General features: G+C 41.1%; 1 protein-coding gene and 1 long non-coding RNA gene across 2 annotated transcripts in view; both read right to left on the bottom strand.

Moving 5' to 3' along the window:
• Window positions 1-12,319: 12,319 nt before the first annotated feature.
• On the bottom strand, window positions 12,320-58,141 carry LOC123348049. Its single transcript, XR_006573154.1, has 3 exons — window positions 58,030-58,141; window positions 34,193-34,307; window positions 12,320-12,437 (listed from the first exon to the last, which is right to left on the bottom strand). It is a non-coding gene; the product is annotated as an uncharacterized LOC123348049 (long non-coding RNA).
• Window positions 58,142-64,381: 6,240 nt separating this feature from the next.
• Window positions 64,382-72,089, bottom strand: part of BCAS1 (brain enriched myelin associated protein 1) — a 94,828-nt gene continuing 87,120 nt past the window's right edge. The window contains 2 exon segments of the mRNA XM_044984630.1: window positions 64,382-65,348; window positions 71,569-71,820. Coding sequence (XP_044840565.1) covers window positions 65,274-65,348; window positions 71,569-71,820 — 327 coding nt within the window. The 3' untranslated portion in view covers window positions 64,382-65,273.

The following is a 72,089-nucleotide window of genomic DNA, read 5'->3' as shown; positions in this document are numbered from 1 at the left end:
TCAAGTTTTTAAATAATAATTGGTATTACTTAGCATTTTGGGGGTCAGTTGTGAGCTGCCTTATCTGCCTGCCCAAGAGAGTAGGGGGACACAGGGTAGGTTATGTACATCACAGGTGCCAGATCAGGGAAGATACTTTTCACGGGGCCTACTCCCTCTCTTGCACACATGGAAGGAGTGGGCAGACAAGGGTGGTGGGGTCTCAGTTCCCTCCTACCTATGCACTGACCAGCATAGTTGCACTAGCACAGAAGAGGAGTAAATTTTGCATCAGGCCTTAGCATAGGGCTTAGTTACGCCACTCCTGGCCCTCGCACCAGAGCAAGGAGCAGACCTAGGAACCCAGTTGTGATTCTCTGAGTCACAACTGGGTTCCGGGTCTGCCCATCTGTGTGCTGCCCTTACAGGAGGCCACAAAATGAGCCTCTAGATAACATCTCAAGGCCAGGCCTATAATAGGACAGGTTTGCCACACACATTAGAGATATGCCAGTGTAGCTACACTGGCCAAACCTCCTAGCAGAGGTTCAGCATATACCAGCAAGAGTTATTTTGCCAGTATAGCTTATACCACTACCCCAAACGAAATAAGCTATTCCAGCTAAAACACTTGAATGTCAGGATAACCACATCTACCTTCAGAGCTTTTGCTGGCATAAAATGATGCTGGAAAGGAGTGTGACTTTTTTTTATTTTTTTATTTTTTTGACATTACTATACTGGCAAATGTTTATATTATAAACTTGGCTTATCTCTAAACACCTTACATACATTAATCCATAAATAGATCAAAAGGTTCAGATACAGGAACATATTTAAAGTGTGTATCTTATTTCCCTGACACACAAAAAAGCAGCCCCTACAAATATTTTATTAGTTTGTGTGTGTTTATAAAAATGTCTATTTTGATTTTTTTAAAATTACCTTTTTAGTAGGACTTACACAGTGGTCACCAATAAAGTCTCTCTAATTTCACCTTTTGCCTAGTTAATGTTACTATGATGTCTAAGACACCGCAGAAGTGTAATCATTTGCAAACCAGCCGTGGTGACAATTTTTGGGCAATCACTCGTCCAGCAAAATGCTTATTTAATCTTCTCACAACAAAAAAATAACTACTCCTATTATAAATAAGCATATACTTCACTAGCTTTAACCTATATAGCCGCTTTTTCTCCCCCTCTCATTCTTGTACTGCACTAGTGTCAAATTGCATTGAAATCAGTTAGGAACTGCTCATGTATTAAAGCAAGACCCACCATTAAATGCTAAGATCCTCTTTCCTTAATGTCCAAGATTTAGAGAAACACAATCCGTAGCACGGGTTTTTTGAGATTAGATTGTCTTTAAATAGATGTATAGATTCTTGTGGGAAAATGGCCCTATTGTAATCAGGCCTGCCTCTTTGATTTTAACTAATTGAAGTTTGCATTAGCCAGTGCTTTTCTTTCTCCTTCTTCACCTTTTTAAAAGGCCTGTAAGTGAAAGGTTTCATTGGAGGAGGAGTGGCAAAGGCAAAAGACAGCTGGGGAGCGAACGATGAGCAGGCACCATTTGGTTTCAACACTAGAATTGCTGCAAAATGGTGGCTATTGCTAATGCTGTTTCAGTACAATGAATATCCCAGGATGCATTAAAAAGACAAAGTAACTCAGACAGTTTCTTAGGGGTCCTGGTTTTTAATCTCAGATAAGTGAATGAACTATGTATGTGGAATGAGAAATAAACCTCTAACTCTTTTATGCACAGATTGTTTAGATTTTTTCCAATACACCTATTCTATAGATATGAATATTTACCAAAAGAGTGAAAGGGAATGCATTGTTTCAAGTACACTGAACATTACATTTTGTCTCAGCACCAGACATGGATTGTTGTTTCAGTAGACTATGACTTTGAGTTATTATATGAACAGAGTTAGTGAGTCTTGAGAGGATCTTTTAAAACACCTTTTCTGGAGCCACAGGGACCAGCTTTGTCTCAGTTACATGAATGTAAACCTGAAGTGACTCTAGGCTGACACCAGTGTAAATGAGATCAGAATCTGGCCTATTATGATTAATCATGTCAACGCATACTAGGTGTGTAAATCTGCTTTAGTAACCTGCCCCATAGGAAAATCTTGAATTTCCTACAACCCTCTTGCCATACCTTGAGCGATTTAAAAGTGAAATAAAGGAGTACATTTTCAGAAGGGTGATTGACCTCCAGTTTGTTCACATTTTACACCTGTTATTCAATTGCAGGCACAAATCTGGGTAGTCAACCCATTAGCTACTACAATGTGGGTGTAAATCAGATAAAATAAGGTTCAGTTACTGACATTTGAATCCACAAAGTATTCCCACAACCAGGGAAGCCATGCTTCAACTCAGCCAAAAAATGTCACTTTCAGATGTTCCTTTTTTATAAGAGACCAAACAAGTTAATCAAGTCAGTTATTTAATAAATGTTTCTATACAATTTTTCCATCTAAGTACATATGGTCAAATTCAATTCCACCATTATTATTTATTAGTTGAACACACTGGCCCAGATCCTCAGGGAATTTAGGTACTAAAGTACTATTAAAATCAATGAAAGTTTAGTGCCTAACTATCTTCGGGACTTTGGCCCAGACCCTCAAATCAAGATTGGAAAAACAATCCCCAGCTTGAAGAGTTTACAGTGGAGTCAATCCAGATTTATTCTGGTGTAACCGAGAGCAAAATTTGTTCCTCAGACTTTAAAATGTTAACACATGTAGTAAAAAATCCTTACAGAAAAAACTTGCCATACATGCAAAGTAACATATTAAATATCTTGGCCATTTTCTGTCCAAATACAAAGCAGTTAGACTAAATTGTGGGCTAATGATTCTCCAAATGTCTTGTTTTGTTGCTTTGTCCAGAAGGGCTCTACCTATCACATCTGACCTGACCAAGGGCAGATGATAAAGGGGATATATCTGATCAGGAGACTTGAATAAGAATTCTCCACCACAGTGTTTCCAGGGCAATAATGGTGTTAATCAAACAATAATAGAAAATTAAAAAGATGCTGCTGTCCACACTTTAATGAAGACAATAACTACGTTCTCCACCCCAACAACACTCCTTCCTGAGCAGGCAGAGTAGTTTTCAGCATTAAAGTCTTCAAATGGTTAATTTTCTGTTTTCCAACCCATATGTTAATTACATCAGGCAAACCCTTTAGCACTCTGCTGAAACAATGAGCTTGAGCACGGTGTATTTAGCAGATCCTATGTGACCACAGCTCAGGATGAGTTTGCAATAAACTTCCCACAAAAAACAAAACAAAGCTAATCCTCTACAATGTACTCAGGAATCCAGTTGGTCTATAATAAATCATAGATTTGCAAGGGTTTGGATTAAGAAGGAAACACTGGCTTGGGTTTTATTTGTAAGGATTTTTAAAACACAAAATAGAAACAAAAGATAATGAGGAAAAAAAATCATAGTATACTTGTAGGGTACCCATTCCTTTGGCACAGGGACATTACATGTTCATTTTACACACACACACACACACACACACACACACACACCCCCACCCTCCAAAGTTAAACAGCAAACTCCTGCCCTGCTGCAACGGCGTGATATATTAAAAGACCAGAACAAACATGTGAGATTCAGATTAGGAAACACTGAACTACATTGATGTGATTACACCGATATAGACCCTAAATGCAGATATACTTCACAAGTGCAAAACAGGGTTTACTCTGTTTTGTTGTATCGACATTAGGGCTTTGCATTAATATAACTGTGTCAATGTAATGTAATTTCAGTGCCAATTTTACTAATCTAGACAAGTTTCAGAGTGGTAGCCATGTTAGTCTGTATCAGCAAAAAGAATGAGGAGTCCTTGTGGCACCTTAGAGACTAACAAATTTAGTTGAGCATAAGCTTTCGTGGGCTAAAACCCACTTCATTGGATGCATGAAGTAGAAGAAGAGAACATGAAAAGATGGAACATATACACAGAGAACATGAAAAGATGTATGTTGCCATACCAACTCTAACAAGGGTAATTAATTAAGGTGAGCTATTAGATGAGCAACAAACTCAGGCTGTAGTGAACTATCAAAAAAAAAAAAAGACCAGGCTCCACAGACAAGATAATCGATAATGCCCTGCTGGAGCTCTTGGAATGGACATCAAGAATACCTTGACTGACATGGTGGGGTATGGGGGAGATGTGGCCTCTCAAAATGATCTAATACTTTACCCTGATTCTCCCTTTAAATACTTGTAATACATATTTCTGATAAAGGATTAAGGCCCCATCTACATTACAGCTTTAACCAGAGAGCCAGTTTACAATAGAATTGCCCCTTGACTCTGACTATGTCTACACTTGCAGAGTTTTTGCGCTGTCAGTTTCACTGGTGACAGTGAACCAGTGAAAGAAAAGCGCTGGTTTGCGTACTCACTCACTTCCACAGGCGTCAGAGAGTGTTTACATTTGCAGCACTTCCATCATAGATGAGAGCAGCGTACTGAGGGCAGGTATTGCACAGTGCAGCTCTCTTCATTTTGAAGATAGGTCTTGTGGGGGGTGATCGCGGGGCATCCTGGGTCCCTGCACAGTCTCCTCTCCCTGAACACTGTTCAGCTCCAGTAGCTCAGCATTGCTCCAAGCAGGGGATTGTTTGCTCCCTGGAGCAGGCACTGTCACCTGGCGGGATGATAAGTGAGCACTTGCCAAGAAAACAGGAAGGGGAGTTTCAAAGTTCCTGGGGCTTTACAGGAAGAGGGGTGGATGTCTGTTTACCTGGCATCAGAGCTGGCCAGAGTGGTCACCTAGGCACTGTAGCATATCCTGCGGAGGCTGAAAGCTGTGTAAACAGGAAGAACATGTCTTCACTTGCACATCACCGCAAAAGCATCTCCGGTACAAGCTGTACACCTCTTGGGGAGGTGGTTTTCTTTTTGCGGTGAAAAGTCATTGGCAAGTGTAGACGCTCCCATGGTTTTTGAGCAAAAAGGGACTTTTTCCGCTTGAAATGGCAAGTGTAGACATCCTCTGATACACCAGAGTTAAAGATTGTATCGAAGAAAGGACCTTAACAACATCCTGCTTTTAGGTGTAATTTTACTGTGTAGGATTTTAATCTGGTTCTGGGTACACAGCTAGGTGCCATTTACTCTAGGATTTTAACTCTGTCGTAACCACGTCAGGGGACAGTCATGTTCAGCCTATGAAGACTCAGTTTGTTATAGTTGCCTAGACAGTATCTTTAGTCAATGCTTTGCTGCTAAATAGCAAGATGCTTCCATAACCACCGATCTGTTTAGTCACAGATCTATATTATTTCCAGCTGTCTGACATAAGACCCACAAGAGGAGACATTTAGGTCATATCTACACTTACAAGCTTGTGTCGCTGTAAGAGCACTCGTGTAGCTGCATGATGTCGATGGGAGAGAGCTCTCCCATTGACATAATAAAACCAGCTGCTGATCTCCTGCTGACATGCACATGACCGCTTATGTCGGCAAAACTTATGGTGGGTGTGTTTTTTCGCACCCCTGAGCAACAAAGGTTTTGCCGACGTAAATGCTAGTGTAGACATGGCTTTAGTATCCTGCTTCACTTAGCCACATTGTACCACTGCAGAAGCAGAAATTATACCTGACCCAAAGATGTGAAAATGTTCTCACGTTTCAGGTGTGCGGTCACTGGGGAGCTAGCTGACCATATAAAATGTATTTTTCATACACATCTGCTAATGTGAGTATCCCAAAGCAAACATTGGCCCTCAAGAACAGTTTGTGGATCTGAGAAAATACCTGGAGGATTCTAGGTCTATAAACTATTTTGGCAGCTTGTTACAGGAACATAGTGCTGCTCACTGATGTTTCAGGGTCACTGTGTCCTCCTCTCAGATCAGCGCTTTGACATTTTAAAATAGAGCAAGAAGTGCCTTTGTGAAAATGTTTTTCTCTGTTGATGAAAACTGCAGACTTCAGGTGTGAGAAAAATGGATGCAGTTTTCTGTTAATTTTACAAAATGACAAGTGAGAACCGTGAAATGAAAGTTGCTGACATGCACAAAAAAAAACAAAACAAAAAACCCCAGAACTTACTGCTTCATTTTAGAACTTAACTGCATGTAATAACAGTATGACAGGGTCCAGCTCAGGAACTGTAAGATACTTGGTCTATTGTGCTACGTAACATTTTTACCACACAGGCCCACATTATTTAAAGCGCTCAAGCAAACTGTTTGTGCATTTTCATGCATGCCTGAGTCATGGAAGCAAAACATTTGCTGTGTCCACAGATAAGTCAGGTTCATGCATGTACAGAAGTTATGGGTTCATACAAATCTATGTGTCATGAACAGCAGGCCCTTCAGAAATTTTTATTCATATTCTCCAGAACAATCCCTTATGCAATAATATGTTCCATTGTATCTTTAAGCCACCCCTTGATACCACTAGTCCCTGTTAGGAGGATAAATGTATTTTGAGACAAAGTAGGGATTGGGTCAAATTCATCTGTGGTATAACTCAACTGAAGTCAAAGACATTTATAGCATAATCACCTCGACCCATGGAAAGGCCAGATTTTCAGCCAGCCTCAATCTGGCCTCTAAAGTTGCACTCGCAAATAAATTCAGTTAGGCCAAACCCACCTTTAAATCTATGGGCCATATTCAGACCTGCCATAAGCCAGTGTAATGCCAGTGAACTCAATGGAGTTGCATCTGTTTATGCAAGCTCTGAACGTGGCCGGTTTGGGAGAGGATACACAAGCATGCTGCAGCATCAAGGACTGTGCATTGGTCCTAGCAGTTTTACCAGTATAGCTACAAGTCACCTAGGGATTTTTTTTTTTTTTTAAACACAAACTTAGTAATAGCAGTATAGGCCTTTCGGCTTTGATATTGCCCTCATATTGCCCTACGATGGACACCACAAGGAAGGAGGAGGAGAGGTAGACCATTGGGGACGTGGCGAAGGACCATTGAAGAGGAAATGAAAGGCATGGGAATGAAGTGGGATGAAATTTGCTGCCTCGCTCAAGAACGAAATGAATGGAGGAGAATGGTTGACGCCTTATGCTCCACTGGGAGTGAATAAGAGGAAGAGAGAGAGAGTATAGGCCTAGTGTGAACATGGTTATGCTGGTATAAAAATGTTTACATTAATGTAATTTATGCCAGTATGAGCATTTTTATACAAGCAAAACTGCTCCCACACTTAGAGAGTTTTTCCAGTTTAACTATACCACTGTAGTAAAACCAACAAGAAACTTCCCACTGTATTGTAGACAAGGCCGATGTTACTTAAACATATTTCCCATTCTTACCTCTAGAAGAAGTAATATTAAAAGAGAAAGAAAGAAGCACTGGTTCTACAAATTTTAAAAATTCTGTCATATAGCTTTCCTCATTAGTTTGTCCTGGCTCCAATGGAGGTTTTAACGTGCATAGCATTCACGGGATCAGTTTAATGTGTAATTAAGGAGTTAATATGTAGATTCTAGACATGATAGACTTATTATAGTATATATTGTGTGAAGTCCTCTTCAGAAATCTCCTGCTTAGTGAGTTACTGACTCATTGCATTCTGATGGCTCATTTGGGGGTCTTTACACATACTATTGTGCAAAGACCTACGTAGGGCGTTCTCGGGATATAAAGTCACTGATCAATTGTAACATAGGCGGCATAACAATTTGTTGGGCTAATACTATTGACCTGTACAACATATGCTGAGAAACTTCCCATAACCCAGCACTTACTGGAGCATTTTCAGTGGACGATTCCAAAAGTAGTTGTCTGACATATTGAGCCTGTCTGCACTAGGGAATTTGAGTAACAATTCCCAATGGTGCCCAGGGGTGCTGGAACCAATTTTATGTTGGGGTGCTGATGATGGAAATCCATGTATTTTGTTGTTTATTATTACTCCTTCAAACCAGGGGGTGCAGCAGCACCCCCAGCACCTCTAGTTCTAGCACCGTTGCAGGTGTCTGCAACTTTTTTAGCTGCACAAGTGGGCATCCTAGTCTAAAGAAGGCCCTGGTGTCTTCCATCATTTTTCACCACTGTCAGTTGCTTACTGCATTCAGTGAGGGACAGTTCCTCAAAGGCACAAATTGGCAGTTAGCGTTATTAGAGCAGTTCTACAAAATGATAGCTATCTTACACATGGGGAAACAGAGGCACAGATTACCTGACTTGTCCAAGGTCACAAGGTGAGTGAGCCGCAGACCTGTGAATTGAATACAGGCCTCCTGACTCCGGGCCTCTGCCCTGTATACTGGACCACGTTGCTGCTGGAATGTTCACTTTTATGCTGTCGTAAGTTTTGAAATTTTGAAAAAATCAGATTCAGTACTTCTGAATTCATCTACCTGAAAGTGCAGATACTCCAGTGTGTGTGTATGGACTCTTATTGTCCAACTTGTTTGTTGTTGCTATGCAATATGCAAATCCTATGCAACAATATCTTTAAACACAAATAACAGAACCTCCTTGTTCTGTGTGGATTATTTTTACCATAATAATAATCAGTTTGAAGTATCAATACAGAAAATAATGAGTCATTCTTTGGCTTAGATTATATCTATTTTTTCTGACCACATTTTAAAGGCATGCTGCTTATATTTAATATCAATGTCAGCGTACTAATAACATTGATATGAACATCACAATAAAGAGCATGTTTCTGGAATAACTAAGGACAGGATTATGAGAAACTTTGTAACCTCCCATATTTTAAAATATTTCTTACTCCTGTTCTCCCATTAAAGCATTTATAGAAAACATCGAATTTTTATATAGGAATGATAAGTTACTTTTATTTCATGCAAGTACTGTAGCTAATACTGGAGCTTCTAAGCTCTTAGGTCATGGAAACAAGAGAAAAGACTATATTAACATATCAATGGAAGTCTCTCCTCAGGAGCCAAGAAGTGGGAACAATATTTGCATCTACAGTTTGTTAACAGCACAGGCAGGGGCTGCTACTGAATCCCTTAAATTTGTACTTAATGTGATGGCCCCTTTTTTTCTGAAGACTAAGGAGGCAAATCCCATATGTTCAAAACGGAATTCCTATTTATTACAGTAAAATCAGAGTCTCCAGTCAAGATCCAGCCCACTTGTGTTGGGCACTGCACTTTCTTTTTTTCCCTGCATAATAAACAAAATGAACTGTGCATTGCAATCTCAGGAAAGCCTGCTCTGGCCTCCAATTCAAAATAAAAAAAGAAATAAAATACAGTGGGTAACCCAAAGCAAAGGGCTTTGTTCAATGTGTAGCCCACTTTACTATTAATCTTAAGAAATTGAACTGAGACCCTTTTTTCCAGATATCAAGTACACCATAAGGACACGGAACATAGGAATTACTATACTGGAGCAGACCTCTGGTTTATCAAGTCCAATGTCCTGTCTGTTACTGGTCAGTGTCAGAAGGCTCTGGGGGAGGTGCCAGCAACCCAATAGTGGAACATGCTGTCCATAGCAGAAGTTTCTAACCCACATCTGTTAGTGGCTGACTCATGCCTTCAGGCATCGAGTTTATATTCCTTCTATTTTTTGTGTGTGTGTGCATTGTCTACTGTAACTGTGGATGTTTCAGATACATGCCTAATCTTTTTTTGATCCTTGCTGTTGGCAGCTAGCCATCAATATTATGTTGTGGTACTGAGTTCCACAGGTTAAGTTAAGTATGTGTTTGTATTAAAAAAAAAAATTCCTTTTCTCAGTTTTAAATATATTTCCCATTTAATATAAATTCCACCTTTATGCATCTATTCTGATGTAGAGGTGGTTGGGGGAAAAATGTTTTGCACAAGCGTGTTGGTTCTGTAGAAAGTGTCATTGGAATGGTTTGTTTGTTTTCTTTCCAGGTCCACTATAGAAAATGAGAGGGCACCTAGCTGAGATATGAGAGCTGTACATTCAAGTCTGTGCTCCTGATTTGGAGCTTTCTGGGTTCTAAAAATCCTTGCAACCAATCAGGAAAAAAGGATGTGAATTTTAGCAATGAGGGTTATGAACCACTGGAACAATTTACCAAGGCTTGTGAAGATTTGCCATTACTGGCAATAAAAGCAATATTGGACCCTTTACTAAAAGTTATATGTTCTAGTACAAACTAGAATTGTTTTGCAGGAATTCTAGGGCCTTACAATCTATGACTTTTTTTCATGGAAAAACAAATTCAAAAGGTCTCACTCTGAATTGGCACGAGATCAATTTTAAAGCCTCAGGGTCTTATTTTCCCTCAAAACAGAATTATTTTCCAACCCACCCTACAGTCATCTCTAATCAGATTGGAAGCTATTGAATGCTCAGAAGTTTTGAAAAATCCAGCCATTATTCAGGAATACAAATAAGGATTTAGGAGCCTAACTTTAGCCACCCATTTTTGAAAATCTTGGTTTGGGGATTTTATTCTGGGACTGGGCCCTTGTTTGAACTATGCTTTAACTTTGAATTGCCAGCCAAAGCTCTGATTTACGGAAATATTGAGCACCCAAAACTCGCAGGGAAGCCAAAGAAGACTGCAGCAGCTCAGCACCTCTGAGAAATCAGGCCCCAAGATGTTTATTTAATTTATTTAACGGATTCTTTGTTTTAGTCCACTAACAACCAATTAAGCTGCCACCAGATTATCAGGCTCAGCCAAGAATTACAGGATGTACCACATGCTTTTTCAAGGCAAATATTTACAGTTGTGTGTAGGACTGATGCCTTTGACATCTATCTTCTACACAAGCTTTTTTTTTTTTTTTCCCGGGGTGGGGGTGGGGGGAGAGCAACATCACAAAAATTGATGCCACGTGCATGCCATTATGTGAAAGTTTATTGTTTTTCTAAAGCGAGCTGTGTTCACAGCTAGCTTGCAAATGGCTATGTTTTGCAGATGGCTATTTCTGTAATGCTGGCATGGCTCTTGTTGGGGGAAAAAAACATAAAAGGGGAGATCAAAGATTCTTTTTTGGTAGGTAAAGGCTTCTGGCTTCTTTTTCCTAATAGAAAAAGTTTCTGATATCAGAGGAGACTGCACATCAAGCAGCCCAGCTTTAGCATTCTCTTTATTCACTGTTGTGTGCATGCTGCCACTCTCCTGAGAGTGTGCCGATATTCTACGGAGCCCTGTGGGACACAGAGAAGATTCTGTATAAATAAGGATTGCTAATAATTCATGTACTGGCCAGTTACAAACAGCCATATAACTTGTCCTGAGGAAGATTAATCCAGGTTTTGAAGGGCTCCAATGGCTTCCAAATTAGTTTAGTCATTGTGGAATGCTCTTATACCTAATGGAGACATGGGGAATTAATCATTGGGGGGGGGGGGGAGAGCTGTGCAGGAGGGGAAGCCCCTCAGGGCAAAAAGGGTGGCACTGTCTATCCTATTTGAAATGATACATTCTGATTTCAGTGGGAGCTGAGAGGTGCCCAAATGTGGATTTAGGAGCCTGAATTTAAGCTAAAACCTCTAGGGCTGGATTTTCAAATGCCGTAAATATTGGCCTAAATTTGCTCCCATTAAAGTCTATGATAAATCTCCCATTGACATGAATGGAAGCAGAGTTAGCTCATTGGTGAGAGTTTCTGATGTTTATTGGTTGCGCATTTTTCTGAGATGTCGATCACAGTTGTACCTTGTATTCAGGAAACTTCAGATGATCCTGATGCCAAACCCCACTGCAGGATTATAAACCATTAAAAAAAAAAAAAAGTATTTGGACTGTTCCTACCCATACTGTATGCTTCTAATACAGTGGAATTGAGGGCTTGCAGCCAGTTCAGAAAAAAAAAAAATCTGCAAGTTACTAAATATAATCAAAATACAGACTTCAGAAACCACTGAACTGAGGATGTTGACAATGAATGATCCATACAGCACTACAGACCTTTTACAGAGCCTGAAGAACTAAAGAGAAGGCTTTTTTCTCTCCACTCCCCCCATCCCCTACTTTAAAAGAAAGGGTCTTTGAACTTTCTTCTTTATTTGAGCACTTACCAGTTTATTACAGGAAATGAAAGAGCCAAATGACGTGTGATTCAACTGTCGATCCCTGGACATGAAGTGAAACCATAATTAGTGCTTTTAAATATGAAATTAAAAAGGCTGGATTCTCCCCTGCTTCTGACCTCTGCTCAATGCAGGGGCATGTCAGGCTCATTGATTGTGCCCAGAGCAACTTGGAGCAGGCTAGGGGCTGCTCTATATTATGCCACTGATCATAGACCCCTAAGGGTCCTTATGACAGTGGGGGACTGGCGTAGCACACCCCTCACCTCCCATGACATGAACCCACTACTTCTCTTGACATACCTCTGTGCTGGGATGGGTCAGGGAAGGTGGTGAAGCAGTTGGTACAGGAGCCAGCTCTTCTGGCATTAGGCTAGTGAAGACTTCCCCCCTCGCTCAGGCCTGTCAAGTGATGGCTCATATCCAGTCTGCAAGAAGGCTGGAGTGTAACCGAAAGTCTGGCTCTTAATAGTTATGAATTAATGTATCAAATTGGGCGACAATCCTGCTCCCATTTAATCCAACTAAATAAGTCATCAACTGCAACTATCTATAATGGTGTTTCTCAAACCATACATAATTATAGTTGTTGTTGGGCCCTATAGACTGGGAATTCAGCTTTCAAAAAATGCCCGACCTCAGCTCCTGCTGACATTGAGCTTGTCTCTTCCTGGAATTCAGATTTTTTTCCCTTCTGGCTTTAAGTACTTCCCTAAATTTTCCTGGACCATGCATCACACGTATACCTATCTCAGGAAAATACTTCACATGGATGACATATAACTCTCTTTTTATGGTGCATATAGGAAAAGGGCACACAGAGATGTCAGGTAACAATGTCACGCTATGTATGGGAGCCTTCAAATGCCCTACTTGTCTGTTCACATCTGAGTCGGCTTTGGGAACAGGTATTTCCAAAAAGCAGACCACTTAATCAAGGAGCTAAGGTCTGAGGTGCTATATGTTTCTGAAAGTGTGAGCACAGCTGCACATATAATATGTATGTGCAATTCTTGCAGTTCCACATAAATGACCAGATATGTGGCACCTGCATGTGCAGTTTGCAGTTTTGCCTGAAATCATGACAATTATGTGCATGCAGTTCTAGAAATCTGGGCCTTAGATGATAACGGTTTACCAAGGTTTGGTCACAAACGAGCCCTCTCATTTTTCTTTGACTCATGCATGCCTATGTCAGTTGCAGTCAGGCATTATTAGCTCATTTATGAATACAGTAATAGTGGCATGAGACCAACTAAGCAATATGTGCCAGGATTTGCTATTCTGGATTACACTGCCTAGGCCTGATGCTCAGATGGCATCAGGGGTGAAAGTAGTAATACATTCTTACCAGTACGGGGGCTGGGCCTCAGGCAGAAGGGGCAGTGCTTTAACATTGTTGGGTCCCTACCGGCAGGGCTGACGACGGGGGTGTGGGAGAGAAGGGGCAGCAATGTCAAAGTGCTGCCACGGCAAAGGACTCTCCTTAAAGTGCTGCCTTTTGCCTCCCCCATTGGTGGCCCTTTAATGTGGACTGCATATGAGCCGGTACTGGCTTCTTCCAGGTACACTGTACCAGCCCATACTGGCTCACTTTCACCCCTGGATGACATAAACTGGCATAGTTCCACTGTGATCAACTGAGATTGCCGATGTATATAGCTAAGGATCAGGCCCCTTTATGTAATACCCACCCAGCCTTTAGCAATTGATCTTTTTAGAAAACAGGTTTATCCAGAGATGTATTTTCCATTTTCCCTATTTGCATTGTCTAACACTTCATTTCCACAAGCTGCATGAACATAGTAGCCACAGATACTGGTTTATGAGACCACAGTAAAATGGTACCTTGATGGTCTAATCCAGTGCCTCTCAACTTTCCCAGACTACGATACCACTTTCAGGAGTCTGATTTGTCTTGTGTAACCCCAAGTTTCACCTCACTTAAAAGCTACTTGCTTACAAAATCAGCCATAAAAATACAAGTGTCACAGCACACTATGACTGAAAAATTGCTGACTTTCTCATTTTTACCATATAATTAGAAAATAAATCAGTTGGAATATAAATATTGTTCTTACATTTCAGTGTATAGTATATAGAGCAGTATAAACAAATCATTGGCTGTATGAAATTTTAGTTTGTACTGATTTCACTAGTGCTTTTTAAACTAGTGCTTGTTGTAAAACTAGGCAAATATCTAGAAGACCTTTTGGTCATGTACCTCTGGCTGAGAACCACTGGTTTAATCTTTGGTGAGTTTTCTTCTGAAAACAAACACTTTCTGCTCAGCAGCAATAAGTCCACATATTCCTGCCATCCTACAGTCTTTGTAAGGCAATTGGTGTGGTAGCAAATTTCCTGGTGGTGGTGGGTTTGTTTGTTTTTTTTAAGCGTTTTACATTCCAAATGACTTATTAATGTCATTTTAGTAGTTTGTATACTAGGTAGCCTCATGAGACACCCAGCTGGTTTTTAGGAGCGTCTCAAAATCTGAATTGGAATCACCAGATATGCTAAATCTATTTAGATTGCCGCAGTGCAGTTTGGGATCGTCTAGATCTTTATCTTGTTTTTGAATAGGTGCACCAATCTTTCAGTGTATTATTGTGGGATGAGGGGAGCTATTGGCCTTAATCTTCACAATGGTTTCAGTATTTTGATATAATTTGAATGTTTTCTCAGCCAAAACAAATCAATCACCTGTGAATGGAAGTACCCCATTCACAAGCTTTGCAGCTGCCATCTTATCTTCTGGATGCCCAGGTCCAAGTAGAAACCAACTCCAAATCTTCACACTGTCTTTCTAGTCCCATTTTATCTGTATCTGCTTGTCCAACTCGCTCTTCCAAAAGCTATGCACTTGGCAGTCTCACAGCTTTATAGTAGCTAGAATGAATTTCGGGTGATGCTCAGCCATGATGCTGAAAGGCTTGAGATTGGAAGATCTTAATTTTAGTTTGTGAATGGCCAGACAGCAATGGAGTTCAGATTGGGTTTTTAGTGGTTTTAAATAAGCTTGATCAGAAAGAGACTTGATCATGGAATACTGAGTGAATGGCAAATGTTCTTGAGAGTGCAGTTTTCTCAGAACTCCCACTACTTGTGAATCAGTGGAGAAAATACATGTATATCGACTTTGAAGCTGTCCTGACCCCATATATTTGCTCCTGAATATTAGGTATGAGGAACATAGGGAAAAAAATCATCTGGAGATAATATTCCCCAAAGCCAATGTAATTGATACATAATCTACTGTTTGAGTACTAGTCTGTGAACAGGCAATATTAACCCTGAACTCTTCTGCCTTTCTCCATTTCATATATAGTCATCCAATAACCACCTAGCTCTTACATAGCACTTTTCAGCCATAGATCTCAAAATGATTTATGAGGGAGATCAGTATTGATATCCCCATTTCACTGATAGATAAACTGAGGCACAGGGTGGGAAAGTGACTTGGCCAAGGTCACTCAGCAAATCTGTAGCAAAGCCAGGACTTTAACCCACAGCTCCTAAATTTCCTGCACAATAACTTATCTAGTAGGCTACATGGCCTGCCTCCCCAAGCCTTCTATATAATGCCATATAACAGTCAATGTAGTGAATATAATCGATTTCCTCAGCCTTTATATAATATTTGTTCTGCAATGATGTGAGAGATTTGGAAAGTTTAAAATGCACTTTGTTCAAGCTTTAGAAGGAGTAAGTTGTCTTTTTCTTCCAGATGGGGACAAGGCGGTAGTAGGTTGTTTACATTTACACCATAGATGATTTTTCACTTTCAATATTACCAGATGGGGAAGGAGAAGAGGGACTCTACTATGAGATAGCTGGGAGAGGGAAATTGTGTAACAACTGCTCAGATGAGCATTAGTCACCAAGGAAAACAAGCTAATTCTCTAATTAAATCCCGTCAAAATCTCTATCATTACATTAGAAAAAAGTAAATTTAGCTGGGGGAGAGCCAGCAAACAATTGAACAATGCAAATGTAATATTTTGCTTAGCTTTTAGGGGAGGAACCAAATTCAAATTAGCAGAGAGAAAGAGCTCTGTACCTTCCCTCATGGTCCAGCCACACAATGGCCTTCCCACAGAGCACTGTAAGGGCTTGGCTACACTTACAAGTTGCAGCGCTGGTGGAGGCTTTCCAGCGCTGCAACAACACCCCGTCCACACTTGCAGGGCACAACCAGCGCTGCAACTCCCTGGTTGCAGCGCTGGCTGAAAACCCATCCCGGCAGGGGTATAAGGAGTGCAGCGCTGGTGATCCAGCGCTGCCCAGCAGGTGTGGACACTCACCAGCGCTTTACCTGTCCTCCAGGGAATAAGGAGGTATCCCAGAATTCTTGTTCAGCCACTCTGCACATCAGTTTGCACTCTACTGCTCTTGCCTCAGGTGACCCGCCCTGTAAATGCCCCGGGAAATTTAAAAATCTCCTTCCTGTTTGCTGCAGCCAGGTGTGGAGTGCAATCAGTTTTAATCAGTTACAGGTGACCATGCCTCCACGCGGCAAACGAGCCCCAGCATGGAGCACTGGTGAATTGCAGGACCTCATCAGTGTTTGGGGTGAGGCATCTGTTCAGGCACAGCTGCGCTCCGGCCGTAGGAATTACGATATCTTTGAGCAGATATCAAGGGCCATGCTGGATCGGGGCCATGATCGGGACGCAGTACAATGCAGGGTGAAAATTAAAGAGCTGCGGAGTGCCTATTACAAAGCCCGAGAGGGGAATCGACGATCCGGAGCTGCTCCCACGACCTGCCGTTTTTACAGGGAGATGGATGAGATACTTGGGGGTGACCCCACTGCCAATCCCAGGATAACGATGGACACTTCTGAGCAGGCTGGGGGACAGGAGGAGGAGGCGGAGGAGGCGGCGGAGGCGGAGGCGTGGGGGGGGGAGGAAACCGCGAGTGAAGCTCCTGGCATGGGGGAAGAAACCGCAGATTCCCTGGAGGCATGCAGCCAGGAGCTCTTCTCAAGCCAGGAGGAAAGCACCCAATCGCAGCAGCCAGCAGTTGCAGAAGGACAAGCAGAGGAGCGTGTTACCGGTAAGCGGCTTTTATTTTCTGGGTGAAATGTTTCTGGAGAGGAGGGGGGGTTATGGATGCATGCATGCCAGCCTCTAGATGTGGAATAGCCCGTTGATGTGGTCTATCACGTCGCGGTAATCTGCCTCAGTTATCTCAGCAAAAGCTTCATCCAGAGCGTGGGCAATATGCCTGCGCAGGTTTATAGGCAGAGCCACTGTGTCCCTTGTCCCAGTGACGGTGACGCGTCCGCGCCACTCTTCTGCCAGTGGTGGGGGGACCATTTCTGAACACAGGCAAGCCGCATAGGGTCCCGGGCGGAATCCACATTGCTCTAAAAGAGCCCCCCGCTGTTCCCTAGTGACTCGCAGTAGGGAAACATCTTCCAGGATTAAGTCCTGTGAAAAATGTTGGGAGACTCTTTAGTGAAGAGATAGGGAGATAAGATCACCCCTGCATCTGCATCTTCATTTCACTCAAACCCTCTAGCACTCCAGATTACCCGAAGCAACCAGCTCCCCTCTATCACCCAAGCCCCACTTCTCCCCATATAAGCACTGCTCACTCACCATGTCGTGGCTTCTGTAGTGTTATGCGTGTGGGTAAAAGAATGCTTAAATAAGAACTCACTCCCTCAGTGTAACAATTCATGTCTGGAGATAGTGGATACAATGCTGCCCGTGTTAAATGTTGTCATTTCTGTTTCTACAGTGACCTTGACTACTGGACTGCCCAGATGTTCAACATCACAGAGGCTTCAAAATTTGAGAAAAAATCCCCGAAAGAGCAAAGAAGACATGCTGAAAACTGTTCTTAATCAGTCTGCTCGAGAGAGTAAGGACTTGAAGGATTGGCGAGAGAAAGAAAGCAGGACACGCAAGAGAAATGCAGTGGCCAAGAGGAAAACCACGGAGCGGCTGCTAAGCATCCTGGAGCGCCAAGCGGAGTCTATAGAGTCACTCGTTGCCATGCAAGCAGAGCACTACCGTGCTACTCCCCCACCCGCCCCGTCCTTTGTGCCTTGTGCCCCAATGTCAGCTCAAACCACCTTTCCCCAGCATCCAGGTTCTTACCACCACCAGCTGCCTCCAACACCTGTATGTTCCCCAACCAGCCCTGATACCTACCACCACCCTTACCCTCTGCATTCAACCCCCATCACCATGCAGTATATGAACCCTGAAGTGCAGGATTCATTAAACAGCAATCCAGACAGGGCATATGCAAACTTGTGACTGTACAGTTCACCAACCCACACCCCTGCCCTCTTGTGTTCATGAAATGTTGTGTGTCTGTCTGTCTGTCAAGGAAGTTTTTTTCTTTTCAATAAAACAATTCTTGGCTTTGAAAACAGTCTTTATTATAGCAGATAGTGAAAGATACCTTAGCCCAGTAAAGAAAGAGGCACTACAAATCATATTATTATTATGGATAATAGAATAACAGTGTAAGCAGTGCAATTCACTCCCATGCAAGGCAGCAAACATTATTGTTGGCTTTCAGCCTCAAATTCTTCCCTCAAGGCATCCCTAATCCTTGTAGCCCTGTGCTGGGCCTCTCTATTAGCCCTGCTCTCTGGCTGTGCATATTCAGCCTCCAGGACTTGAACCTCGGTGGTCCATGCCTCACTGAATGTTTCACCCTTCCCTTCACAAATATTATGGAGGGTACAGCAAGCGCATATAACCGCGGGGATGCTGCTTTCCCCCAAGTCTAGCTTCCCATACAAGCAACGCCAGCGGGCTTTTAAACGCCCAAAAGCACACTCCACAGTCATTCTGCACCGGCTCAGCCTGTAGTTGAACCGGTCCTTGCTCCTGTCAAGCTTCCCTGTATAGGGTTTCATGAGCCAAGGCAGTAATGGGTACGCGGGGTCTCCAAGGATCACAGTGGGCATTTCGACATCCCCTACTGTGATCTTCCTGTCTGGGAAAAAAGTCCCTGCCTGCATCTTCCTGAACAGGCCACTGTTCCGAAAGATGCGTGCATCATGCACCTTTCCAGGCCAGCCTGTGTAAATGTCAATGAAACGCCCGCGGTGATCCACAAGCGCCTGGAGAACCATAGAGAAATACCCCTTCCGATTAACGTACTCTGATGCCAGGTGGGGGGGGGCCAGAATAGGAATATGCGTCCCATCTATTGCCCCTCCACAGTTAGGGAAACCCATGTGTGCAAAGCCATCCACAATGTCCTGCACGCTCCCCAGAGTCACGGTCTTTCTTAGCAGGATGCGATTAATTGCCTTGCAAACTTGCATCAAAACGATTCCCACGGTCGACTTTCCCACACCAAACTGGTTCCCGACCGACCGGTAGCTGTCTGGAGTTGCCAGCTTCCAGATTGCAATAGCCACTCGCTTTTCCACCGTCAGGGCAGCTCTCAATCTTGTGTCCTTGCGCCGCAGAGTGGGGGCGAGCTCAGCACACAGTCCCATGAAAGTGGCTTTTCTCATACGAAAGTTCTGCAGCCACTGCTCGTCATCCCAGACTTCCATGACGATGTGATCCCACCACTCAGTGCTTGTTTCCCGAGCCCAAAAGCGGCGTTCAACGGTGCTGAGCATTTCCGTAAATGCCGCAAGCACTTTAGTGTCACACGCGGCAGGCAAATCCATATTGATATCATCGTCGGAATCCTCACTGTCACTTTGGAGCTGAAGGAATAGCTGGACTGCCAAACGTGTTGTGCTGGTGACACTCATCAGCAGAGTCCTCAGCAGATCGGGCTCCATTTGCCACAGAAATCGCGATTCACACAGAGAGTAACAGAAAGACACTCACAATGGCGCCAAACGCTGCTGGAAAGAGTGAATGCTGGGATGTGAAGCGATGCACCACGGGGCGCTGGCAAACAGGAAGCGGAATGACCCGCACACTTCCTTCCCCTTCCCACAATACTCAGCGCCAAAACGGCGCCAAAACGGGACGAGGTGCTCTGTGGGATAGCTGCCCACAATGCACCTCTCAATACAGCGCTGGAAAGTGCTGCAAGTGTGGCCACACTGCAGCGCTGGTAGCTGTCAGTGTGGCCACACTCCAGCGCTGGCCCTTCCACAGCTGCATGACCAGCGCTGTAACTCCCAGCGCTGCAACTTGTAAGTGTAGCCAAGCCGAAAAAGCAAATTAAATACAGCTGATAAAGAAATCTGTTTAGGACAACCAGCATTTTGCAAACTTTGGTGTATGTCTGCCTGGGAGCACCTGAGCACCTCTCAGTCAATCAATCAATCACTTTTCAGGTAGAGAAACTATTGGACATGTTCAAAGTGTATGTTTTCAAAGATATTTGCTTTAGAAATATCAGAAAGAAGAATAAAGATTTTATTGCAAGATTGGGGAGGGAAATGCCTTTCCCCGTGTCTTTTTATGTTGTCTCTCAGGCTGCTGCTGTTCATTCAAGTGATATAGTAAATATTTATATCATTAATAAATACGCAGCTTCAAACAAGCCCCAAGATATTTCTTCTTTACATTAAAAATATGGTTCCTTGACTATTTTTTTAGTCAACATTGGTTTTATTACGCAGAAGGATGTTAATGTTCTGTATCTTATAAAGAGTGTGGTTATCGGAACTGGAAAAGCAATTCTTGAGAAATTATTTAAGTAAATTCCTCCTGTTTCTGATCACAAAAAACTGAGAGAGTGACTCAGATTTATTTGATACTCAAAATTATTCAAGGAGTAATTTTTACAAATAAACCTTGGTCAATGCATTGTGGGCATTTTATTGATAACTTCTATTGTCTGAAATTAGATATTCAACTATATTGGCTTGTATTGAATGTTGCACAGGTCACGTGGTCTGCTTCTTTCCCCTGATGGGATAACATTTGCAGAAAGTGAAATCTAAAATTTTAAATGCAAGTAAATCCACAAAAACTAAGACTCAGCCAATGTTTTCTTAATATTCTGTTGAATATTTATAGACCATGATCCCTAAACAGGTGTGAGCATAGATTAAACAAGCTTGTTTACTCTTTTCAGTATTTTTTTCAGTATTACCTGCAATTTTCTTATTAATATAAGATTCAACTCTGTATATCTGACAATCTTTCTCTCTCATTTGATCTTTTGTTCTTTAGGAGAAAATTCCTTTACTCATGTTCTTGAGACATCAGCAACAACATAATTCAAAGTAACAGGAAAGACTCCAATCTTGCCATGTATTTTATCTAAGTGTGTAAATTTTTGCAGGGTCAGTGCTTAATACATTGCTCTATAAGGATCATTTCACCTGCTGGTCATTTAAATGCAGAATAAACAATTAACTGAGTCTCACAATGCCATTGATAGACAATCATTGTATCCATTTCGTAGATGGATAAACTGAGGCCCAGAGAGTTCTTTAACACAAAGCTAGAAATAGAGCTGCATATACTGTTTTAAGCGCTAGCCCACAGTTTCAGCATGTACAGATTCTTTGCAATGAAATATTTACTAATGCATTTACATATAGAACATCGACTTCCCTAAGTTTTAACAATTCTGGTTTCCCCATTGTGTAGTCCTAAGCATGATAAGAAAGCAGGACAGAATGCCAAAGAATTGCTGTCATACAAATTGCTACAGGCAGCACACTCCTTCAGCATACACCTTAACTACTCAAGTTACCTTATTTACTTTCCCCTTACCCTTCCCACAAATCTGGTAGTAGTGTAACACTCAACCTACCAAGGCCCCAATAAAGACAAAATGTATGACCAGATGTCCCGATTTTGTAGGGACAGTCCCGATTTTGGGGTCTTTCTTATATAGGGTCCTATTACCCCCAACCCCCTATCCCGATTTTTCACACTTGCTGTCTGGTCACCCTACGTATGACTCAGACCCAAAGTGAGAAACAAAACAATTATTCATATAAGAAATCTAGTACAGTGGGATTCCTCCCGTCAGTGTAAATACCTCCTTCTGTAACCTTCGCTTCATAATTCTTTACTTCCAAAGTGAGTAACTTCCAACAGTAAAAGCTGTGGATTGCACACAGACTGTTAGAAGGACTCATGGATTCCTTTCTTCTGCTTTTTATAAGTACAAAAGAGGGATGAGGTACAAGTAGAAAAGTGAAGCTAAGTATTAGCAAAAGAAGTGAGAACGTCTGGTTGCCGTGCTATGGAGACTGCCTACCCACGTTTGTTTCTCTGCCCTATGCCTTTGTTTAGTGCAGAATAAGAGAGTCCACACAGGGAGCTCGTGTGGTATAGCTCTTGTGGGCTGTTTCCCCATGTAGACATAGCTCTAGGCCAATACTGAGCATTTTTGGAAAACCACAACACACCCTAAAAGTCCAACACCTTCACCTAAGGGCATATGTAACAAGGAGAGGAAGGGTAGTCCAGAGACTTCAGAGACATGGATTTGAGTCCCCTACTCTGCCACAGACCTCCTGTGTGATCTTACGCAAACTATTTAGTCTCTCTACTTACGTTCCCCATCTGTAGGATAAGGACACCTGCCCTACGTCACAGGAGTGTACTGAGGATAAATATATTAACGATTGTGAGGCACTCACATAGTATGATAATGCAGGCCATATACGTACCTAACATAGATATTAGGCATCAGAGCAGCTCTCAGTGACATGGTGCTAAGAAATGCCAGCAGTGTGGGGATCTGGCCCATACTAGAGGACCCAGCATTGTTTCCACTGGAGAAGCTGCATTGGTATTAGCAAGAAATTTATTGCCAGAAAATCCTGATTTAGACACAGGCTTAGACTTGACTGCAAGAGTCTCTCTCTCTCTCTCATAAGACAATGATATTATTCTCTCTGAGATGATTCAAAGATTCTGCTATGAATAGTTTCAGGGGAAAGCTGTTCATATCTTTGTTATTGTTATCTAAAAGGTTTACTCGTTTTCTCATCTGCTAGATAGATGGGGGCTGGTTCCTGGCAGATGCTGAGTCCGCTTGCTTCTGTAGTAGAGGATGTTCAGCACCTCATAAGATGAAGCCCTTATTCAGCAGTTAGGGCCAGTTTTTAAAGGTATTTTTTAAGCATCTAAAGATGCAGATAAGTGCCTAGCATCTAACCACATTAATAGCACCCAACTACATCATTGATCAGGAAGGTGAAGCAGTATGGGCTGGAGCATATGGAGTGCATATGGAGCCTTATACCTTGCCTATGAGGCTCTTAGCATTGCACATGCCTGGCCTACATGGGCCCAGTTTTGCTCCCACTGAAGGCAATGGCGAAACTTCCACTGATTTTTGTGTGGATAGGAGTGTGTGCACAGATGCCAAGCTTTTTCTTTCTTTCTTTTTTTTTTAAGTTAGTCAATTAGTTCTCTGGTTCAAAGTCTCCAAAGTGAATGTGTGACTGTGTCTGTGTATAGAGGAGGCATCAGTGCAGACCTGGAACTGGCACGTTGTTAATTTGGGGAAGTCTCTCTTGGGTACTTGCAGCCAGACTGTACCACACACATCTGTGATGTTACTGACATAACCTGTGACCGGATAGATCATTGTTGCAACCACTGTTATATATTTGCCACAAACATTGTACAAAGGTTGTTGCGTAAGGTGTCTATGGAAAGGTTATGATTTGCTGGTTATGATGATGCTATCTGTGTGTGTGTATCATTTTTGTAGCTGAAGTTATGAATATTGGCTATGTACTTGTATATCAATGTGTTCTAATTCTAAGTAGCCTCAGTGAAGCATTTGGTCAGCTTCACTGAAGGGACTATTCTCAGTAAGTTCCCAATCAAGAAACACTTAACTGACAATGGACTTTGGGAGACACCAATCCACATCTGAGCTTTCCTGGGAACGTTCAAACTAACATGTAAACAATGGCGTTGGCCTGCAAACTGAGTCATAGATGGACATGTGACTTGCCCATGTGACTCCAAGCTCCATCTTGCTGCTGTACTTTTCCACAGTAAGAACAAAGAGGTGTCCTTCAACCTGGAAGAGACTATAAAAGGCAGCTGCCTCATCTCCATTTTGTCTTCAATCCTGCTTCTTGTGGAACCTTGCTACAAACTGAAGCTCTGAACAAAGGATGGAATGACCCATCCCAGCTGTGGATGTACTGCAGAGACTTGATTTAAACCTGCAGTTTATTCTATCATGGTTACAAGCCTGAACCAAAAACTTGGACATTACTGTATGTAATTGAGTCCATTTAACCAATTTTAACTCTCATCTATATCTTTTTCCTTTTATGAGTAAACCTTTAGATTCTAAAGGATTGGCATCAGCATGATTTGTGGGTAAGATCTGACTTGTGTATTGACCTGGGGCTGGGGCTTTGTCCTTTGGGATCAGAAGAACCTTTTTTCTTTTACTGGGGTATTGGTTTTCATAACCATTGTCCCCATAACAAGTGGCACTGGTGGTGATACTGGGAAACTGGAGTGTCTAAGGGAATTGCTTGTAAGACTTATGGTTAGCCAGTGGGGTAAAACCAGTGTCTTTCTCTGTTTGGTTGGTTTGGTGTGCCTTAAAGGTGGAGAAACCCCAGCCTTGGGCTGTGACTGCCCTGCTCTAAGCAATATGCCCTGAACTGATACTCTCTGAAGTGTCCCACCAAAGGCAGCATCGTTACCGCATCCAAGCCATTTGCTGAGACTCAGCGGTAATAATACACAATCACCATTCCACGGACCACCACCCACATGCAAGTTCAAAAATTTCCCTATTGTTTCTCAACTCCCTTCACATCAGATCCTTCAGCTTCCCCATAGCATTTACACTGAATCTGAAAGCCACCAATTTCACTGTAAATGAAGTATGAAAAAAAGTGAAATATGCAATATTTGCAGAAGTGCATCACTATGTACCAAGCTGGATGTTTTACTTCTGCATTTATGTAACTCACATGTAAGAAAAAGGAACAAAGAAACTTTTTGTATTTATGATTATTGGTCAGATACTCAGGAGCCAGTATAGTGCAATACAAATAAAAAGTTAGAGGCATGGGACAAAGACACAAAAGAGCTTCATTCAGCAAAACCTATGGGGGCTGTTCCACTGAAGTCAATGGGACTAGTTACATGAGGACTGCTCACAAATAAAGGCTGCATGCTCAGACACAACGTTAGCATTAATACAGTGGTTAAGACAGCACTGGAAGCTGGTTCCCCATCTACACAAGTAGGCAATACAAAGAAAGAGAAACTTCCCCTAGTGAAGCTGGAAGTAAGAGTCTGACTGTAAGATGGTGCACTACAGATAAGTCACAGGTGTAGACCACAACCCTGTATGGAAAAAATATGGGTCAAAGTGTGATGACACTTTCTGTGTCTATTTTTATCCCAAGATGCATTTGTATATTTAGGGTAAATTTCTCATTTCTCTAGCGCATAGATTTGTTTTCTTTCTATATTCTGCTCTGCTACTCTGTATCAGATGGATTTATTGTTCAGCCAGCAGGAGCTGAAAACTGGAAGTCAGCTATTCTATGCAGTTCTGATGGAAGAATTTTGCTCTAGTATGTTTTTAGGTAGAGGGTTGGGTTGTTTGGTTTTGTTCTTGTTAACCCTCAGAAATCTCTTATTTTCACTCCAACTATATTTCCAGTATGTGCATAGATATATTTCTATCTATAAAATATAGATATATTTTAATCACAGTACTTAACTTGGAGTGAAAGAATGGTTCCTCCTCCTCTTACCCATCATCATTTGAGAAAGTAATAAAATGCCCTCATGCTCACTTGAAGATCATTTCAAAACTTTTGCAAACATTCTGGCAGGGGGTGGGAAGTTTAAAAAAATCCCCTCAAAAAAACAAACTTTTGGCCACATTCTGCTCCCATTGAACTAAAGAGGAAGTTTTGAAGTTGACTTCATTGGGAGCAGGATTAGGCTCTCTGTCCTATTTGATCCAATTTCAAAAGCTTTCTATTATTTTTCACAGCTAATTTATTTCAGATTGTTACAGATGCAAGAACTTTTCCTCAGAGTATCTTCCTTAACTGGCAGGTCAGCTTCTTAACTACAGTACAGCTTGGCTGATCCATTGTTCTGTTTTTTGCCCCTTCATTTCTAAAGAAGGGTATAGCCCGCAAAAGCCAGATAAAAGAATAAAAGAAACGAATGAAGTTATTTAACTTTGAGCAATTTAGCAAATATAATGAGAGATTAACCTACCAAATATTAAACTCCTTAGCTAGCAGAGCACTGAGCTTATGGTCTCAGCTGTTTTCAACCACATTATAGTGAATAATTACTGGCTTTAAAAGGCTGGCAGATGATAAAGAATAATGGTAAAGGTAAATGAAAAATGAATTTGGTAAAGAAAAATGAATTTACTGCTGATACAAAGGAAGAGGGATGTTGCATATAAGTATATTGTTTGGGAAGCTTTAAGACAATGAAAAGAAAACCCATCACTGTAGATACCTTGTGACTGTGCTCTGTATTATCTAACCTCTGGAGAAAGCCTGAGTTATTGAATGAGGAGACAAATCTTAAGCTGTTTTTTTTTAATATTGAGTAAGCTGTTTCAAGAAATTGAGCTTTTATCTGCGCATGGCTGAAGAGACAGAGAAAGGGAAACCAAAACCAAATGTAATGGTGAAGACAAATTTAGACTAAAGCAATGCAGAGAATGTTACATTTCACAAATCTGCTTAGTGCTTAGCAACGTAAACAGGGGCAAATATCCAGTAGCCCTCTGCTGAATCTGTGGCAAAGGGGAGGCGGGTGTGATAGGGAAAAGCATCGAGAGAAAGTGCAATAAATGGAGGAAGGTGAAATTCATTGAGACAAATAATTATTTTAAGCCCAACCAATCACATTGTAGGACTGGGGCTTTAGTTATGATTAGGGATATGGTCAAAAGATTTCCATCAAAACTGTTTTGTGAGTGAAAAGTGGGTATTTGACAAAACAATTCTTTGCACAAGATGTCGGCTTTCTGTGGAAAACTTAGACTGTTTTTCAATCTACAAATCAAACTTCCAAGAACTGAAATATTTCCCCTAGAATCCACACTGCCTCACGAAAGCTGTAATTCAGTTCCTTCATGTCCACTTCTCCCGTATGGACCAGGCTTTCAGGCAGGAGGACTACATCTCCCATGAGCAGGGCAAAGCCTTGCTTAGTGTTTTTAAAATACAGTCTGGAGCTTATCACATACACCATGGACTCCTTGCATCTCTCATTACCCATCCATGAGCTACTTATGTGCCATTCCACCTTTATTTCAGACACTCCCTCCAACTCTCTATCCCTTCACATCCTGTTATGTATCTGTGCGTTTCCCATTCCCTCCTCTTCCAAATGTAAAAGGCTCGGGTACTCCCTGTTTATAAAAACTACAAACTTTTTTATATGAAATAGTGTTCAAAAGTTATTGTGTCAAATATAGGCAAAAGTGTCATCAAGTGGAGTGTAGGCCCTTGCTTTGCTCAGCCAGTTATGTTTTCCTTTCTTCCATATATACATTACCAGCCACTATTGTTAAGGAACTAAAAGGCACTTACAAAATAAAGTCTCAGAAGTTTATGTAAATTCTATTTTACATTACTGACAGACTGGTATATGGCACAGCTGCAGCTACACTGCTGTAGCACAAATGCTTAGGAGAGTGAAAGAAAGCTTTTTCCATCCCCTCAAGAGATGGTAACTAGATCAACAGAAAAATTCATTCATCCACCTACCTGTGTGTCTGTTAGGGGTTAGGTAGACTTAACTACATCACACAGGATGTGAAATTTTTCACAGCCTTGAGAGATCTATCTAGGTTGACCTAAGTGTTAGGTGTAGATCAGACCTAAGTCTAGATGCGTGAACAATAGAATTTCATTATTCAAAGGAACAGTCACTTTATTTTTTTTTATTATAGCTTATTGCAACACAGTTGGAGCCCTGATCCCCCCCACAAAAGATTTATGCACATGCTTAACTTTTATGCTCTATGAATACTCCCACTGAAAAGAACCCAAACCAACCACACAAACAATAATTATCTAATTTGCTGCAAATAAATTAAGATTGTGGTAAATCTTTGCAGAACAAACAAATCCTTGCATTAACAAACAATATGCTATTTAAAGTGGATTTTTTTGTTTACTTTCTGGAGAGTGTCTCACAAGAAGATTTATTTTACATTGATAGTACAAATGTCTAGTAACATTGTCAGTAAGAATCTTATTATCTTTCATGTGTCTGAGAGTGTTTGTAAAGCAGTTCAGGACCAACACACTAGTGCAATTTTCACTAATGTGGATAATTCCAGTGAGTTATGTTGTTATTAATTATATTAAATATCCTCAGAGTTATTGTGGAAGAGTATTGCAGCAAGACAATTCAATAAAGCAAAGAGACCCAGTTCAGAGGGGCTTAGAAAAACCTACCAAGATTATTTTAAGTATTTAAAAAAACCCCAAACCCTAAACAACCAACAAGGAATACCATCTATAACGAAATTCCTACAGGCCCACATTCCTCCAGGTGACCCTTCCTCCTGCAACTTTGACTTCCAGCTACAAGTCAGGAAATTTTGAAAAGGGCTTCCCACCTAGAACCCACTGGGGAGGGGAAGGGAAGTCCCTCCCATCTCTCTGGCTGGGTTATCAACCACCCAATCTCATTTCCTCCCTCCTGGCTACACAACGGCTTCACCCCATCACAGTTATCAACATATCCATTTTATAAGTAAACTCAGGCACATAAGCATCTCCTTGCTGGGGCTGAGAATAGAACAAGAGTTCTGACTCCCATCAGCCACTCTGACAATCGTATAACACACCTTCCCAGTTTTGGTACTCTAGATTCATAGGATTGTTACGAAAGTTAACTGTATGTGAGTACTACCATGTTGTATGGCATCAACTACTGTAATCACATACAGGCCTCATCTGGACTAGTAAAAAGGTGTATATTTCAATTGAGTTAGACAATTGAGCTAACTAAAATGAATACTGTATAATCCCTTTACACAATAATCCTACATACAATGGTATATACATGTGTATAATCCTATACACAATTTTTGTACCAGCATAACTATTTTGTTGGCGGATGGGGTGTTACCAAAATAATTATCCCAGTACAAACCCTAGTGTGGACATACTTGTACTGATACAAGGTGTTTATAATTGTAAGGTTTATACTCCTTTCCATATGGGAATATGTTATACTAGTATAAGTACTTGTAGATAAGACCTCAATAAATCTAAACCCAAAAAGGAACCAGATTGCTGCACTTAAAATTAAAAAAGGTCATAGAGCAGTTTTTAAAATAGGGGCTGGGGGAAAGCTGACAGGTGCGGAGAAGCACGCGGTTCAAATAGCGACATCCCTTACGGGATGATCTATCAATGGAGATTCTCTATGTCCTAGTAAGAAGGAGAGGATGGAAGATGATAAAATACAGGTAAGCTCTGATAAGAAACAGTCAAATGAAAAAAAAGTCCCATTCAATTACATTATGTAGCAGACAGCTAAAAAGTGACAAGTTTTTAAAGTGCTTATATAGCAATGCTAGAAGTCTAAATAATAAGATGGGTGAACTAGAGTACCTCATATTAAATGAGGATGTTGATATAATAGGCATCACAGAAACTTGGTGGAATGAGGATAATCAGTGGAACACAGTAATACCAGGCTACAAAATATATTGGAAGGGCAGAACAGGTTGTGCTGGTGGGGGAGTGGCATTATATGTGAAAGAAACCGTAGAATCAAATGAATAAAAATCTTAAATTAAACAACTGTACCATAGAATCTCTATGGATAGTAATCACATGCTTTAATAAGAAGAATATAGCAGCAGGGATATATTACTGACCATCTGATTAGGATGGCGATAGTGACTGCGAAATGCTTAGGAAGATTAGCGAGGCTATTAAAATTAAAAACACAATAATAATGGGGGATTTCAACTATCCCCATATTGATTGGGTACATATCACCTCAGCACAGGATGCAGAGAGAAAGTTTCTTGCCACCTTAAATGATTGCTTCTTGGAGCAGCTAGTCCTGGAACCCACAAGAGGAGAGGCAATTCTTCATTTAGTCCTAAATGGAGCACAGGATCTGGTCCAAGAGATGAATATAGCTGGACAGCTTGGTAATAGTGACCATAATATAATTAAATGTAACATCCCTGTGGTCGGGTAAACACCACAGCAGCCCAACACGATAGCATTTAATTTCAGAAAGGAGAACTACACAAAAATGAGGAAAAAGAACGAGGAGTACTTGTGGCACCTTAGAGACTAACAAATTTATTTGAGCATAAGCTTTCATGGGCTAAAACCCACTTCGTCGGATGCATGCAGTGGAAAATACGGTAGGAAGATATATATACACAGAGGACATGAAAAAATGGGTGTTGTCATATTAACTATAATGAGAGTAATCAGTTAACGTGAGGTATTATCAGCAGGAGAAAAAAAAGTTTGTAGTGATAATCAGGATGACCCATGTCAACTGTTCTTGTCAACCCAACAGTTGACAAGAAGGTGTGAGTAACAGTAGGGGAAAAATAGCATGGGGAAATAGGTTTTACTTTCTGTAATGACCCATCCACTCTCAGTCTTTATTCAAGCCTAATTTAATGGTGTCCAGTTTGCAATTTCTCATTGGAGACTGTTTTTAAAGTTTTTTTGTTGAATAATTGCGACTTTTAGCTCTGTAATTGAGTGACCAGGGAGGTTGCAGTGTTCTCTGACTGGTTTTTGAACGTTATAATTCTTGATGTCTGATTTGTGTCGTTTATTCTTTTGCATAGAGACTGTCCGGTTTGGCCAATGTACATGGCAGAAGGGGATTGCTGGCACATGATGGCATATATCACATTGGTAGATGTGCAGGTGAACGAGCCTCAACAGAAATTAAAAGGCAAAGTGCCAAAAGTGAAATCCCTGCAAGCTTCATGGAAACTTTTAAAAAACATCATAATAGTGGCTCAACTTAAAATGTATACCCCAAATTAAAAAACATAGTAAAAGAATCAATAAAGTGTCACCGTGGCTAAACAACAAAGTAAAAGAAGTAGTGAGAGTCAAAAAGGCATCCTTTAAAAAGTGGAAGTTAAATCCTAGCGAGGAAAATAGAAAGGAGCTTAAAATCTGGCAAGTAAAGTGTAAAAATATAATTAGGAAGTCCAAAAAAGAAATCGAACAGATAGCCAAAGACTCAAAAAGTAATAGCACTTATACTTAAAAAAAAAAAGCAGTAAGCCTGCTAAACAACTGGTGGGGCCACTGGATGATCGAGATGCTTAAGGAGTACTCAATAAGCGATCGATAAGAAAAACTAAATGAATTATTTGCATTGGTCTTCACGGCTGAGGATGTGAGTGAGAATCCCAAATCTGAGCTATTCTTTTTAGGCGACAAATCTGAGGAACTGTCCCAGATTGAGGTGTCACTAGAGGAGGTTTTGGAAGAAAATGATAAACTAAGCAGTAATAAGTCACCAGGACTAGATGTTATTCACCCAAGAGTTCTGAAGGAACTCAAATGTGAAATTGCAGGGCTACGATCTGTCATTTGTAACCTATTATTTAAATCAGCTTCAGTACTGAATGACTGGAGGATAGTTAATATGATGCCAATTTTCAAAAAGGGCTCCAGAGGTGATCCCAGCAATTACAGGCCGGCAAGGGACCAGGCAAACTGATTGAAACTATTGTAAAAAACAAAATTGTCAGACACATAGATGAACATAATTTGCTGGGGAAGAGTCAACATGGTTTCTGTAAAGGGAAATCATACCTCACCAATCTACTAGAATTCTCTGAGGGGGTCAACAAGCATGTGGACAAGAGGGATCCAGTGGATATAGTATACTTAGATTTTCAAAACGCCTTTGATGAGGTCCCTCACCAAAGGCTCGTAAGCAAAGTAAGCTGTCATGGGATAAGAGGGAAGGTCCTCTCACGGATTGGTAACTTGTTAAAAGATAGAAAACAAAGGGTAGGAATAAATGGTCAGTTTTCAGAATGGAGAAAGGTAAATAGTGGTGTCCCCCGAGGGTCTGTACTGGGACCAGTCCTATTCAACATATTAATAAATGATCTGGAAAAAGGGGTAAACAGTGAGGAGGCAAAATTTGCAGATGATACAAAACTACTCAAGATAGTTAAGTCCCAGGCAAACTGCAAAGAGCTGCAAAAGGATCTCTCAAAACTGACTGACTGGGCAACAAAATGGCAGATGAAATTCAGTGTTGATAAATGCAAAGTTATGCACATTGGAAAACATATCCCCAACTATACATATAAAATGATGGGGTCTAAATTAGCTGTTACCACTCAAGAAAAAGATCTTGGAGTGATTGTGGACAGTTCTCTGAAAAAATCCACTCAATGTGTGGCGGTGATCAAAAAAGCACCATTGGGAATCATTAGGAAAGGGATAGATAATAGGACAGAAAATATCATGTTGCCTCTATATAAATCCATGGTTCACCCACATCTTGAATATTGTGTGCAGATATGGTCACCCCATCTCAAAAAAAAATTGGAACTGGAAAAGGTTCAGAAAAGGGCAACAAAAATTATTAGGGGTATGGAAAGGCTTCCATATGAGGAGAGATTAATAAGACCGGAATTTTTCAGCTTGAAAAAAAAGAGTTAACTAAGGGGGGATATGATAGAGGTCTATAGAATCATGACTGGTGTGGAGAAAGTAAATAAGGAAGTGTTGTTACTCTTTCTCATAACACGAGAACTAGAGGCCACCAAATGAAATTAATAGGCAGCAGATTTAAAACAAATAAAAGGAAGTATTTCGTCACACAACACACAGTCAACCTGTGGAACTCCTTGCCAGAGGATGTTGTGAAAGCCAAGACAATAACAGGATTAAAAAAAGAACTAGATAAATTCATGGAGGATAGGTCCCTCAATGGCTATAAGCCAGGATGGGCAGGGATGGTGTCCCTAGCCTCTGTTCGCCAGAAGCTGGGAATGGGCGAGAGGGGATGGATCACTTGATGATTACATGTTCTGTTCATTCCTTCTGGAGCAGCTGGCATTGGCCACTGTTGGAAGACAGAATACTGGGCTAGCTGGACTTTCGGTCTGACCCAGTATGGTCGTTCTTATGTAATAAAAAGCTGAAGGTGTTAAATTATGTTTATATTGGTGTTAAGATGGGTATTACATCAAGTTAAATTTACAGAACTGAAATTAACTCAGCTGAAATATATACATCTCATAGGGACTTGCCTACCTAGGGAAATTGACTGATGTAGCTCTGTTCTAGGTCTGTAGGTCAAATTTCCAGTGTAGACAAGACCCCAGTCTAGATAGGACCATAGAAGAGTAGCAGGTTCTACTCATACAGCATGGAAAGAACTATAGAAGGAAATTAAATAAGAGTTCACTGCAAGCAGGTTTTTTAAATAGCAAATAAAGAGTCTCCTTATTCTTAGATTAACAATATATATAATCCCCAATGACAAATGCAAAGGGAAAATATTCTTTATAAACAATCAATAAGAAGATGGGAGGTTTCAAGGGTGCAGTAGGTTTGTAAATAAAAGGCTAGTTGAATGACTATAAGAAAAGCTTTCATCCGGGTTTTCATTGCTTTAATCCATTGTTCTTAGAGTTTGTTCTTAGCATATTACTAGCAATAATCACACTTTGAAAAAAAATGATGCAGGAGGAAGGGACCCTTTTTTCAACAAAGCAAACATGCCCTGACAAATATGAAGTTTTGCAAATTCATCTCTATTTCTAGAAAAGCCAGACACTCATACAGAGTATAGTTCAAGAGTCGGCAACCTTTCGGAAGTGGTGTGCCACGTCTTCATTTATTATTGAAAATCAGCTCATGCCATAGGTTGCCTATCCCTGGTATAGTTGCTTCTTCCAATATTCGGCTTTTCTAAATAGGGACCAACATGAGTGTTTGCATGTGTGTGTTAGCATGAGCAACTGACTAACTGGGCTAAATAAATAGTTGTCAAACCACTCATATTTTGCAGACACACCTATAAAAGTGTACATGCATTCACTCTGTTCTTTCAGTTATTCAATACTGCATTTAGCAAAAGGTTAGCTGGGTGTGGCAAGTACTCTATAATCTTGCAGGGTGACCTAGTAACTTTGTTAAAAGGTACATGTCTCCCCACCCCCCCTTCCCTTTTCAATTACAATGAGTAAAAAAAAAAACCCACTTTATGTAGGTGATTAAAGTTTAAGTGGTCTCATGCATTTTAGAACTGTTTACCTGTGATTTAAAACCAGTATCTGTTGATCAGAGAGATAAGCTGTCTCCGTTCTGTCTGGTGATTAGTACTTTCATAGGCCCTTCTCCACCTTCAGTTAATTTCTTTTAGTTTTACCTGAGTAAGAATGAATGGATGAATACAAGTTTGAAGTTTTCTATTATAAGTTGACATATTATTTTGCCTAGCTCTACATTATGATGTCTGATGTAATGGTTCTGCAAATTAAGTTTTAACAGCTGCTACAGAGAATTGCAATTGGATAATCACAACCACACAATTACTTTGAAGTTGCCATGTCACAATAAAACCTGCAGTTTCTTGCTAATGCTGCACTGGGGGTTATTAACAGCCACTTGGGGGAGAAGATTTTTGACATGTCCTCAAAAACTTGTTAGCTGTTTCTGCTAACTTCATCTTGAGAACTGCAGAGCAGATAAATTAATACTGTATTCTTCTTCTCAATGGAAGTTTCACATGTAAAAGAAACTGAAATAAAGTTTGGCCTCATTTCCTTAAGCATTTGTTTATAACAGCAGAGCTGAAAGAATCTTACTGCTTGGCAGTCCATTATCTGAATTAAAAAAAAATAGTGCAAATTGCATTGAGATTATGACACTTGATAACATGAATAATTGACCTGGTGGAATATTAAGGATAGAAGAGAAACTCTGTCCATTTACCAGCTCCATCACAGAGAAAAAGTCAGCTTTTTCTTTACTATCAAAATATTTTATACCTACTGAAGGGTAGTAAATGTTATACTTCCCCACCCCTTGTCAGAAACTGCAATGATTAACTTGTTAGACAGAAAACTCTGGTATCCCAGCCTCTCTCTGAGATGATGGGACATCATCAATGATTATAAATATTTACTTGAAAATAATGTCAGAGTTAGACTTAATTGAAATGCTAAGTCTTTGTTTGCTTCTCCTACTTCAGTACAGCTGAAACAACAAAACCAGTTAGACAACTTTTTTTGGTCAGGTATGTACTGAATTACTGGCAATAAGCTTCAGGGTGCTTGAAAAAGTTTTTTTTTTTTTTTTTTTTTTTTAACAGCCAATTGATTTCTTCTTCCGAATCCTTGCACTGTGGCTTCATTTGACTATCTTCATTGCTTTTTTTAAGGGATGTTTGTTGCTGGTTCAGATCATTACAGTATCCATTTTGGAGCCAGACATAGGATTTAGTAAATAAATAAATAAATAAAACAGCTGTAGCTTCCTTTTATCAAAACATCAATGGGCTACAATACAGGCTTTTTCACGATTAAAGTTATTATACATAGGCCATGTATACTTGTGGGGTGGGGGGACTGGGTTTTAATTCTGTTTGTTTACTAGAAAAGGTAAGGGATACTTGGAACATGAAGATAAAGGAAATTTCCTTCATGCTTTTTCACATATGTCATTAGAGATGTTTGTCTGGAATACAGTGCCTGAAAACAAATTTCACGAGAGTTTTTCCTGAGTAGGAATTTCAAGATTAACCAATTCAGTCTCCGAGAGTTTATCTAGATTAGGGAAATTTGCTCTGTCTGTCTGTCCAGGAACTTTTATGCCCCCCATCTGAGGGTATACCTACAATACTTTGGGAACAGTGGCAGCTGTCGCACTATAAAATAGACGTTTCCGACGTTGATGGAAAGGGTTTTTCTGTTGATACAAGTAATCAACCTACTCAAGGTGATAGCTAGGCTAAAGGAAGAAGGAGGAGTTTATGTAAGGTAAATGCTGTTATCCCCCATTTTATATCTGGGAAACTGAGGCCTGGCTCCTCAAAAGGTATTTAGGCACCTACGTCCCACTGACAGTCTAAGGGCCAGATTTTTAAAGGTATGCATAAAGACAAGATTTTTCAAACCACCTCGGTGCCTAACTCCTGTTGAGTCAATAGAAGTTAGGCATCTAGGTACTTTTGAAAATCCTATCTGCATCTTTATGCACTTTAAAATTCTGGCACTAAGTGACATGGCCAAGGTCACACAGGAAGTCTGTGGTGGAGCAGGCAATTGAACCCAGGTTTTTGAAGTCCCTGACTAAGGCCCTACCACTGGACCTTCCTTCCTCTCAGTCCTAGTGTGTTGATGTTGTTATTGTATCACAGGGAATGTTGCACTAATGGAAGCGGACATTCTCTTGTAATCTCTTGACTCCAGCAGCTGAGGCTTTGGCTACACTTGCATTTCAAAGCGCTGCCGCGGCAGCGCTTTGAAGCGCTAAGTGTAATCAAAGCACCAGCGCGCTGTCCGTACTCCACTTCCCTGTGGGGAATAACGGACAGCGCTGGGAGCGCGGCTCCCAGTGCTGGGGCTTTGACTACACTGGCGCTTTGTAGCGCCGCAATTTGCAGCGCTGCAGAGGGTGTGTTTTCACACCCTGCTGCAGCGCTGCAAATTTGTAAGTGTAGCCAAGCCCTGAGTCTTGAAGAAATACACCAAATAAATACTAGTTTCAAATATGGAAATACTCACGATACAATCATGAGAGTTGTCAACTCTGCAAACTATTTACAATCCTGGTGCAGAAGGGGAAAAGTAACATAGCACTGTCTACATCTGGTCATTTTCCAGGTGTAGACAAGGCCACAGAGTTCTGAAGATGATTTCTATATAATTTACACTGAGTGAGAAACAGACAAAACTGGGACAATGTTCAGTCTTTTTTTTTTTTTTTTTTTTTTTTTTAAAGCAGGCATTGTAAATTGCATACCATAAAGAGAAAAATGGCTTTTGAAGGGCATATCAATTTCTGTTCTATAGACAATACCTCCGAAGAGTAAGTAGGAGTTGGTGTCAGAATTTTCCCACACAGTCCTCTTTTCACAAAGAAACAGAGGAGAAAAAAATGCAATTTATCACTGTGTGTGTCAGAGAATATGCGAAGATTCTCTTCTGTTTCATAAGAAAAATGTGGTGATGCATACCAGGATGTGGGTGACTCAAAGGTTAGTGTTAATATTATGCAAAATAAATGTGTGTGAGATGGGGAAACAGATCTACAGTAGAATGGTATACACTGTATATACCCCATTAAACACACACAAACACACACAGGCAAAATATCTAGAATCTCATTAAAAACACACACACAGAGACAGACAAATGTGTATTTTTTTTTTCAAACTCTGACTACATAACTTCGAATAAGAATTTTTCAAAGGCTATAAATAGGTGACATTTATAATTCTCTAATTGTGCTTCTTGAATTTGGTTGGTAAGATGATAGCTCATCTCAATTGATTAGACTTTTCCTGTTGGTATGCATACTTCCACCTTTTCATGTTCTCTGTATGTATAAATATCTCCTGTCTGTGTGTTCCACTCTATGCATCCAAAGAAGTGAGCTGTAGCTCACGAAAGCTCATGCTAAAATAAATGTTAGTCTTTAAGGTGCCACAAGTACTCCTGTTCTTTTTGTTGGTAAGATTGTTTAACAAAAGCACAAATGCACATTTACAGTGCTTCGTAAGAGCCAGATTCGGCCACTCTCACTCAATTGAGTTGTGCCATTGATTTCAACAGGGCTACTCTACTTATCCTGCAAGGTACAACTCAGCCTGAATAAGGGTGGCAGAACCTTGCTCGATAATATTGAATCATAATCTGGATCATTTAGGGACAGTTATTGCCACCTCTCTGCACGTAAAGTACCATCTTCCTCCATATTGATTCCAGTTGATTGCAAAATGACTCAAGGTATCAAAATCTAGCTGTTAGTTTGCTTCTTTCAAAATTTATTTTTATTGTGGTAGCACTTAACGGACCCAACCAGGCCTAGATTTCCATTGTGCAGAGCCCTGAACAAACACCTACGCAAACATATGTCCATGTTTTTACAAAGGTACTTAGATGCCTATAGATGCAGATTGATGCCTAGTAGAATTTTTAAAAGTGCATAATCAGGTTAGTTGTCTAACACGCAATGAAAGTTAGGCACCTACCCTGCTAAAGTGCTTCTGAAAAATCCTTCTAGGCATCTGTCTGTATCTTTAGCTATGTACCGGTAAGTACCGTTGCAAATGTAAATGGCTCTATGGTCCCTGCCTTGAAGATCTTACAGTTTTGTTACAGTATTTTCTCACAGTGGTAGAACTATTAGTGGCAGAACTCACAGCTACTTCATACTGTACTGTGACCAAAGCAAAAACAAATCAAACTTTCATAAGTTGGGTTTTCCCCATCTACAGAAGCTTACTAGTCTGATGTGATTACTGTGTCATTACCTTGCATATTGGAAGAGTAGGCCTCTGTGACTCAGAAAACAAAGGCAGAGTGGGTGAAAAGAGCCCATGACGTAATATACCAACCTTCAGAGACTGAGAAATTCCATCTCGATAAGTAATGGCAAATCCAAATATGTGCAAGTTCAACGTTTGCAATTCTGGGCTAGATTGTGCAATCTTTAATTTACATTAGCGTGCATTTGATCACTTTGATATTGAGCTCAATGGAGCTACCCCAGCATCAGGCATTCTTGCATAATCTAGTCCTGTCATATGTTTTAATTGTACAGGATACTCAAGATAGTGAATCTGCCACCCTTCCTCCCACTGACTGAAATTCACCCTGTGAAGAGATAGGAAAACCTTACACAATATTGAGTCTCCCTTCTGGCCCAGTGTGCCCTGTGCTGGCCCCTGGGTGCATTTCACCCACTGTTGCTTTACTCCACAAGTATTCCTATTGCTCAACTACTCAAGTAAGTAAAGTACAACTCTAGGTGATTAAAGATAGCAGAGCAATGACTAATCCTACTGAGCAGATAAAGAGTTCTCAATCTGGCACCAGAGTACTGCATTTGAAATGAAACCATTAGAGAAGTGCCTTTTATTAGGAGACAAAGAATTATGAAGCTGTTGTTAATGATGCATATGTTGGCTTCTTTAATGTTCTAATATTTAGTAGCAGTGAGGCAGGGTTTTTTTGTGAGGGGGTTGCCCCATCTACCTTTTTGTTAAAGTTTATTGATAGGAGTTGCTCATGCAGTGCTGGCAATAGCAGGCAATGTTGCTTCCGCTGTCATTAGATCAGCTTTATGCACCTCTTAGAAACACAGAATAGTTACACACAGTGGTAGTGTTGCTTTTTATTAAATGTGCACCATTGGTGTGTGTTGGCTCAAATGGCCCTACAAGCAGCAGTGAAGGCAAGTGGGTAGGACACCATTGTCTAAATCTGGAGACCTGAGTTCTAGTTCCGATACTGAGGTCAGTGGGCTCATGGTCAATTGCTGTCACCTCTCTGCCTCAGTTTCCCCACATGAGGATAATGATTCTTATTCACCTTTTTAAAGAGCTTTGCAGCTTTATGGGTGAAGGATAACATTTTCTAAAGCTCTCAAGTGACTTAGGCTCCTAAGTCCCATTTTCAAAAGTGACTCAGGATCAGATTTGCAAAGATCTTTAGGCATGCAGATACATGCCTCCTGGGATTTTCAAAAGTATCTAAGCAGGTTTGCCATCTAATGACCATTGAAAGTCAATGAGACTTAGGTGCTTTTGTAAACCCCCCTAGACACTTTTGAAAATCTGGCCTTTGATCCCATTGACTTTCAATGAGACTAAGGCTTTGTCTACACTACAAAATTAAGTTGACCTAAGTTAGGTTAATGTAAAGCCACAGCGGTAAATACTGCGGTGGCTCATGTCCATGCTCCACCCCCTATGTCAGTGGTGCGCATTCTCACCAGGAGCGCTTCCAACGACTTAACTGTGTAGGCATTGTGGGGCACTGTAAGCCCTGAGGGGGGGCTGACAGCTTGGACTGTTGGCCCCAGGGTGTGGGGCTCTAGCTGTGAGCCCCATGCAGGGCTGACAGCCAACAGGGGATGTAAGAAACGCAGTGTCTACACAGACACTGTGTCGCCCTAACTATATCGATCTAAGCACCATGTGTCTCACAGAAGTGGAGTTATTAGGCAACTTCCATTGTCAGGAGCAACATTGGAGTTTAGACACTTACAGAGCTAGGTCGACATAAGCTGCCTTACTTCAGCCTAACTCTGTAGTGTAGACAAAGCCTTAGGCTCCTAAGTGCCTAAGATGCTTTCAAAAATGGGGCTTTGAAACTAAGCCATTTAGGAGCTTTTGGAAATGTTACCTGAAAAATGTTAAGCATTATTCTGTACTAGCTTCCAAGGTATCCAGCAAGTATACAGGCCTGTGATATTGTCTCCTGAGCCTCAGTCTGAGGCAGTTCATCATCTTGTTAACAGAGGATATCATTCCTTATGGCGGGAGGAGAATGCAATGCATTCTGCTGTAGTGTAATATGATGAATGAGCAACAGTTATGGGAATCTGTTTGAAAACTGAAAAGTATATTTATTACCGATGCTCACCATTTACATTTGACAGATAGCATTTGCCTCCAACCTTCTGAGCCAGAAGTGGAACAGATGTTCGGGAAAGCAAGCTAATTTCCTGCCATTTGTGAACTGATTAGAAACTGAAACACTAGCATGCTGACACTTCTTTATTTTTGATCTTATTCATGTTTTGAAAGGAAAAGAAAAGACCACTAGGAGCTAAATTCAGATAGGAATGGGCTGCACATTCTTGTTTCCTGTTTTAACCCAAAACCTTTCTGTCAAGGAAATAGAAAAGAACAAGACTGATTCCCCACAACCTCTTGCAACTTGGCGTTGCAAACTCTGTTTGTTTGTAACTGGCACAGTGAATAAGGAGGAAGAGAGAGAGAACAGCTGGTGTTCTCTCTCACACCTAGCTACTATAACAATTGCTTTGTATGTAAATAAGGCAGCTTGGGCTGGTGTCAAATGCTGCTTGCAAGCAGGCAGCTGTGCTCTAAGAGTCATTGTCGCAAACCCAAGACATGCCCCATAATGAGGAACAAGGACTAGGGAACCTTTCCAGTTTGGGTTTTCAAAAACGTTGTTACTGAGCTTCATTCAATGTTGTGACTGAAGCCAAACAATCTCTGTGTTGTAACAGCTCTCCAGAATAGGAATTTAGGGCCAAATCCAAACCTGGTGTAAATGGGCTCAACTCCATTCAAAACTGCACCAATTTTCTAGCTCTAATTCCAGGGCAACTCCTTTGTTATAAACAATTTATGTACTGTTATGAATCCCAGTGGGAGATCTCTGGGCATGTGTTATGAGTTTATATTTTCCAGCCCTGAGAAGGCTTAGGATTTTCTCTGTCTTGGGTCAGATGAAGGAGGTTACATAACAGCAATAGAAAGCACTGTCGTATTCCAAATTGTCTATCACTCTGGGAAGCACTGGGCATATATTTGGAAGACCCCGATAGGTCATTTGGCCTGTCAATATTCAGTATCCTTTGCCCATATTGCATATCATAGTGAGATTCAGAGCTGGTACCGTATAGGTTTTTGACGTCTTAATGCATACTCTGGCACTATAGGTTGTCAAATGGAAGATACATATCTGATGAGCAGAAGGATATTCTGTTTAGTGAGGGCAGACGGTAATAACTAAAGAAATGTGAAGCCTTTCAGAAGTTATGATTAGGGCTATGGAAAAATCTTTCACACTGAAACCTAGAGGAGTTAGGTAAAGGGGTGAGAAGAGAAGCAAAAGCTGATGCCTATCTTGCCAAACTTTAATAGGTTTTACAAACCTGTCACTCCAGGTGAGTCTTCTTTACTGTAGCTAGAAAGTTTTTGTTTTGTTTTTGACTGAGTTTCATGCTTTCATAACAGATGGTTGGACAAATCCTCATAAACCCGCCTGCATACACAGAGCCTGACTTGTTTTGCCTTTACCATACTGAGTCGGAGGAACACACCCAAACTTACGAAACCTTGAGTGAAACTAACTCAAACGTTACCTCTCTCACAGTGTACAAACAACGAGGATGTTACACACAGAATATTCTTTCCTGCATTTCATTCTGACTGTTCTTCACAGCTGGGGTAACCTTGTGTAGCTCAGTGGAAGTCAACAAGACTTCACAAGCTTAAAGTCAAAACAAGTGCTTTGTTGGATTCAAAGCAGCATGCTTGCCTCTTGGCAGGATTGAGCCCTGTCTCTTATAAAGATAAGCACATATCTAAGTATCTTTGTTCATTCAGGGCCTGAGTGAATGCAGCAGCATGTCTCCTTCATTCCCACTCCCCAATCACCTCTAATAGTAGTCAGCATTTGATAGATGCCCATATTAACTAAAATCTCTAGCCCACTCACTTTCTGCCATAGACAGAAATCCCCTCCCAACTACCACAGCCCTGTAACAATGAAACATGTGGATTCTGCAGCAGACCTGTGGAAGGCTACTTGGGTTTGGGGTTTTTGGACCAGGCTCAAGGAGCATTCCAAACGAAAGGGGCCCTCACAAAGAATGCTTTAGCAGCCGCTCACTCTCGCTTATCCTTATGGGGTCTATTAAAAATGTCAAGAGAACTTGGAGAGCAGCAACAAAAGTAACTAGCTTTCTGGAGGGATTTATTTCTAAGAAAAGGGTAAAAGAACTAAACATGGTCAAGTGGTGACTAAGGGAGGAATGATAATTGTCTACAAACAATTTAAGGTTGTAAGCAGCAAGGAGTGCAATGAATAGTGTAGGCTAAGAATGAAATTGACCAAAGGGAAAATTAGGCTGAATAGCAATGAAATCTTCTAGGCTGGAATATTTTGTTAACAGGGGGGAGAAGGTGGCGGGGAGAGGGCTTGAGTCATTTTAAAACCAGACTGGATGAGGAACTGGAGAATATACTATAAGGAGCAAGACCGAGCTATATCCAAGGCTGAATTTCAAGCTATGAACCACTGTGACAGCTGTGCTGCTCTGGGGAAATGCAGATGGCTAAGCCCAGGATGAAGTATGTGAGAGCTGGGGACAAAGCATTCATGATTACAGGGATCCAGCTACAAAATAATGTTCTAAAACTGACTTTGCAACAATGGAAGTCCCCCGGTTTTTGCCTAAAATAGCTACAGCTGGAACATACCAATTGGTGATTCCACTGGGGTAGAAAGGATAGCCTCCCAGAATGAACGACCACTTGGAAATATGTAATAAGAATATACAGTGATCATTCTCATTGTCTTATTAAGTCAAATTCAGATTTTAAATTTCTCCATGGAAGTCAATGGAGTTTCATGAGGGATTAATTTGACCCTTTTAAAAATGTATAAAAGCAATTTTTGTACACGTGTGTATAAAAGCAATTTTTGTACACAGTGAAGTTAATTTACACTGCTTTAGGAATATCTGTTTAATCCATTGTGCTTTTCAATAGATGTTCTTTTGTGGTATTTATTGGAATTGAGCTTTATTAGAAATTTAAAATCGGGAAATATTTCTATTACAGCTGTGTAGAGGATAACAGTTCTATTTTGCAAAGAATTTTGAGATTTAAAATTTGGCTTTGTTCCAAATCTGAAAATGTTGAGATCTCCAAAATGTCTCTTATTAGGAGACATGTAGCTTCGCATAGGATAAATGTTTGCTTTTTTCACTCATCTGATCTTGCAGTACGTCTTTTTCCTTACTGTACATTATTGACGCAACTAATATTGAACCATGAAGCTGGGATTATAGAAAGTTAATAATGCTAAAGGAAATTAATCTGACAGGATTAAAAGTTTTTGTTGGTTTGTTTCACTACTATGCCACTACAGCTTGAGATGTGTGCTGATTCCTACCAATATTCTCATTTCAGCTGAAAGGTCTGATTTTCATAGCTTAGGTATGCAACTGTATGTGGCACCTACATACATAATTGTACCTCTAATTTGTGTATGCATACAGATATGTCTTAATAGACATTTGGCATGTAGTTACCCAATCTGTGCAAGCAATCCTAGGAGCAGAGTCTCAGAGAGAAATGAAGAAAGGTTAACACCTCCAAAAATGCCCCAATGTTTCCAGAATTTAAAGTTTTGGTTTAGGTTCTCAAACGGGCAAAGATTCATAGATTAGTGCTGGCCAACACAATAAAATGGTGTTTTTAACTATACTTGTAGAGAGAACATACTGATATTAACTATCTTGATATTGACCCATTTATTTGCTTGCTGGCAACTGAGCCTGTTTATATACAACTATGTTCAGTGAACATAAAAGTTGCATGAATCCTAGTGTAAATAAATATTTTGGTAGAGCATTCACTACCAGAAGTGTTCTTGTGGCCATTCTGAAAATCCATTTTCATTATTTGCCTAATAGCTAATTTGCAGATGGAACTCTCCCCGCAATATCTCATTTGAGTCATCCAACCAGGAAACAGAAATATGTGACCAAACACATGACAAGAAAAATGAATTACAATGAATTCTCTTTTGGGCCAGTTCCTGAACAAACCATAGGCTAAAATTTGTTTGCATAAACCATTTGCTGAATAGTTTTGAGTAACAAAACAAGAAACAAAAACAGCCTTTAGGAACAGAAGAAAAGGCTAAATTGGATAAATCATTTACTGTGAATCAGTGAAATCTAAAAGTGGCTCATTATCTTATTCTATCAAGTTTTTATTTATCCAACAGATCCACCTATCCCAAATTTTCCCATTTATACAAATGGCAGTCCCAGGCACACCCCAGATGTGAAGTGAGCAACAATGAATAATTATTTGGATGAGAAGGGGGGAAAAGGCTCTGAACTTTTCAAACTTTAGTTCAGATTCAGGTTAGTTCTCATTTTATGCAAACTAGTTTTCCTAAAGTTAATTTTCACTTACATTATCACTGCTACCCACCTTCCTCCAAAAGATTATAAAACCTTACATGCTAATATCCAAGTCTTTACTTCCTAGAAGTGAAAACATCATCAACTTCCCTTTGTGTAACCATATATGCTGTTACATAAAAATGGTTAATGGCTTCTAGCTGTTTTATCTGTAGAGAAGGGCCTAATCCCACAGAAACTGGATCCGGATCCAAACTTCCCTAGCTTTGGCGGCTTCCAGAACTGGGAGATTTAATTTGGTTCCATCTCTATTGATCAAGCTTTTCAAAAAGAAAGCTTGGTGCTTCCTGTTAACAGGGCCTGACCCTGCAAAGTACTAACCCTTCTCAACTTGGATTTACTTCATTTAGAGTTGAGAGTATTTCCTGCAAGTAATCATTCAGCACTATGCAGACTGCATCCTTAGTTGTACTCTAGAGTAACATGTTTTCCTCTTGCAGAATTGTGTTGACAAACCTAAAACGAGTGTAGAGTTCTCAAAGCCAAGACCGTCTTTTTCCAAGAACACAGGTATCGCTTAAAAAAAAAATCTGTACTAACAGGTTCAGAAGCATGGGACATGTGGGAAGTAGCATTTTGCACTCTTCTGACAATGTTGCATCCATTGTGTGCAATAATAAAACCAGCACTCAGACCCTGAGAGATAAGTTACATGCTTATTTGATCTTTAGGCTTTGATACTACGTTAACAGCTGGGAAATCTTTATTAGAAGCAGAGTAGCCCAGTGCATTCTGTTAGGCAGAGGCAGATCTGCAGTGGTGTGTATGTGTATGTGTGTTTCCAGTCTCAGTAGTTGGGGTAGGCAAGCAGAGAAGTTTGATCATATACATTGTGTATCTGAACACAATATAAATTATTTACACTCTGCTTCAAGTTTTCATTCATTAAAGCAGGGCTATGGTCAGAGGAGCGAGTCTTTAAAATATGCTCAACATTTCTACTCCCTTCTGTACCTCCGACTGATTGTAGTGGCAACAGGTTGTTACTTCTTCTGTCTTACAGCAGTAGATACATGGGATCTTTAGGGGGATGTAAAACAGACTAGAGCTGGTCAGCCAAATTCATCGCTAGCATAGTACATTCTGTTATGGCAGGGGTGAATTTGGCTCTGTCTGATTAAAAAGTGGCCTTACCCTGCTATGACTAAAGTCTAGACATACTCTGTGAGTCACTGAAACCTCTCGTCACTTTGTCAGCGGGCATGTGTGTAAGCACAATCCAGAGGGCCAGCGCCTGCCTCGATAGTCTGTTTGGAAAGTGGATGCTTCGTCTCTGACTGTCCTCTACACTCTCTAATCGATCAAGGCGAGGGCTCTCCTTCTTTGCATTGTTTGATGAGGGGCGTTTAATTCCTGCTAGCAGAGGCTATGTCTACCCTACAGCTTATGTCAGCATAATTTATGTCCCTCAGGCGGATGAATAAATCACCCACCTGAGCGACACTCCTGCTGATGTAGCTACTGTCGCTTGCAGGGGCTGGAGTAGTTAAGCCAATGGGAGACCTCTCTCCCCTCCGCTTAGAGCAGCTACGTTAGAGAGCTGTGGTCTTAGACTTTGTTCAACACTCCCCATTCTCTGCCACCTCCTCCTTGCTGCGACCATGACCCTATGTACACGAACTGCACTGGCAGAAGTGCTGCTCGAGTGGAAATGTGACAGGATTGCCCGAGCCGTTTACACTTTGTTATCTATTCTGATATGTGATTCCATTAGACAGTTAGCTACAGATACAGCTCTGGAGTCCAACCAAACTTCTCAAGGCTTAAAAATGAAATTATAAGCACAAAGACCCAGCACCAGGTTTGCTTTCTTTTTCCATTTCACATAAGTATCTGTTCACACCCCGATTACTCCACCCACCCCTGCCAGCCATGTGAGTAAAGATCGCGGGACTGCTCTCATTTCTCCAGAGAACAGGCCTGTATTGATACATCTATCAGTATCACTCTAGAGCCACCAGCATACTGTATCCTACCAGGTCAGTGCCAGCATCCTGAAATACTCACCAAACCAACAAAACATTGAACTTGAAGAGTGGAGCCCACCTGCGGCGTTCAGCGACCATTCTGAGCCCAAAACACTCAGAAGAGAGAATCCTTTATTTAGTGGTAACTGCTTCTGCATAATGGAACACGGGCTTCTGCAGCAGATACATCTGTCTCTGAAGCTAAAGTATGGTTTCCAATCCCACCCAGCCCGCCCAGGCTTTGGAACTAGATCCAGGACTCTGTCTCTCTCTGTAGTGACCTAACCAGAAGACTGAATCTGCACATCTGGAATTTTGGAGGGTGACATGACTAGGGGTCCAGACTCTTACAGATAGCTCTCAGACTCATCTTTAATTAGAAGTATAATAGTCATGCAAGTGCTTGGGCATTTGCCTTTCATGAGTAAGGGTTGACTGAGAAACATTTGGGTTTATTAAACATAAATAAACTTCCTCCCCTTCTCAGTTAAGTATTTGCATTACCACAGTGCAGTGTTTCCCAAACTTGGGATGCCGCTAGTGCAGGGAAAGCCCCTGGGGGGCTGGGCTGGTTTGTGTACCCGCTGCGTCCGCAGGTCCGGCCAATCGCAGCTCCCACTGGCCGCGGTTCACCGCTGTAGGCCAATGGAAGCTGCTGGAAGCAGTGGTCAGTACGTCCCTCTGCCTGTGCCGCTTCCAGCAGCTCCCATTGGCCTGGAGCAGCGAACCACAGCCAGTGGGAGCTGCGATCAGCTGGACCTACAGACGCGGCAGGTACACAAACCGGCCCGGCCTGCCAGGGGCTTTCCTTACACAAGCGGCGACCCCAGTTTGGGAAACACTGCCATAGTGCCTAGGAGTCTGTCATAGATCTGTACCCTATTGTGCTAGGTGCTGTCCAAACACAGAATAAAAAGACAGTCCTCACCCCAAACAGCTTACAACTGAAGTATGAAGATAAATATTTCTTTATGACAAAGGGATTCCACTGGTAAAAACATTTTCTACACTGGTTGTCCCAGTTGTGTTTTTAAAACCCAAACACATTTGCAGAATAATACAGAAAACATTGGCATATTGAGGCACATTTGTCACTTCTTGCTCGAGCAGGGGCTGAGTATGCTCTGGGAAAGTATGGATGTCAGAGCGGTTAAAACACCTGTTTTCTGTCAAGACTATTGCTTTCACTGTTGCTATAACCCAGGGAACTACATGGATGGTAAATTATGGATCGTTCGCTTTCCTGGTGTAGACAAGGCCTTCTTTTCACTAGTAATTGAAGTACTGGCTAAGGTTTGATTGTTGTAACATGCAGGCAAACATGTACAATTGTGTTCCTAATTTACACATGCAATCGCTACAATTGCACCTGGAAATTGGTTAGCCATGCATGCAAATAGCTAGTTATACATCTCACTAGCCATCTACACACTTACCTGATTTACAATATGCAATCTCAAATAACTGCAAACACAACTGGTCGTGCAATTGTGTGTACCTCTGACATGTAGTTCTGAAAAATCACACTGTGTAGGTCTTTGCTTAACTGCTTACAATCTTTAGAGTCGCCGACCCTATTCATTTTGCACCAAGCATGCATTAATAGTGTCAATTAGTTATAGCTAATAGAATTGCTTTCTTCTTTAGAAGCCATTGGTAGGTAGAAAAGTTTTTTCAGTAACAGATATTTCTCAGGTCTTATACAGAAGAATGAGAGTTGTTTTCCAGGAAGGATATGATAAGTATATGTCGCAATTTTTCAAAGCAATGTGGTGAAGCACACAGGTAAGTAAATGAGCTCACTGCAGCTGAGTTTCCTGCTCACTGCAAACAGCAGTCGATCTCTCACCCCATCTCTTGTTTTGAGTGCAACCTTTTCCTATTTTTTATTATTAAAATTTTGTTTATTTAAACGTTACATATACACAAATGGGCCAGAAAGTCAAGAAGAGGAGGAGAAAAAAGTTAATCACAAACCTGTTTCCATGCAGCATAATATAGTATCACTAGTTCTTTAGACCTACTTTTTTTTTTGGTGGTGGTGGTGGGCATAATGCAACAGGAGGAGCCAGGGGGTTGAAAAAGCTTAACTGGCTTTTTTGAAGGGGAAAAAAAAAATACATTTTCCTTGTTTCATACAGTTCCAGTCATTTCTATACTGCTCACTTTAGCTGAAGTCCCTTTTAGGCATACACAAACTTTGACATGAATATTGTGGTAATTTTTGAACGATTTCACAACTGTACAGATTGTGGAAGTGATGTTTAGAGAATGGGAGGGGACAGCTGCCGTACTCTTTTGTCCCCTTCTGTAGTGTCTTCCCCTGCCCCTCGTTGTCAATGTCACCGTTTATCTGTCCACCCCTCTCCAACTTGGTAGGCCCTGGTTCAGAAAAGCGTTCCTATTCAGGGGAGCACTTGCTTAACTTTAAGTCAATGGGACTTCAGCACATGTTCAGAATTAAGCATGTGCTTAAGGGCTCGCCTGAATATGCACATACTCAAGTGCTTTGCTGAATAGGGATCACTCTGAGGGAGAAAATATACATATTTATCTAATATAAATACTATCTCCCTTCACACAAGGGAAGTGGGCACAACCATCAACAAGTACATGGTGCAGTGATTACCAGGGACAAGAGAGAGGTTGAACTGTACCTTCTACCAAAGGAAAGCAAATGACAAAGAGAAGGATAAATAGGAGTGGAAATATGCTACTGCTTTCAATAGGAGTGGAAATATGTTACAGATCTTAGGATGTGCCACCATTTTGTTGTGGCTGTGGAAGTGTTGTTCTTGTACAGAACCTGTGTGAAATAATATAGGGACTAGTCTTGCTCATTATGAAAATGTGTGAGGGTCTGAATGCATTTGTGCAGCAGCCCCTCATCTGCCTTTCTCTGTGAGCAGAAGATTCTTAGAGAGAAACTAGAAAGCACAGAGTTTACCAAAATGGTGTCTTCCATTATCTTCTCATGCAGTGATATCATAGACACATCTGATGCTGAGGGACCTGAAGCCACCTTCTCTCTCTCTTCTGCTGCTCTAGATATAAAATCTTTTATTTATTCTTCTTGGTTCACCTATTTTCTGAGCCTCAGTTTCTACAAGAAAGAACCACCAGGTAAAAAGACTACAGTGCAACTGTCTGAATAGTTTTAGTGACTCCAGCTCCTAAGAAACTAAATCCAACTGCCCTCTACTGGCCACCGGGGGAAGACATTTGGAATGATAGCGTGGGTGGGGAAAGGCAGTAAGAACAAGAGGGAAGTGAAATTAAGCAACAGTAGAAGGAAACTGTGTTAATAAAATGGGCATGTCCCGAAAACTGCTCAGATAGCAGGACGAACAACAAAGCCTGCCAATAATTAATAATGTACAGTACATGCTGAGTACTGTATTGCCGGTATGAACACAATAACAAGCCAGGACGTAGAAACAACTTCTGTCTCGGGAAAAATAGAATTGAAACCTGTTTTAAGTCATTATTTTTCCTGTCTCAGATGACATTTAACACAGGAGCTTTGTGGCTTTGTTTTAATTGTTCCATTTTGGAAGAGAGAAAGAATTGGGATTATTCCGTATTTAATGTCTGTATTTACAGCTAAGAAAAGCAGTTGTGCACAACAGTACCACAGGAAGACAGGCCTGGAAACAATGAGATCATGTGTACTTTAGAGAACTTAATCCATGAGACCCTAGAAACTGGGGGTTTGTGTGGATGAGAGTATGCATACACACATGCACTGACAAAAGCAGTTCATGGAAAATCTGTTTAAAAAAGACAGGCCTCTCTGGATAGTACAGTTTGCCCTGGCCCTGTTAGAACAGCAGACACCTTTGTGAGGTTTTATTGCTCAAAGTGGTGTCACTGTTCTGATGGTAAGTTCGTAACATGGTTTACAAAACTTGGGAGATCATCTATAATACTCTGTAATATAAAGGTATAAGAACACACAGAATGTATAGAGTGCAATACCCTTCAGGGTCTTCACCACCTCAGTAAAAGTTAGAAACAAACTGAACTAATACTGCAGAACAACTCCAATAATCTACTGGGGCAAAAAGTAGAAAAAACGAGATGTATCAGTACTGAAAATAATTTTTTTTTTAAATCTGGGAAAACTTTCTCATGTTCTATAATAGAAAACACAAATGGTGTTTTTATTTCTGCTTTAGTTTAGAGACCATGTCTAAGGCATAATGCATTTATAGGGAGGCAAAGACCTTGGGGAAGTTAGCAGTAAAGTGGGAGAACTGGGCTGCAACTTCAAATCATCATCTAATGACTAAGAATGGAGTTCAACTGCAGCATGAGGAAGCTACTTGGGAAAGTTGTAGTCTTGCCTTTGCGGGGTGGTGGGGGGAGATACTATGATCTGGTACAACCTTTATGAAGCTGGATGGTATTGCAATTACTCACTGGAAAATAAGCAGACAGACTATACATCTCCGCAGTTGTCGTTTCATCTTTCTGCTTTACCACTTGTAGTGACTCAGGCACTGAACTGCATTTCTGACACAGGTTCTGGATAATTACCGTGTTGTGATATTGTTGGAGCTGTATGTGAGGCCTGATTCCAATCTCACCTACACCTATTTTATGCAGCTGTAATGCCATTAATGTCAATTTAACTGAGATGAGAACCAATCCATACCTTCTAAATAATTGTAACGTGTTTCAAAGAATACCATCAAAACCTTGTGCAGAGTTAAAGATTCTTGAATTGTGTTTTGACTAGTACTTATTACATTTATTTAGTCATTTATATTGCAGCAGCATTCTAAGGCCTAGATCAAGGAACCTGGCCCCATTATGCTAGGCACCTATACAAATATGGAGTTAAGAGACCATTCTTGCCCTAAAGAGCTTAAAATTTTGATCTGCTTTTTGACCCTAAAGAGACTGGCTCTTTCTGAATAAAACGCATGTTTATATCTAGCTTTTCCCACCGTCCATTCATAAAAAGGATTGTGGTTTTAATATAAACACACACAATAACATTATTTTCAATATCAGTGATGCTTTTATCAGCTCCATCTTTAATAATTTACTGCTGGGAGTAGTCAGCCCATATGGCTCTGCAGTTGTTTGTTTGCAGTCCATCTCTCTCCATCAGCACCGCCCTTTAACTACCAGCCTTGCCTGAGCTATGAGAGCTCACTTAGTGCTGAAATCATTTATACAGAACACAACAATCCTAGACTTCAAATCATGTTCATTATTTGTCTCATACATAAGCCTCTCATATGCCGGATATTAAACCATAAACATCCCAAGATTAGTTTTAATATTGAAAAGCTGAATTTCTAGAAAATGCAATAGGGGAAAAATTGAGATGGAAAAAAGCTATTTTGACTAAGCTGTGGCTAACTGGATGCATGTAACCAGAACACCCACTTCATTTGAATCATAACTTGGATGTGCCTGAAATATTGTTCCTGGGATATTGTTATCGGAACTGTCCTTTGGAAATAGGGCTGGATTACAATATATGCCGAGAGAGTCTGCTTATACATAGACAGATGAAACATGTATAGAAACCATTTTATATGTTCCTGGCAGGTCATTCTGAACAGCACCAAGGACTTGATTTGACATTGAACAGTGTTTCACTAAAGTAAATGGAGTTGAGAGATCATAGGATTAGGGTGCAAATTATGGACAAGGTCCTTATATCTGCTCTGGCCCCTTTGTGACAGGTAAAAGCCAGTGGAGTAACACAAGAAGTCCCTAACACCGGAGTGAGGAAGGATTTCCTGGTGCAGATACTGTGGAGGACACCATTACAAGCCTGGGTGTCGCGTTTATCAAGGCCATGGCTGCAGCCCATAGGGCAGGCCTGGGAAGCTGTTGTAATTTAGATAGAATCCCACGACTGTCTAAATTATGCCAGGGGCCTCCTAGGCAGCCCAGGATTAGCAGGGCACAAGGATATCTTAAAGCTGCACTAGTTGCCCCCTCCAGCTTGGCTGGGGTTTTTGCACTAAGAACCCAGGGTTGTGAGTTCAATCCTTGAGGGGGCCATTTAGAGATTTGGGGATTGGTCCTGTTTTGAGCAGGGGGTTGGACTAGATGATCTCCTGAGGTCCCTTCCAACCCTAATCATCTATGATTCTATAAGTGCATTGTGAAATCTCACCCCATGAATATAAACATGCTACAATCTGGCTGGACCACAAATTCCCCTCTTCCAGTGGGTTCCAGAGGTTTTTTTTTTGGTTTTTTTTTGTTTTATAAACCAGCCAACCAACCAACTCCCAAATCACAACGTTTTGACTTCAGTTCAAAGAAACTGTACTACTTCTATCACTTGCTTCAGTTATTTGCACTGAATGGAATAGCATCATATTATCTAAATGGGGAAATCATTTTTGGAAGCAGATATTACCCTACCTTGCCAAATCCGATCTTTCATTGTAGCCCAGTAGAGGATTTTCTTGCTGCTTACACAGTAATATCTAAAGAACTGATTTAGAAGATCTGGAGTGGTCTGGTGTGTATGTTAATAATGAATTAATGCCATTGATTACAAGAATTAATTTAAGGCTGTTCAGTGAGACTTTCAGAATTGTCTAAGAGATTTACGTGCCCAGTTCCCACAGACTTTTAATGAGAGTTGGATGCTTAACTTCCTTAGGCACTCCTGAAAAATCCCACTCATAAACTAATATTAATGTGCTTGTATGTCTCCTCCCGAACAAGTGAGCATGACAAGTGTAATGGGAGGAGCAAAACAACTCAAATTGTGGGATGGAAGGAAGCATCAATACACCAGCTCTGATAATATAAGGCTAGACTTTGATCTTAGTTACACCTGTATACATCTGGAATAACTCCATCAGAGCTATACTAGGTTAAAACATCACTGGAATTACTGCAGTGTAATTAAAATAAATATTGGGTCCATAGTGTATTTTTCCAAAGCATATAAGACCCTATCCTGCATTCTGCTAATCTGGCAAAATGAGTGCTGAGCTGGGATTGGGTCCACAGTGAGTAAGATAGTTGCAAGTGACTACTGATTTTGGATATCCCAGTTCTTGGATGCTCAATTTAAGGAACTTTAAAGGTGCCTGATTTTCAAAGGGTGGTGCTCAAGATTTTCTGAAAACTGGCTCCCTTTTAAGGTTCCTCAAATTAGGCACCCCAAAATCTATGCACCCAAAATCAGAGTCCGCTCGGAAAATCTTGGTAGATTGTGTGCGTGTAAAGAGACATCTGTGAACAAAAAAAGCTTAAGGAATATTGTATGCAAAACTTTAAGAACTATTTCTATCCTAGAACAGAGATATTTACAAGTAGTTCTGTCAGTGCTCAGTTGTAATTGTAGTGGTGCTCATTTCCAAGCAGTAAAAAGCAACTACCCTGTGTAATTGACTAGGAATGGTAAATGCCAGTGCTTGTCCTGCTGACAGTGGTTAAGATTTTTTTTTTCCCTAAAGATGGAAAAACAAAGCAGAAACTTGATGGAAATGGAGGAAAGTGTATTCACTTCTTCCATTGGTAGCTGAAACAGATCCATAGTCTCTCTAAGCTAACACACCGCCCATTGCAGGAGACATGAGGATGAACACTTAAGTCAGGGCTAAAGTAAAATAAACTCTCTTACCATATGGCACCTTGACAAAAGCATATGCTTTAAGTGCTTCGGTGTCCATTTTATATCCCCTCACTTTGAGTCAGCCATAATGATTGTCACATGTCAGTGAAAGAATGAAGACTTCTGAATCCATTGAGACTTTCCTTAACCCCTTCCACACCACTCCAAATCACATGCTTCAAACAGACATCTCTTTCTCCGGCCCCTTTTGTCACTCCCTTTAAAGCCATTCACATTAGGAATGCCAGACATTTAAAAGGAAGTGTGCAGCATCTAATGTGTTTGTTGTTAAAGGAGAAGTGCAGTGCTAATATAAACAATGAGGCAAGGGTGGAAATCTGTGCTAAAAGGCACCACTTAAAAAAAAAATAGATTGAAGAGAACATTCACCATCGAAAGCTTAACTTCCTCTTTAAAAAAACGTTACCCCTTTGTAAATTCTCTGCTACTTTCTGACAAAGACACTCCAGAATTTATCGCTCTAACTTCAAAGATGTCAATATGTCCAATGCAACCCTGTGTGTTAATGCCGTCAGTGTGATGCCGCAGAGCTGTTCTGGAATGTCTTTTGAGCATCAAACACAGGAATTTACAGGGAGGAGCGATATGTGCTGTATGCTCTCGTGTATTCCTGAGTCAAGTTACATTTTAGCATTGTTGTTCACTTTTAAATAAATATTGACCGAGGTAAGTTATTCCAACATAAGAGCCTAAAATTAGGCTTCTAAATCCATATTTAGACCCCTAAATAAAAGTGGCCTGCTTTTCAGAGGCAATGAGAGCCTGCCACTTCTTTTGGCTCTAAGGGGAACTGCAGGTGCTCAGCTCTTCTGAAAAATCAGGGCCCCCCGCCCCCCTTTTTAGTGCCTAAATGCAGATTAGGCGAGGCTAAGGCCTGGTGTAGACTTGAAAGTTTTACTGGTATAACTGTTTCAGTGAGGGATGTGGTTTTTAGTTTAGAAGCTTCTGTGTGTATGTCATTATACCAGCTTGAAAGTGCCTTATACGGCTATAGTTATTTCTTATTCCCCTACAAGAATAGTTTACTAATATGAAGCACTTCAATACTGATGTAACTGCATCCACATTAGCCGACAATAATGATGCAGTTAAAGTGCTATAACTTTCTAGTTTTGATAAGGCCTAATTTTAGGCACCCAACTTTGAGCTATTGATATTGAGCTCAATTTCAAATCAGTCTGTAGAACTATGCCTGTTTCTCTATCTCCATACCAGTGAACCGTCTCAGTGAAAGCTGCCATTGTACTGATATTTCACAGCAGGAGATTGTGTGATAATTTTAAAGCAGGACTTGGAGATTCCAGGTACAATTAAATGTAAAAGAAAGAAGGGACTTTCAAAATAGTCACCGGGTTCTGTTATTTCTGGTAAGTGCTAACACATGAGCACTTGGTTATCTGCGTTTTGTTGCAGCCTATCCCTCAGCCTTAAATTGTATGCTAGGATGTCTGAAGAACCTTGCATACCTTTGATGTTCAGTGTCTTATGTTCTTTCTATGCCTACACAATGCCAATTTAAATTGAAAACCCTTTTAAGTCAGGGACCTTGTATTTTCTGTGTCTATTCAACCTCTAGCATATTTAGGTTAAATAAATATATAAAAAGAGTGAGTACATTTCTTCTAAGGCCTAAATTACTCAATTAAATCATTTTAAATCTTTCTCAGATAGATTTAACTTAGGTGTCTACTCTAGGGATTTGCACTGGTTTGCCTAGATCAATTTTAAACCTAGTTTAGTTAAACCGATGCAACTACCTAGTGAGGCAAGGTCTTTGTTCTGTTGTTTGTATGTGTGTAGTTAAAAGTAGCTTAAGTATAGCTAGGGTCTTCTTGTTAGCTGGTGTATCCTGAGGAAATCATTTTGTTTGACTAGCTGTATATAATCTAAGCTATCTATTCATTTACCTGGATATTTGCATGGTACTCATCAGCAAAGCATCGTATATTCATAGATGATTTGGTATTAGTTGCTGGGTGGTGGAAGCAAGTGCCTGTCTGCTTATAATCCAATATTCAGAAGAAATATTGTAGAATATACAGAAGTCTATTTGCTCACAGGGAAGTTATAGTCCCCTGCAGAAAGCCTGAGTGAAAGGGCTTTGGGAAGGAGAGAAGTAATGTATGGATAGAGACAGGTTGCAGGACATCTGCACCAATAGGCTGCAGCTGCTAATATGGCTGCTGCACTGTAGTAATGATTATGGTCTGCTACATGCCACCCACATATCCAGGTGTAGACTGAGGCCAGCAGTCATGCAGGCCACCGACCTGCTGGCAAAATCCCCACCACTCCTCCAGACTGCTCTCAATAATACCACTCCTCATGCTCTTGGAGAGAGCTCCTGCAATGCCCTACCCTTGTGGACACCCCTACTGCATGAGATGCAGTAGAACCAGGGCAGGTCTCGTTTGAACTGGGCCTTCCAGAGCCAAGGTGGGGTGGGAGAATTTCACCTTCAGTGAGCAGACGTGTCTGTTTCTAGCTATCTTCCACACAGAGTTATGTAACTACAGCGGGTGGAGGCAGGTGATGTGGTAACCACACATTTTTTCCAACAATGCAAATAGATGTGTTTAAAAATTTGCTTCTGAGACAGGTTTCATTTTACATGCAAATTTTCCTGTTCGCAGTTCCTCTCTTCTTCCTTATTAGCCCAAATAAAGTTAACTAGCCAAAACTGCAGAGAGAGAGGTTCCTATGAATTCCATGTCTGAACACAGCAGGACAGATGCTGATCTCATTACTGTGGTGTAAATCTGAAGTAACACAGGTGAAGTCTTTGGGGTTTCTCTAGATTTACAGCGGTGTAACAAAGCAGAATTTGGCCGGATGTGTCAACATTCAGAGAAGATACCACAGATATTACTCACTGCTATCTTATATTTCTACTCACTGTGTAAACTTCTGTATGGTCAAATGGACGCAGATGGCCAAGCAACACAGCATTATTGATGTGTCCAATGAGCTAATCAACTATTTGTAGGTTTGGCCCCAGAGATATTGCCTGATAGTTAAAAGACTATTTAGTCTAAATAAGGTTGTAGCATAAGCCTATGGGCAACTATGATTTCTAGGCAGCACAGGTATCATTATTTTAATTGTCTGTTCAGCATGCATTTCCGAAAGGAAGCCTCTGTATACTATTAGTGTGTCCTATGGACTGTCTGTTGGGGTTTCTTCAGCCAATGGCATCCCCCCAACTTGGTTCAGGGTGTTAGGACAAGTCTGCCTCAGTTTCCCCTTTGTTTGCCCAATCTCCATTTAGACCCACATCTGGTAGTACCTCACTATGATTCCAGCCAGATGTTTAATAGTCTACCCCCTCTCAGGGCAGTAAATAGTCTTGTGGGTCAGGAGACCAGTAGTGAAGGGTCAGTAGTGTCTGGCTTTTGGGGGTTTAGATCCCTTTGTTCTTCAGGCTTTACTGCCCTGAGAGGGGAGAGACTAGCGCTGGCCGAGGAACCCAGGGTTCCAGTCTAGGGATCCTGTGTGAAGCACTTGGAATCAGTTTCCCCCATCTCTTATTGCTTCCCACTGTGTGTCTCTTGTAGGCTGTTTCCCATACTCACATTCTGTGATCCTCTTCTTTTGGAGGTCCGACTATCTGCGCAGCTTCTCACTTGTCCACTGATGAAGACCTCTGCTCTCAGTGGGTTCCTCAGCCTCTTTGGTAGTCATCTCTCCCTTCTGCCCTGCAGCCTTTTTATCTCTCCAGCTTTTGCAGGGCTACCAATCAGCCCCATCTGAGGAGCTGTTAATCCTTTAATGTCTGTGACAGCATGGGCTCTGTGCCCCCTATAACACAGATCCAAAGAGAGGCCAAGTCATACAGTAACTTTGCACTGCAAGCAGAACCCGTCATGTTAAGTAGCCAGCAGAGCTTTCCTTTTGGCACTCTCAAGACATAATTCCTCTTTTTTATAACTGTCAGTTGTTTAAGCTGGACATACTATATCATGGATACAGAAAGCATCACTCCACTACAAGCAGGGATCATCCACAGTTAACGTCACTGAATTATGATTTTCTGTTTGTTCTTCATCCCAAGTTTGGACTGAGACCTATAACTAGTAGGGGCCAAATCATCAGCTGGTACAAATCAATGTGCTTCTGTGAAGTCAGTGATGTTAACTTACACCAGCTGAGGATCTGGCCTATAGCTGTTTGGAAAAAATTGACACAAATTAACTTACTGTGAGAAAAATTTAAATTAATTTTGGTGAGAATTTGGCAAATTCATCCCCTTGCCCCCATTTGTAATGAAGGATTTATTAGGGTTAAAATTTATTTTAAAATTCTCTATGTGGTTTAATTGGGGTGGATCTGCAATGTTCAGATCTTGATCTGAACTTGTCAAAGGTCTGGGGTTTGTTTACATCAGAGTTCTGCTTCCTGCCCTGCTATCCTCAAGACACATGCAGTCAACAGACTGCAATAATCAGAAAGTGCTTTTCTCTCCTTTCAGGAAATTCTGCATCTTAAAAAAAAAATCCTTAGATAAGAGTGGATAATCTCAAATACCTCCAGTGCTGCGTTACCTGTACACAGTGCAGTGAGATAAGGAAGAAGTTTGGACTTTGTTCTTTACTGATTTAAACACAAATGGTTAATGCTTCCTTTCATGTAGCCTGGATTCTTTTTAATGGTTTACTAGGCAACAAATTTAATAGGAAATGATTAAGTAAAACTAAGGAGTCTTGATAAGAGACTTATTCTCCAAGGCTTCTCATTGGTGTGGCTTTTTTAAAAAACAGCAAATAATAATGCATGCTTTATGCTGAGGGCTCTTCAGCCTTAGTCAGGGCTGGTGCAGAATTTCCTGTTTTTGTGCTGTCAGAATGGCTAAACTGCTCAAACTGCCAGTAAAGACCTAGGGTGTTTATCCAGAAGAGGTGGAGTCTGTAGCCATTCCAGGCTCTTCACTGATATTCTCAAGTGCACATATGGAAGTTAGAGCAGTTCCACATGTAACCCTCAAAATGTGGCCAAATCCCTCTGCAGATGCTAGTAGCACTTTCTGCTTATCACTTCACAAAGGATGTACTGTTTTTGTTGTATTAAACAATGGATTTTGTTGCGTAAATCAGCTGAAATGAATCTTGTGAACTGCTATAGGCACAACAGACAGCAGCTTAACCATAAAAACCGGTGCTCTTACTCACATTGCAATTTGAAATTCATCTGCACATGCTGGCTGGTGCTTTGTTACCCACTTGCAGAGCTAGATTGGGATCTCAGATCTGAATCTGGCTCCTAATCTCTTAAAGCAAAGAAGCCATTGCACACAATGGATAAGATTCTGATCTGACAGGATTCGGATCTGACTCACATAAGGATGCTTTTGATTAAGTGCAATGTAAGGCTATGTTTACACTAGCACTTTTGTTGGTAAAACTTTTGTCAGGCTCTGTCTATACTACAGCCAGGATTGACGCTCTGAGATCAATCCACCGGCGGTCGATTTAGCAGGTCTAGTGAAGACCCTCCAAATCGACAGCAGATCGCATGCCAGTCGACCCCTGTACTCTACCCCAACGAGTAAGGTAAGTTGACGGGAAAGTTTCTCCCATTGATCCCCCTCCCCTAGTGTAGACCCTGCGGTAACTCAACCCAAGGTACGTCGACTCCAGCTACATTGTTCACATACCTGGAGTTGCGTAGCGTAGGTCGACTTACCGCAGTAGTGTAGACCAGTGGTCTCCAAACTTTTTTGATCGTGCATCCTTATCAATAACATTTTTTTGAGCATGCACCCTGTGCCGCGCTGCAGGGCCGGCTCTACCATTTTTGCTGCCTCAAGCAATAAATAAATAAATAAATAAATAAAGCCGCTCGGACTCCCATTCGAACTGCCGAAGCAAAAAAAAAAAACTGCCCAAACTTCTGAAGTGGCGCTGCTCCGGTGGCGCGCCTCCTGCCACACACCCCGAAGGATCCTCTTGCGCACCCCCTGGGGTGCGCACACGCCACTTTGGAGACCCCTGGTGTAGACATATAGGGCTGAATGACAAAAATTTCACTGACAGAAGCGCCAGTGTGGACAGTGCTATAGCTACCGCCGCTCGTTGGGGGTGGTTTAATTATGCCGATGAGAAAGCTCTCTCCTGTTGGCAGAGTGGCTACGTGGGAGATCCTACAGCTGCAGAGGTACAGCTGTAAGGTCTGTAGTGTAGACGTAGCCTAAGTAGGGTGACCAGGCAGCAAATGTGAAAAATCAGGACGGGGGTGGGGGGTAATAGGAGCCTATATAAGAAAAAGAGCCTAAAATCGGGACTGTCCCTATAAAATCGGGACATCTGGTCACCCTAAGCCTAAGTGAGACCAGAACCAGGCCCTATGTGGTTACTAAGGGCTTGTCTATGCTGGCATTTTACAGCACTGCAACTTTCTCACTCAGAGGCATGAAAAAACACCTCCCTGAGCGCTGCAAGTTTCAGCGCTGTAAAGCACCAGTGTAGACATGGCACCGACACTGGGAGCCGTGCTCCCAGCGCTGATAGCGAAGCTCCTTGTAGGGGTGGGTTTTTTTATAGAGCTGGGAGAGCTCTCTCCCGGTGCTGGTGCTGCGACTACACAGCCCTGTTAAAGCACTGCTGCTGTTGCTAGTGAAGACATGCCCTAATATGAAAATGTTAAATATACAGTAAGGTGTAAATCTTCAGCAGAGCCACCACCTGTATAGGCACACACCAGGTGCAATTCTATGTTTGCATAAAGTTCAGTTTGGTTGTTTATTAAAGCTTTTTTTTCCCTATCAGATAAGAATGTTATAGGAATAATATCTATGCCACAAAGCTTCTATAATTAATGTACTTTATTTAATCTACTGAATAGTTTTTATTTCTTTTTGATTTCACTTCAGTAGCATCCTGGACAACATGCATTTTTTTAAATCTACAGAACTTTATCTTGATCTCTAGTCACAAATCAGTCTTCCTCTTCTTGCCCCACATGTAGGGAAAGCCAGAGAAAAAAATGTAATGTCAGTAGCATTAATAACTCCATCAGAGAAGGATCTTGCAGGAACAGCACTGAACGAGGACCCATTTAAACCAAGTTCAGTTCCCAGCTGCAGATTCCCTGAGGGACTCTAGGCAAGTCACTTAGGGTCAGATTTTCAAAAGCCCTCAGTCTGAATTTTGTCGTGCCTCAGTTTCCCATCCATAAAAGAGGGATAATGACACTTAATTTTCCCCACCCTTTCCCTGTTTAGATTGTGTGGCCCAGATCTACAAAAGTATTGATTTTAATGGAAGTTAAGAGCCATTTGTGGATCTGGGCCTAAGCTCTTTGGCAAGGAGCTCATCTGTGTCTGTACAGTGCTTAGCACAATTGTTGATTTGTATTCCTGTAGCACCTACGAGCTCCAGTCATGGACCAGGACCCCATTGTGCTAGGTGCTGTACAAACACACAGCAAAAAGGATGCTTTCTGTCCCAAAGACTTGCCTAAATAGAAGGCAAAAGACAACCATTAGACGCAGGCAGGCAGACAGATGGGGAGAAGAATGGGGCTCTGTTTTTGTACAGGTCTCTAGGCAATACTTAGTACAGAAATAAAACACTAAAATCAAATTCCATATTTTGGCTGCTTTTAAAATTCCGCTTCTATTTCTGCATAAATCCACATCAGACTGTTTGACACTGGAAATTACATTGGTTTACTCAATTGTGCTACTGAGTCAGCTCAGGACAGTTCCAGGCTTGAAAATATCAACTGTTGGCCTCTTCTTGTTTAACAAAGTTGGGCACCTGGCCAGTTTCCAAAGAGAGAATTTGTTTGCAGGTTGAAAAATCTGCAGCATGGAACTTCACAAGAATCTAATTGTTTTTCTGCATTTCCAGTGCATAGCCTGGCTGAAAGAAAACTAATCCTGTAACGAGCAGAACACATGGCTGTGGAGTGCAAAACAACGTAACTGTTGAATGAGCTCTTTTATGGAGAGCAGTCCATAAATCACTGTCAGTTGGAGGGCGGCATTTCTTATGCGAATGGCAGCTATTTATTTAAACTCATTTCCTAGGAAGTTTACTTATTCCCGAGACAGCAGTTTTGGCTTTAAATTTTTATTTCTTTAAAAATTCTACTTTAAGATCACTGGATATTTTGCAACATTCTGATGTAGTGTGATTTGCTATTCAAAAGCTTAAATATAAAGATAGAGCTGATTCAGTACAGTTCTTCATGTGATTTCTTGACAACTGGGGCTCAATGCAGTATTTTGGTCTGGGAACCAAGAAACATTAGCAACCTTTCCCATTGTCTTTGGCTGTGGCTTTAACAAAGGCCTGCCTCCCGAATAAGCTCTCAATCTTTGCTTTATGTGAACATCTACCATCTAAAAATATTTAAATTGAGTAACATGGCACTGGAGGAAGCTCAACTGAATGGTGGATTCGTCCCCTACGACCTTTCTTTCCTCTTAGGGCTGCATGTTGTGCTGCTTTATGAGAAGGCTGACGCTGCTTCTTCAGAGCTTGTAATCTTCCTGTTATCAGAGAGGAATCAAATGAAAGGGGTAGTTCCTGTGTACGCTAACCACTATTTCGTCAGTATTAGCCACTCAGTGGCATGAAGTCATCTGCAATCGCTCTCGACTTTTTTGAACTGAAAAATTGTTTCAATGTGACTGGTTTCAAAATTTCCTTAAATTTGACTTAAAAAAGGTTGTGATGGAAATAAAATGTTTAGATTTTGTTGAAATAAAAATGTTCAAATTAATTTTTTACATTTTTAGTGTGCCACCCTGTACCCCCCCAAAAAAGACCTGAAATGATTTTTCCCCCCTAAAAATGTCAGTGAACAAAAAAAATCCATTATTCATACTGCTCTGTGTGGCAGTCACTTCCCTGATTCCATTGTAGAGATAAATTTCTCTTCTAAAGGAAGGGCTGGCCTTCACACAGACTTTTTAGCATTATAACAAGTCAGCTTAGGGGAGTGACCTTTTGTTTTGTTGTAACTGAAAGAGTTATTCTGGTACAACCTCTATTGTGGCAGCAGCTATACTGGTATCAACGTGCCTTGCACCAGTGTAAGTATCAGGCTTATTGCTGGTTTCGTGCCCCATTAAACTTTCCTGTGTGAAGTGGAACAGTGAGAAAATGGGACGTTAACTTAAATCTGATCAAGCTGGATATAACAGGACTGATTCTCCTGTCATTTGCACCAGTGTAAATGAGAATTAACTCATTGCAGTCAATGGAATAACATAAGTGTAAAACCAATACGCTGTGGATCAGGCCCACGACGCATATAGTGGTTTTCTACAATTACTCTTGATTTATATTACTATACATGACGTCAGATTAAAGGCCCATTGTGGTTGGGAGAAGAACAGACAGTGCTGTAATTATTAAAAGACCACTGTAGCTTTCTGACGCTGGCGCTAGTTTTGGTAATCAGTTGCAAGACTATGGGTTTGAGAGGCCCACTGAAGCATTATTTTCTACCTACAAAGGATCCTAATGAGAAAGACAGATCTCTTCACCTCTTCTTTCATAATACTAAACAGGAATATAATTCTGCAGATGCTACAGAATCCATCTGCCTACAATGATGATATCTGGAAAGGACTGAAGTTTGAAATCTGAATTCAGTTCTAATCGATTCTTGCACTGAGGGAGTATGACATATTTATTCCACTGCCAAGCATGGTGTGGATGTGTAATTTATCCTTGCTTCCACCTCAATGATCAAAGAACAGGGACAACCTGAGTCCCTGTATAAGGATCTTCAGTTAAGGACTAAAGATGCAAATGATTTTTTTTTAAAGGAAACACATTTAGTTGTATATTGATTTATGTATGATTTAATAATCTATAATTCAGATGCTACTATGCATTAAAATGTCAGTCCCACAGTTCCCTGTTTGAGTTAGTATAAGGGTTTAATAAACCACAGAAATCTGAAATCATTTGTAAAATTTATTAACCCTGATTATTACAAGAGTTTGGTAAAGCAGGGAGAATCCTGGTCAGTCTTAGTGTTGCTTTTTATTAGGATTAATTACAGATATGAATGGAGATGAGTAACTGACAAAACAACTAAGGTTTTTATTTTTTCTAAATCTGAAAAAAATTAACAACATAAGATTGTAGATACATCCTCTGAATTAGTAGTATAGTGGAGATACTAGCGCCCCCTTGTGCTGTATGAATAGTTTAAGTATTTTTTTTGTTATTCTACCTCACCAAGCCAAGGAAGAAACTGTGCTTTAAATCATTTCAAGCCTTTGCATTTTAGCCTTTTAATTTACATTAATAATATGCAGCCCAGTCTGAAGCATAATCTTAAAACAACTGATTCTATTATGCTGCAGACCTTGCTAATTACAGCATAATGACAAACTACATAAGGTTTGGTTGGTATTTACTTTTAAATATAAATTTTATCAAAATATGATTTTTTTCATGACTGCTTTAAAGCTCCGTAGCTGAAAATTCTTTGTTCACTGCTTTGCCACAAAAACTGCATTCCTTTCATCACATGCATTTACTCTGCTATTCATCTTTTTCACTGCCACTTGCTGACCTCACCTATACTTCCTCTCACCCCCATAGACTTAAAAATCATTCACATGACCTCCCTTTAATTATAATATTACAGATTGTTTCTCAGTGACCTTTACAGTTACCTACTAACATCTAATGAACAAATTCTGTAAATGATACACCTCAAATGTACACAAATGTTGCCTTTAGCCTTCAGCATGGCCCTCTTTTGATGGCCATATAAAGGAAAATAATGAGACATCTTTACTGCAAGGGAGCTCAGAGAGAGTGGCTGATTCTTCAGCAGCCAAGCATAGTCATTACTTGGATATTCCAGCAGGTAGAATAGACACTGGATCTGTTTGCACTTCAGCATCAGACATCCGTTTCGGCCCCTGAGGAGGAATATATAGAAACGTAAAAATAATTGAACAATGCCAAAGAACAATTACATCTGCAATTATGTTTTAGTTCTTTGCAAACAGATATTTCCATTGATGTTACTTCTCTTCTCCCCTCAATTCTCCTCCTTCAATCAGTTTTAAATACTACAGAGAGCTGGAGCCACATCTACACACTCCCCACAATGGGAGTAAAATGGTGCAAGCCACAACTATACCGCAACATGGCTGTTGCTCATTCTCTCTGGTTATGGTTTTCAGAGAACTTCACTAACCAACCATGCTATATTATTGTGGTTCTAGAATAGCTCTCAGTAAAATATCATTGTCTAACCTGGTTACTGCACCCAGGGCCGCCCGGGGTTGGGGGGGCAAGTGGGGCAATTTGCCCCGGGCCCCGCTGGGGCCCCGTGAGCCCTGGCCCAGCGGCGGTCCAGCTCTCCGGTGGCATTTTGGCGGTAGGAGGCCCTTCAGTGCTGCCGAAGACGGGGAGTGACTGAAGGGCCACCTGCCACCGAAATGCTGCCGAAGACCCGGACCGCCGCCGGGTGAGTACAAGCGCCGCAGCTCCCCTGCTTTGCCCCAGGCCCCCTGAATCCTCTGGGCAGCCCTGACTGCACCCATACTAGAGCCCTTCAAATGGGCTTAGGAGTTCTGCTCCCAGTTTAAAGGAACATTTACGTATATAGGTATTTGAAAATGTCATCATGATATTGCGTTTGGAATGCCCTGTCTACAGTACAAACCCAACTGTTTTGGTAACTGTTCATGACACGCCTCTGTCCCGATTATAACAACCATGGTTGAGTTGCATCAGCTCTATTCACAACACAGACATGGCTCTGTCTTACATTAGGTGAAATTTTCCAAGCAGGTAAATCATACTGTAAAGCCAGTTTTAGGTAATTTGGGGTGCCCTGGCCAATTTTTAGTCATCTTGAAACCAGCACAATAAGTAGAAATATGCAAAAATCAGTTGAATAATTCTGAAGGACAGGCTTCTTAAACAGTCTAAATCCAAACCCATGTCTAAACTACACAGCTAATCCGTTTTAAAATTTAGTTTAGATGAACCAGATTTAAAACCGGTTAAAAGATTTTCTGCAGTAGACCAGTGCCATGTGATAGCTAGGCTTACACAGCCATACCGACTAGTCTGTCGAACTGTGTGTATTTAGTATGTACTAAATAATCTAGACATCTAGACATCTATCACTCACAACTTCAGCAGTGGGTCTATTGCCTGGAGAGGACGTGCACACAGGGTGGCACCAATAATGCATGGAGAATTGCACTCTGGGACACACAGTTTCACAGAGAAGTGGGAGAAAGGAAGACTAGCCAAACTAGTCTCACAAGCATGGTTAGGGAATCCTCCCCCTTGCTCGTGAAGCAACAGCAGATACTTTGACATTAATCCACGTGACCATGTTAATGATCTGCTGGCCATTTTATTTTTCTTGTTCTAAAAAATTGCAGCATAACACCCCTCCACCCTTAAGAATCACCTCCACCACCTCAGTTGGCCAAAGAGGGCACTGTTCTATCCTGTGCAATCTATGTTGACCCAGATGCAGGCAGGTGCGACTCCAGTGATTGTAACTGAGTTGCACCTGCTTACACCAAAGTTGAATTTGAACCACTGTGTCTAGAACTAGATGGTTTCTAACTGGTTATGCCCTGCAGGCAGCACAAGCTGTCTTTTTAAATGCATTGACATTGGTAGTTGACCATAATTATAAATCAACAACACAAAACAAGCTAGTCATTCCAAATTGAGCCAGTAAAAAGAGTCTGAACATCAATTAAAAGATTTCCCAATGTTAGATGATTAGCTTGAAGTCTGTCAGCTGTAACTGTGTCTGTGCAATGCATGAGTACATTAACTTGAGAAATAAGATACTATCGTTTGCCTTGTTTCCTATAAATACTGCAGGCGGGAAGTGAACTCATTTTGACTGACTTAGCACACTTACCAAATAGCATCATTTATTAATGTTTACCTATAGTGCATCCTGATCGCTGCGCTCATTTTCAAAGTGGCTTGCTAAATAAAACTGGAAACTGGAAAGGACGCTGGCCTGTGATTCTTATTATCTAGAATTTTCAAGGCTGTTGTGTCTATGAAACAAAGTGTTGATACCTCTGTTTTAATAAGCAAGTTCCAGATCTGCCCTCAGATACATGGGCAGGCATGGTTCCCATTGGTCCAAACTCTGCTCTCAGTTATTCCTGGGCAGCTCCTTTGAGGGCTACCCTGGAACACATTTAATTTGGATTGTATCTAAGTGTGGGATCAGGAATGTAGTGATAGAACGGCAGTTCTGATTCAGAGCGCACTCATCAAAAGCATTGCCTCCGCGCACACTGTACTGAAGATCCTGATTCAGATCGTTCCTGAGAATGTTTTCATGTGTGGAATACCTACAGGTTCCATTTATTTTATTTTGAGTTGTCCTATTTCCGAAAATCAGGCTATTAATCCCAAGCTTTAGTAAATGTACATTTTCCTGATTCTCACTCTACCCTAAATTCCTTTGCAGTTTATGTTGTGAATTCCTCTTTTGCTTATGTAACAGACACAGAATTGTGTAGCTTTTTTCAGTGAAATTCAGATAGTCAGTGACCCTTGTTCTCTGACAGACCTGTACTATCGGTGCTGTAATTTTGTCTAATAGCATAATCTGTTCCACTAGTAGCTAGGAACAGATGCCTGATCTCAACTTTCTAATCTAGTGCATCCCTGCACATTCCGTTCCCTTTATACTGTATCCTTTTCCAGAAGAATCAATACTTTCAGTGCAGAGTGTTTTTTAAAACAGCTGGCCAGAATTCAGGGGACAACCCAGTGGACTTTGCCATGAAAATGCACAATGGAGACAAGTAAGGTCTAGAGAACCTCCACTTCTGCTAAAATATCTTCTATCCCCATTTTATCAGTCCAGAGCTCAGCACTTTATCAGAGAAACTGTTACCAGATTTCTGGACTGATGCTTTGAATGGACGATACTATGAGTGGTTTATGTATAGTCTAATACTCTGAGTTTAACCATTACAATTTGTGGTGTTGACTTTGCCACTTATTTTGGTTGGGTCTCCTCAGAACTATCATTGTTGTATTGTAAAGTGTTGGTCTTTGGAAGGATTGGGGATTGACTTCCTTAGACATGGGTAAAAAGTTGAGTCATAAATGTCTGAAGGAGTGGCATTATGCTGTCAAATATTTCAATCTGGGGAACACTTCTGTTCTGAATATTTTTCCTGATTGGAGAGGTCAAAACATCCTCTCCTCTGTGCAGCAAGATCTGGTAGTGGATTGTCTTTCCCAGTTGAAGAGCTAGCCAACTGGCCAGATAAACTATACATCTAAAACCTTTCCACTATATACATATATATAAAAGGAGTTATTCTGCTCACAGAAGAGGAGAGATACCAGAGTATTTTAGGGCTCTGTTAATGCAACAGAAAATGATGCACTGCATGGCCAAAATATTATCAGGCAAGAGAAATACAAAGTAACAAAGAAAAATATCTCAGAGACTCTCTCTTTCTATTCTCCCTTCACTTTACTTGCTTGTAGCAGTATCCCTCTTTTTCTGCACACAATCTCACCTCTCTTGGTGCAAAAGCCTTCACTACTCTGTGTCTGAGAAATCCTCCTGCCTCACTGACTCTCATATAAAAGCAGGTAAACAAACCAGCCCGGACCGCCAGGGACTTTCCCTGAACAAGCGGCGGACCCGCTTTGAGAAGCATTGCTTTAGATCAAGCAATAGAAGCGCACAGTTTTACACCAGAAGGTCTCAGGTTCAAATCCTGCTGTTGGCCAAAGAGGGATTGGTTTCAAATATACATAATATGAGCCGAGTTTTCCAGACATGTGAGCACACACTGTATGCTTGTCAGTCATGTGGTGCATACACACACATTTATATACTTGTGCATATTGGGGACTTGCACACAGATTTGGGTGGGTGGGAAAGTACACACGCACTCGGGAGCACATGTCTAATAACTAGGACCAGTTTGTACAAGATACAAACAGTAGGTATAAACGAGGTCCTGCTTCTCCCAGAGAATGCTGAGCAACAGGATCTACCCTTGACTTCAGTGGGAGCTGCAGACAGGGCTTAATTTGTAATGAAAGAGGTGCTGGGGCTCAAGCAATTTTTTACTTTCATAACTGATGTGGCGAGCACACTGGTGCTGGGGCTATGAAGTGCCAAGCCTAGAGGTGTTGGGGCTCAACCCTGGCAAGCCCCAGCACAAATTAAGCGCTGGCTGCAGATGAATGGAAGTCAATGGAAATTGTTCTACTCAGCATCCCTGAACATCTGGGGTGAAATCCTGGCTCCACTGATTTCAATGGCAAAATACCCCCAGATTTGAAGACGGCCAGGATTTCACTCAAGGCCTCTAAATGATACATATATGTTAAACAGGGGGAAAAAAATTGTAAGTGGCTTCATTATTATGAAGAGATCATGCAGAAAGAGTTAAGTTTCTTTCGTTCTCCTTCCCTGGCCAATATACAAATTTTTTGTAATGAAAATAGCACAGTGTAGGATAGATCACAATTCTGTGAAATGACTGTAAATCAAACACTCCTTATGATGTGGAAAAACATCTGCCACAAACTGAGTCATATTGTTCTGAACAACAGCTTAACTTTATAAAGTAATGTTCGAAAAGGGCTAGTTTTCAAATCAGTGTCAATTTAAATTCTGTTCTACTTGCTTTTTCCTCTTCTGGGCAGTGGTGGTTGGCTCCATTTTATTTTCTTTCCTAGCCACCTTATGAGCAGAGCCGGGGGGAAAAAGGGTTTAAAATAACCTATCACAACCAGATTCATTACAGCTAAAGTGGCCTCATCGTTTTGTGTTCTTCCCAGCAGTGGGTATTCTTGGCAATGTCCATTTGGGATGTAAAAAGATGTGGCTAGCCTTGGATGAGGGTCTGAAGGCAGGAGTGATCCCATAGCACATTGTACTCAGTCTCTCAGTTGTGGTAGGGAGAGCGGAACAAGTTGCTTCCTGCCAATTGATTTTATGAAAAGCTACTAGGAAATGCTTGAGTCCTCTGTTCCTGGCATTGGTTGTTTAGAGAGAAGGCTTCTTAACAGAGGCAAGTGGCTATCTGTGAACTAGCTTTTGCATTGCTCGCCATGAGAGAGACAGTGTCGGTGAGGTAATATCTTTTATTGGGCCAACTTCTGCTGCTGAAAGAGACACGTTTTTGAGCTACAGAGAGCTCTTCTTCAGGTCTGGGAAATGTAATCAGAGGCTCCCAGCTAAATACAAGGTGGGACAAATTGTTAAGCATAAGGAGTTAACACGTTGCAAGGGACTATTCACAGTGAAGTGGGCAATGAACGCCTCTGCAGTCATAGGACAAAGGAGGATTAGTAGATTGCAGATTGTTGTAATGAGACATAAAATCAGTGTCTCCGTTCATGATTTTTAATGTCTAGCAAAGTTATGAATTTTAGCATCTTTTGAAGGTGTGGTGCAGCTTTTCTCTGAGGATGAGGACTGAGAGGTCAGATATGGAGAGTGATAGTTTTGTAAAAAGCGTTCACCCGCAGGTGATAGGGTATTTCTGTCTTATCATTTTTTTCTGTGTCAGTTCATTTGAGAGCTTAGTGGTTGTCTGGTTTTACCCACATTGTTTTTCTGTGGGGGACTTAATAAAAGATATTACCTCACCCACCTTGTCTCTCTCATATCCTGGGACCAACACAACAACAACAACAACCTTGCTCGCCAAGGCCTCACTAGATGAATGAGAGAAGGGAAGCAGAAGGAGCCATACCCATTTTATACCCCGAACAAGCACTAGATGCGCTGGCATCCCCCAAGCTCATGAGAGTTCAGATATTCAACAAAATTTTCCCCAAAAATCTAAATTTCAGGGGTGTGAAATGCCACAAAATAAAGCGGCAAAGAAAAATCCACACACACGTTCCCAAGATATTTTCCATCTGCTCTAATGTTGATTGGCAGCTGTGTTCCCATTTTCCCCTGCCTCTGGCTGAAAACGTGCTGCTGCAAGGCCCTGATCCTGTAAGCTGCTCCATGTAAGTGGACTCCAGTGCCACCCCATTGAAGTTAATAGCGTGAACCAGTGCAGGGGTCTGCTCACAAGAGGCAGCTTGCAGGGTCGTCATTTAAATCAGCTGAATCCCGATTTAAAAGCAAAAATTAATTTAACGTACTAAGCCCTTAAAAAAGCCTCCAAACGACTGTCTCTTCTCTATTTTCTTGAGGGGGGAGTCCTTCGCAGTGTCTCCTCCATTCTGGATTGAGGCGGTGGTTGTGGTTTGCTGTTCTCTGGAGTCTTGCTGATCTTGGGTTTCCTGTTTGCTCAGCTCTGTTGTAGACGTTTTGTCTTTTGAACTCTCCTTGCTCTTCTGGCCCACAGGTTCACTTTCCGTTGGGGCGCCTGGCCTCTCTGTGGAGCCTGATGTCTAAAGCAGTTTCAAACAATGGTTATTTTTAGTGGAAAATATAAACATTTTGGCAGGAGGTTCATAAATATAGTAAAAATCAAAGGCCACCTCCAATGTACAGAGCTCGGGCCTGATTCAGCAGCCGTTACTTAGGACAGTAGCCCCAATGAGACTGAGATCACTTATGCGAGTAAAGACTGAGGATCAGGCCCTTTCTGCATAGCCTTTATTTTTATATATTTCTACAGTGAAGCTTCTTTAGCAGGCAGCAGCACGTGATTTAAAAA

The sequence above is a fragment of the Mauremys mutica genome, chromosome 13 (assembly GCF_020497125.1).
Source record: "Mauremys mutica isolate MM-2020 ecotype Southern chromosome 13, ASM2049712v1, whole genome shotgun sequence".
NCBI classification, from domain to species: Eukaryota; Metazoa; Chordata; order Testudines; family Geoemydidae; genus Mauremys; species Mauremys mutica.
This window is presented reverse-complemented; position numbering and strand designations above follow the sequence as displayed.